Source organism: Acyrthosiphon pisum, chromosome X (genome assembly GCF_005508785.2).
Source record: "Acyrthosiphon pisum isolate AL4f chromosome X, pea_aphid_22Mar2018_4r6ur, whole genome shotgun sequence".
NCBI lineage: Eukaryota > Metazoa > Arthropoda > Insecta > Hemiptera > Aphididae > Acyrthosiphon > Acyrthosiphon pisum.
Genome location: NC_042493.1, coordinates 31,158,875 through 31,222,559, shown reverse-complemented (window position 1 = coordinate 31,222,559; position 63,685 = coordinate 31,158,875). Strand labels below are relative to the sequence as shown.

The 63,685-nt window shown below is 31.0% G+C and overlaps 1 protein-coding gene across 2 annotated transcripts; it reads left to right on the top strand.

Moving 5' to 3' along the window:
- Positions 1-3,211: 3,211 nt before the first annotated feature.
- Positions 3,212-37,855, top strand: LOC100167464. Of its 2 annotated transcripts, XM_001945829.5 has the most exons (8): positions 3,212-3,615; positions 5,009-6,279; positions 10,706-10,936; positions 18,490-18,578; positions 21,856-21,941; positions 24,386-24,660; positions 35,111-35,268; positions 36,992-37,855. In XM_001945829.5, exons 1-8 carry the CDS (start codon positions 3,581-3,583, stop codon positions 37,157-37,159), a joined length of 2,313 nt encoding a protein of 770 aa, XP_001945864.2. In that variant the 5' UTR covers positions 3,212-3,580; the 3' UTR covers positions 37,160-37,855. The 2 variants fall into 2 exon arrangements, with proteins under 2 accessions (XP_001945864.2, XP_008189852.1); XM_008191630.3 differs by lacking the exon at positions 10,706-10,936 and having other exon boundaries at positions 3,213-3,615.
- Positions 37,856-63,685: the final 25,830 nt, after the last annotated feature.

Here is a 63,685-nt window from a genome sequence, read left to right as displayed (position 1 = left end):
TCTGAGCGGAGACGGTATATCAGTCTATGTATTAGAATTATATATACTTGTCTATGGTATTAAAAAAAATTGACCTATAATAGGTACCTATAATAAATTCCAAATTAATCATATCATAATATCTATTAGGTACTTATAACGCGTTATACATCAACAACAAATCGTGGTACTATCATAGATACATAATAGTATACTTTAGAAGTTTCAAGTACCCACGAGTAATATTATACAATCACAATAAAATAACTAAAATAGTTATTCTAGGTTTTTTAACATGTAATTTCGTCCAAATTCGAACTTAAAATGACTATAACAATAAACTGTGCTTATGTATTTTTTAGATTTTTTGGTAACAGAATTAACTACTTAGGTGGAATCTTGTTTTACATTTCTAATCCTTAGATATAAAAATTGAACATTTTATAAACTTTTAACTACGAAATAATTATTAAATTTTAAATTTGATAAATTTTGTCAAAATTCGATCTTTAAATACTTATAAAAAAAAATTGTGCCTATGTATTTTTAATATTTTTCAACTACTATTGTAACAATATATCAGGAGCCTTGTATTAAATTTTTACACTTTTTGGCCCAACAGATAAAACTTTATTGATATTTATAGAAAAAAAAACTAAAAAAATTGAAAACTGACCATGTCCGTAAACAGCTCAAAAAGAGTCAAAATATTTTCAAAATTGTATGGTGTATAGGAAATGCTAATATAAACATTCAGTAAAATTTTCATGTATCTACAGTTATTCGTTTTTGAATTACAACAAAATAAGGAAATAATTTTTATGAATTTCTAACTCGAAATAATTTGCAAATTTTCGTGATTTTTCCATATTTTGTCATTTTTTGAACTTTAAATGCTTATAAAAAAAAACTGTGACTTAGGATTTTTAATATTTTTCAAATGTCATTGTAACAATATACTAGGAGCTTTCTATTAAATTTTCAAGCTTTTTTCTCCAACAAATAAAATTTTATTGATATTTTTAGAAAAAAAATTTAAAAAAAATGGAAAATGAAAATGTCCGTAAAGAGCTCAAAATAAATCAAAATATTTTGAAAATTTTATGGTGTATAGAAAATGCTAAGATAAACATTCAGTCAAAATTTCATGTATCTACGGTCATTTTTTTTAAAGTTACACCAAAAACCAAATTCAATTTTGTGAAAAATCGATTTTGCGTAAAAATTCCTGTTTTTCCTTAATTTTTCTTTTGTTTTTCCCGGCGCTTTTGAAAACTACTGGGAAATTTAAAATTTTTATCTCCTCAATGCACCAACGATATTCACTTTCTGATCGAACCAGATACTGAAGTTTAAAATCGTAGCATTATTTCGACTACTTATCGTGTACACAGACACAAAAAAAATAAATAAAAAAAAAACACACATCATTGTAAAATCAATACATTCATCGTTCCACTCAGAATCTAAAATGTAAGTTAAAAGAATAATTATTAATAAATAAAGTATAATGTATAAAAATAAGAACAATTTAAGAGACGGGTGGTAACTTTAATTTTTTCCTTTTTTTGTTTTCTTGTTTTGTTTATTGTATATTTAGATTGTATGTAAGTATTATATTATAATATAATACAACATCTCTAAATGATAGTTAAACAATAAACACAAGTGATAGATGTTTGATTAATGCGATTATACTCATATTATACAATAAAATATAACGTACTTGGGTCTATAAGATACATTTTTGTATTGCGTATTATATCTAAAGGAATGACACTCCTTCCAGATTTTCGCTCTGACGTCCTATTATGAGGGTGCGTTTCGCGCTATTTCTCATGGTTGTAGTATTGAAACCGATTATTAAATATAATTTGCGAGTTGTACCTATTGATTATTATTTATTATTATTGATCCACACCATATAATACAATACGATATACGTAATTGTTAATAATAATTATGTAGTCCCGTGTGCACATCCATGAGCCAATAACTCGATTATTACAAGAGACCTTTGCAGCTACTATCAAGTCCTTCCGCATGTATCGTATAACCCTCTGAATCACCAAGTTCGTCCCGCAGTCCATCTCATTTTTAAGGCTTTTATATCTGCCGCTAGTAAATTTATGATCTGCGCATCATCCCCTTTAGCCCACCATAAGTACATACTGTTTTAATAAACGTAGGACCACTGACAGTATTCATTCTAGCCACCCGGACCAATTTAAAAAAAACATCGGACGTTGCTAGGTGTACAATATTTCTATAGAGACCTGCTATTTTTTTCTTCGTTCATACAAAAAAAGTGAAAATTCTTATACCCTTTTGCGACTTTAGGTACCCATTATTCATATAAGATGGGACGTGGGCCAAAGGGGGTCTACTGGTAACAGTGATATCGAGTGGGTATTTACTTTAGGGATGATCTGTCCATAAGTCCGATCTATATTGTCTACACGACATTGTTATACTATAGGTACCTATAATATAGTATTATATCATGCATCCGGCGTGCCGCGTGCGCATATTATCATCATTACAATATACAACGCGTATCACATTATATTATATTATTATATACTCACACAGTGAAAGTGTTTACGAAAATCGTGTGTTCGTGTTGTGTGCACACACATAAAGACAGAGGTACACACACACACACACACACACCTAAACAACAGCCGGTCTGGTGTGTGTCGTAACAGACGGCGGCGGCGATGAGTATAATAATATTATTATTATTATAAGCGAGCAGAGTTGTAGCGTAAAGTAATAGGTATAGGTATATACAATAACATATGCGTTATCGGAGTAGGGTTGTCGGCGAGTGAGGGGGCGGGGGAGGGGGGTCGGATTTTCAATGCCGGTCCTCGGTTGACCTTGCAAAAGAAAGTTTATAACAAATGAAAGTGGTTTTCACTTGTGTGTGCGAGTGCGCGCGCGTTCTCTTCTTCTTCTCTTCTTATATTCCTCTTCTTTCTTCTCCTTCTCCTCCTCTTTCTTCTCCTTCTTCTTCCTCTCGTTCCTTCCGTTCTCGGTGCAGCTGTATTTCTACTATTATAGCTGTAATATATGGGCCCGGTGATTTTTTTCCCTTTTCCCTTATTATTCATATTTTTTTTTTGTCGCCACTGCCGTCGCCGCCGCCGTCGGCACTGCGCTCCTGCGGCAGCGTTGGTGGTGGGAGTTTGGTCCCGACGACGCGACGGTCCGCGGCCAACAGCAGCACCAAGTCCGATTCCGAACGCATCAGTCCGATCTGTCCGCTCGTGCCGTCATGCCGGCCCGAGAACACAGCACTAGTTCTACGTCGTCTTCCGGTCCGCAACCGTCTTCTGTAGCAGTTCGCGAATAACGATCAAATCGACGTAATCATTTTCCTATAGTAAATTAGTGTCCGAGGAATCGTGTTTCTATTTTTTTTTAAAAAAAGCTATTCATTTTTCTTTCGATCGAGCTTTATCAAATAATTTTTTTTTCAAATTAATTTTCACGTACCCAATTACATAATATCGTATAGGTATTATATTTAATTTTCACATAAATAAATGGCTGGAGCGTTTTCGCGTTGACACCGGTCATTCGTAATATTCGCGTCATGTTCGCCATGTCACCGAGATGCAATCGTCTGAGGTAACTATAATAAATTAATATACCTTCCTCCGATATATTATTGTCATGATTTCCGAGTGCACAGTGTATCATTATAGCGTCAGGCACATGCAGTGGATGACTTTAATTTACCTATAATGCGGCGTTTGTATACACTAAAATTAATAGGGACCTGGATTTAACTCTGACTTGTCATAAATAATAGACGTGGTATCAATACAAATAATATTATTAATTCTGATAATGGTAGATTTTTTATAATACGAGTACATAAAAAATTCGCCTTTTTAAATTTAAATAAAAACATTATCGACTTTCGACGTAGATACGTAGGTAGGTACTATTATAATGTATAAAAATGTTAGTATGGTGTGGGGAGGGGATGCTTAGATTTTTAAACAACCGTGTACGAGACTATGTAGGAATAGAAAATATTATTCTAAATTATGGCGTTACAGTATACTTAAGAAAAAATAAAAATAAAAATAATACTAGACGAAAATCCACACCGTGGTCTGGGTAGAAAACTCTATAGATGACACAGCGTTGATATTAAAAAACTGATGATGCAGTCATAATAACAAATAACGTTATAAATAGGTACAAAATCGATTTGTCTGCATCTGATGTAAGGGGGTGTGTTTTTTGTATCTTTTTCTAATTGTATATTCGCAATGATAAGTAACAAATGCGTGGTGTCGTTTGGCGAGTAAATAATTTAGTTCTTAGGTATCTTGATGTCATTGTATGCATAATATCATCTCCGGTGCTAATTTTTGTTTGTACCTTGTAGGAAAACACTGGCAATAACTAATAGCCAATCGCACACCAATTTATTTCTCACGATCAAAACCCTAAAATACCTATATATTATAGTTTACGGATTACATAATATATGAATTTATTTAAATAAAAAATACAAATATTATGTTATAATACATTTTTGTTTTGGTCGGATGTCTCTTATAACATGGTATGATATTATGTGTGACCAACGCCGGAAGAACGGTTTGCTCACAAGTCGTTTCAGAATAAAAGGGTCCTAATAATATATTAAGAGGACGCCTACGAACATTAATCGTTTCATTCGTTTGTCACTCTTGCTACGCAGTCATAGTTGAGAAACAAAATTGTATACACTATACAGACGACAATAATATTTGCTGAGTCGTAGAGATATTTTATTTTATTTAAAGTTTATTTAAGTTGAAAAACTCAAAAACAACGGATTTTATAACGATGAAATAACTTTTTTACTCAAGTGCAACAGGTTCTTTTTGCGTAAAACGGTTTTCACAAACTATATAATTTATGAGCGTGACTTGTGACGTAATACATTTTTACCTAATTTCTGCACATTTTTTTCCTACAACATAATGTATCGGTCGTTATATCTGTTAAATGATTTTTACAGGTGTTTGTTAGTGTTTTTACCCACCCTGGCCGCGGTGATGTTGTTGGCCGATCGATGTCTCGGGTCCGACAATAACAACAATAATAACGGCACGACAACAACGACCGTCATTTCCAATCCCGAACTGTCGTCGTCGTCCCCATCGTCGTGGATCGCTGCCACTGCTGATTACCCGACGCAATCGCCACTGACGAACGGCGGCAACGAGACGGCCGGGCAAACGGCGGTCGGAAAACCCAGCAAGTTCGACGAACACGTGGAGGACTGGCAGTACGTGGACGACCCGCTGAAGAACGTGACGACGCTTGCCGAACCAGTTCCCATGATTGCCGGTAACTCGACCGCGTGCAAGATGTGCTCGATCGACAAGTCCAAAACCCGGCGGAACAAGCGCAATCATGACAACCGGTTGTTTAAGATGGCCGTCAAGTCGTCGCGACACCGAGACCTTTACGCCCAACTAATGGCCTCGGTGGCGTCCAAACAATCGTATCGGCGGAAGCGGTTCCGCCGTACTCCAGCCCCTTCGACAGCCGAGTCGTCCACGTACAAGCAGTTGTTCCGGTACAAGCGGTACCGACGCTCCGTTGCTGTCACCGCAGACACGGCTGCAGACATCGCGAACACAGCTGCAGACACCACGGACACAGCTGCAGACACCACGGACACGGCTGTGGACTTTTCAGTGGCACGTTTGTCAGCATCCAAACAGCTGTACCGGCGTAAACGTTTCCGGCGTTCCGCGGTAGCTGCATACCCGAACGGAATGATCCGACCGTACCACTATATCAATAATAACAACCACCGATACCAGCAGCAGCAGCAGTACGGGCCCTCGCTGTCCGCCGACCTGCAGCAACAGCAAAACCGCCGTCGGCGTTACCGGTACGCCGCGGACCCGTACCACCACAAGCGGAACGGCGCGGCGGCCACTACGTGGGACCGTTCCGCCGAGTTCCGGCGCCGGTACCTCAGGTTCCCGCCCACGCACGACGCACCGCCACCCGCGTACAACAACATCGTCAACAACAACAACCCGTGGTCGCCAGCCGCCGTGCCACCAGGCCTTCTGTCACAGCAACAGCAACAGCCTTTCAGCTATTTACCCCAGTACCCGGTCCAACAACAACAACCACCACCGTCCATGGGGCCTAGGAGTCCCCGACTCGTGTTCCGGGACCCCATTGACCAGGGAACGCTCCAGGCGCCGTTCGGTGGTGGACCCAACGGACTCCAAGACCTGTTGGTCTCGCAGCCCGATGACGTCAAAGGTCAGTGCCAGCGCGCTTTTAGAAGGGTGGGCCATGTGAGTGGGGAAGGGGGAGGGGTGGTAGTTGTGGGTGCGGGTGATGTACGTGTCCTATATTATACTACTGATAATATTTATTTTAATGATAATAACGACGTTCAAACAAACGCCGTTATACCACTAGAATATAATAATATATTATCAAGTGACGTAAATAATAATAATAATAATAATAATAATAATGTCATAAGTGATGACAATTTTTATTACGATACGAAAGGGGGAAAACGTGTTTTCTTGCACAAACCGTAAGGTATTACACGGAGAGAAACGATAATAATATTCGTAAAGGTAGGTACGAAACTACAACAATAATAATATGAAAGCAGCGAATAGTCTGGTCGAGCGGCTCCGCGTTGCTTACCGGTTTGTCCCGTTAACGGCGCGCGCGTTGTGTACACTGCACCGGGCGGGTTTTTTGCAGCGCCGTATTACACACACCCGTTCCGGTCCTGATTGCGTTACACAACTGAATAAGAATAATGATAAATAATCTCGTCCGATAGCCGCAGCAGAGAGTGTCTATATGACTATATATACCTAATATACCGACATTAATACCGCGGTATAGTGCCGCGGGTGTGCTCCGCACGCGTTATTCACGTAATCTTCCTACCGGACGTGTTACGCACGCACCCGATATTTACGATGACGCGATGACGGCTCGTTAAAGTCAAAGTTAAGATCGTGACGGCCGTTAAAAAAAACACGTCTAATAATAATATAAGGTAGATAGAGGTATATAATATACTATTGGCAAAACGATAAATAAACAGTTAACGGCGAATAAACACGCGGCGTTCGATTTCCCACCGGAGGACGCTTTCGCTTTTTCCCGTAAACCGACTCGACAGCACACGCGCGCACATAAGGTACTATCGATTTCCGGACACGACAATTCCCCTCCCCGGCCGAGATCATCGTCGCACCGGCGGCGGATTGCGAGTTGTACACGACAGACGATCGGGGTAAAGTATAATAATATTATAATACCATTTTATATAATATACATTGAAAGTCTGTCACGACGAGCGAGACCACCATCATCGGCGTCCCGACCGCGGATATATACTGGAAAAGTTCACCCTTGGACCGCGGTCCGGGATATCCGTGTATATAGAAATGAAAATATTTTATTTCACTTACATATACTTTACATTTTTATTTTTATATTTTCGTCGTCGATATATAATTAGTTAATAATATTATTAGCATTATATAGTAATATTATTTTATTATCATACGGTTAAGTCGTCTACAAGACGAACACCAGTGATTGCGTATTACATAGACTGTGAGCTGATGCTGCTGCTGCGACGACGGTCGGGATTTTTGACCCCAGAAACCAGCTGCGGTGCCTTGACCTCGGGTAGGATCTCGACCTCGGGATTCTCGATCCTTAATCTAATGTGGTGTCAACGATCGTCACAACAACCGCCCCCTCCCCCACAACCCCGCGCAGCAGTACCCCCCACACGACAATACTATAGTAATATAATAATATATTCAAAACCTCTCGCGGGACCTCCCCACCTCGCCACCACCACACCTCCCTACCTGATGACCGATGAACGCTGACGGACAAGGGTTATTATATATTACGACGATTCTATACCGTAACGTGCCCTTAGAGCCCGGTTCGTGCTTTTATATATACAGGGTGAATCACCGAGCACATTTGAGCCCATTTTCTTCACTCTTTAATAATGTCCATTTATTCAAATCCTTATTTTTGGGAATTTGTGTAAGTATACCTAACCGAGGACCATATTTCACGTTGGTACTTGGGTATTTTATGCTCCATTTAAGGACCCGAGGCGATACATATCAACTCCTTTATTTCTAATGAGCATTATCCGTAGGTTAAGTCGTACATTTAAAAGCTATGGATGCCTTTACATAAAATGCTCATGTACCAGGTAGGAACGACACATCTATCTAAATCGAAATTTGAACTAGTAGATTATGAATTATTTACTTGCGTGTAGGTGCCTATACTGAGAATAATAGGTAACACGTGTGTCGTATTATATATGTTGGATGATAATTTGGAGGCTATGATAAAATGAAAATTATGGCAACTAATATTAATTTATCAGCATTTTATAACTTTTAAAATACTGTCTGAGTATGATAAAGAGCAGACCCAATATTACATCTATATTACATTTTTTTAAAACCATTTTCAAGGACTATTATTATATTATTATATGCACTATCCTTAGTGAATACATTCCAATACCTAACTCTTGTTTAAATTTTGATTTTTATATAGGTACCTACATTTTTTTTTTTTAATCTTCGGTTTAACATTTTACGGTGAAAAGGTCCGTTATGATTTGAAAAAAATTGGGTTGAGCATGCTCGGCGAATCACCCTGTATGTAATATTATAATCGGGTGTGTGTGATTCTCGTTACGACAATATTATTATAGTTATACCGTCTGGAGACGAGTTCGTGTTATGTTTTTATACGGCATAATATAACAATAAGGCGTGACGACCAAAACTTTAGCCGCAGACAAACGTAATACTATTATTATTATTATTATTATCATTATCGTGGCGTGCATCCTCAACAAATATTATATATTATCCCATCATGCGTATTATAATGGGATACGGCACACATCACTCGTGTTCAAATCTCCACCGAGACAAATGTTACAGGTGTGTGTGTTCAACAGATAGCGATAACACGCCGTTCGAATACATATTATATTATACATTATGGGTACATAATATACGTCTAACACATATAGCGCCGAGAAAGGAGAGATTAAAATAATATATTTTCCTATTTGGGGCTTACATAATAATATAATATACGAATTTTATTGTGTAGTACCTGTGCGTCCCGTGTGGGTTAGGCATGTAATCGGTGTTCCCTATAATTTCCTATATATATATATTTTTTTAATTGTGAGTAGTGAGTACCTAGGTAATGTGTTTGGAGCATTTAAATCCGGTATTTTTGTGCATGATTAATTTAGAAATCAACTAATAAGTCGACTCACGAAGGATAATTAATAATACGCTGTGGGAAAAAAGTGAATCGGGTCAGATTGATTGATCTGCAGTTGCAGCCAATCGTTCCCGAAACTACAATATTATTCCAATATAATATATTATAAATTGTAATATTATGATTTATGAATATTGTATTAAATACGAAACAATTTTTTTTTGTTGTCAAAAGCACGACGGGCCCGCATGTGTTGTCTCCGTTTTACAGACATATTATTATAGTATAGTAGTAAATGTGCGTTCAATGGAACTAATATTATGTTGTGGTTTTAATATTCAATTGAATTGGCCAATATTGTCAAATTTAAAGGTAAGAATATTATCATAGATGTCTCATAGGCTTATTGTTGATATTTACATTTTAAAATCGTACTATATTTTACATATAGTTATAACTCCCATTTAAATTTAAAATATCAATAAAAGCCTATGATATGACAGATGCACTAGATAATAATATTCTTACCTTTAAGTTTGACAATAGATCGATTCCCTCCGATATTTAAGATGAAAATACAAAAACGATTGTGTTGAACGAAAAATTTTCCATATTGTACGTTTTTAAGACGGAAACAACAAATTGTCCTCTCAATTTTTAAAATTGTAAGCCTATCTATAACTTTTAAATTAACACATACAACTAATTTTATGTACGTTTGTTGACAACTCACTTTTCTATAGTTTTCTCATATAATTACCTATATTGGTATTGAGTGAGCTCAATCACTCATCACTAAAATATGCGAGGAGGTTCTATGTATGCAGATTAATAATATTTTGACTGATTAATTATTAATTATTGATAATAATATTTAGATTATAATAATATAATATTATAGTTGCACGGTTAACACTATTATACAGACATGAGTATGAGTATATTATAACACAGAGGCTTCGTTGACACTAAACACACCAATAAAATTATTAACATATTATTGTACCTACCTATACCGAGTGAGTGATGACATCAAAAATGTTAACAACTGTTGTATTCTAATTTCTAAACACGTATGCAATAATTATAAAAGACTAATTATTAATAATAATAGTTTGGTAGGACACGGACTCTGTATAAAACGACTTATTTTCACCGACAACCCCGAAAGACTCTATAAAATATTATATTAAACGAGTACGACATTTATAGTATAATAATAATAATAAAACAATAACAACTCGACTATAGTAATATGATATATAATATACGATTACATCCGACCATATCGGCCACGAGCACATTTTCGGCGTATATACCTATGTGACGACGTATAGAGCGAGAGAGCGAGCCTTACCTTGGGAACAGTTGTTCCAAATGTAAAAAAAAATGATCAGGTGAAGACGGTGGATGATGTTCGCAGATGAATGGACCGACTTGGACGTAGACAGCAAACGCAATAGTTTGTGCAATACAGGAAGATGTGAATTTTTGTTAACTTGCTGGATGGCTTCCGGTTACATTGAGAGCACCTGTGGTGGCTTCCTGTACGTCTGTTGCGACCGAAATTCCGCCAAAACGAACGAAAATATTGCTATCAATACTAACAGAGCGTCGGTGCCGGTCGACTATGGCCCAGTGACTAACGATCCCAGTAAGTCACCGCCGGTCCGCGGTTTTATTGCCTATTACACCTTGTACATCACTTTACTTATACTGTTTTTTTTTTCTTTCATTCTTCGTTTTCTGTCTAACGATAACGCTACAAACTGTATAATAACCATAATACATAATATATTTATACTATATATTATATTATTACGACCTGCTTCTGTAAAAACTTCACAAACCGTCGCCCAAAGACACGACACGACATAATATTATACAGAATAATTTTGGTTTTTTCAACGTTAGACACACATCACCACAAAAAATATTAACATTAAAACAAAATTTATTTATAAATAGTTAAAAATAGCATATAAAAAAAAAAAAAATGTTTAGTTTTCATTTTTTAATGAAAATACATAATAATATTATGAACATTTTTAATTTCATATTCCTAATCAGAATATTTATCGTAGTATTTTGATACTTACATAGAAATCGAATTATGAACGAGTGCTTTATTAGCTATTTAAGTATTTTAATCTTAGATGAACGGATCAGTGGACCAACATTTTGCGGAGTACTCCTGTGCCACTTCATTCCACTCATCTAAACTTAAATTACTTAAAAGTTATAACCACCTAACTATAACTTATTTTCTCATTCAATATTCAATTTTTATACACAATTTTTAGAAAAACATTCTTCATGTGAATTTGAAATTAAAAAACTAAAAATTATAATTATAAATATCGATAAAATATGTAAATGTGTATGAAAAAGGGTTTATGTTTTAACTATTACAAATTATGCGAAAAAAATATTTAAAAAAATATTAATAGTTTTTGTAATAATGAGTGTTTTACTCAGACTTAACGTCTCAAAAATTATTCTGTTAATAAATTATACACTAAACTAACACCAAACAAGTTATAACTTTTACAATACAGCTTTACACAAATACACAATAACCCACGCTAAAATCAAACATATAATATGAATCTTAATAATATACTTTTTATATCAAAACAAACGTGATATTTCTAATCATTAGGTAAACCATTCCATCCAATCTGTAGGTAAATCGTTGTCGATAAACCGGTAACGCGGTAACACGATTTAATATTATAATAAATTATTTACAGTCTATAGTCGAAGATAATCTTGGCGTATTTGCGTGTTAGGGCCTAGGGGTCGCAAAAATTTAGAATATTTTAAGGGGCCAGCACGTGACCGGTTTTTTTGCTCAAAAACATGTCTTACAGGAAAAACTCTCATGCCTTGTACAGTGATCCGATTTCGATAAATTTTTTTTGCTTTGAAAGAGAAACACTTTTTTACACAACGTGCATTGGACTTGGATTTTCATAATTCTATTACTAAACCATGTTATACGATTTTGAATTTTCACAAGCTTTTGTAATTTTTATTATGCTTGTTTTAAGCAAAGAGATGAAAAGTCGAAGTCCAATGCGCCCTATAGAAAGTTATCTTCTTTGTAACAAACAAAAAAAATAAATAATGGAACCAGAGCACTTTACGACGCGTGAGAGTTTTTCCTGTAAAGCATGTTTTGAGCAAAAAATCATGTTTTTTATTTTCGGTTGGCGGTGCCACCGTTGATATGTGCGCACATTCAGTGCGTGCATAGATAGCCGCTACAATCACACTCACACTAATCGTCATTGAAGACTAACAAAAATTACATGGGCAACGAAATTGCGTATTGCCTAAATATTTCCCCTTGGACACCCGAGCTGGCCCCTTAATAAAAAAATCGATGAAATCCAAAGATCGGCGTCACGAAATCATTACCTAGGTATTGTTATTATTACGGTTCGGATTTCCGTCGTCGCGTCTAGTCTATCCGAGACTGTGACAAAAAGCAAAACCGGTGAAATCGTATGCGGTTTTCACGACGTTTCGTCTGTAGTATAATAATATAATATCGGCGGCTCGCGATTTTCGCGGGGAAATCGTCACCGCGGTCACTGCGCCGGTAATCGGTAGGTATATACCTGACATATAAAACCTGTACATTATAATATCGTTGTTGTACTATTATATTGTATTAGTATATCGCGAAGAATTTCCGGATTACGACTATGGGCACTGTCATATCGTATTATAATATTATAAACGCGGCCGACGTGTAAATTATTATTATCACATTATTATGACGCGCAGACAAGCGGTTTCTCGACTGACGACAGACAGGCAAGTCGAAACGGTTTGATCGAATTAAAAAAAAAACTGATATTAACAACGCGATTATAACGTCATAATATTCTTTTACACCCGACGGATGGCGGCCGAAGTCGTTGGAGGGTAGGTGGTGGAGGGGATGATTTTTTTTCCACTGATCGATTATTTTATTATAATAATATATTATTATAACGTCGTTATATTCGGCTTTCTATGTCATCGTCGTCGTCATTATTTTTATTATATTAATAATAGTAATACTATATTGTATTTTTATTATTACGACAAACGCGTGCGGCCGTTTAACAACAATATCGCATTCACGCCGTGTCGTCAATGTCAACCGGCATAATATAATAATAACAAACATTAAGGTACGCCTATATAATATAATAATATTATGTAAAAACATAATACATTTATATTAATATTGCGACGATTAGTCTACAAATATTAATATTAATTTATTGTTCATTATTGTTGGCCGGTTGCAGGTATAATAATAATGTGATGTAGGTATGTTACTACATTTTATGTACGCGTATTCGCGCTGTATATTATAGACGGCGAGTGCGTTAAATAATAAATAGTATATAGGTACCTAACAATAACAATAATAATCTACTCGACAGTGGTTAAGTATCCCTCTGTTTGTGTGATTTTATACTACAGTATATGGACATAATATATTATTACCTTCACGTGGCCGCCATCGACTATATTTTGATTATTTATTAACTCGACTAGAATTGTGTCCTCGACGAAGACTTCAGGAGCCGTACATAAAATATAAACCCTGCAAACACGTCTTCATGATTGTCTGGTGTACCCGCAGGTTGGGTTATGATTTGGCCTGTGCATTTGTAGAAAAATGTATTCTTTTTACCTTATCTCAAAACATAACTTTTCTCAACACAAATATTGAACTACATAATATAATATTCGGTAAGTACCGACCAATTTGATTTAAAACCTTTTTTTAAAGTCTTTTTAAAGTCTTTTTTTGGTATTTTCCATAATTTACATCAATTAAAACTTTTTACTCACATTTTCAAAAATATTTTTAAATTTTTTTTACTTATAATTTTTGGAAACTCATTAAAATGATTAAAATATAGTTTTTTTCATTTCATCTTGATATATTTGTGTAAATACTTTCCAAAATCTGAATTTTAGTGCATTTTACACGGTATTTTATTTTAAAATCGTATCAACAAGTTATTTATGCAACGGCGATTAACGCATATGCACTTATTATATAATTGTCCTTTTGTGCATAATAATTGTTCTAATTTTTTACTTATAAATGTGGGGAAAACGAAAAGATTATAAAAATAACATACATTTACTTATTTGTTTTGATAAGTAGGAAAAATGTTCGCAAAGTGAAACTTAGGATTAATTTTAAAACTATCCCATCCTATAATATTTTATACAACGTTTAAAAACATTCTAAGCAAATTAATGAATATCGAGAACAAAATTTTACTTTTTCTTGAAACTGAATGGACAAAATGTTGACGTAGAACAATAACTATTACGATGTTTTCAACAAGCTAGAAATTTACCTGTCGGTAATTCTACTTCATAGAAGAGAAAGCTTTAAATTTAGCTTTGCAGTTATTAAAGGCGTTGACAAATTTAATCCAACGATTATAGGTAGTGGATGCGCGTTATTAAAAACCACAGTGTTTTGTTTTTATTTTGTATTGAACAAATACATTAATAAAGGATAATTAAAAAAAATAATCTATTATGGAATCGATCGGTTAGTATAATCAAAATTACTTGCACCGACGACGTGATCGCATTAAGCGGAACTCTGCGCTCTATTATTATTATTATTGTGTAGAAAGCGAATTTTTTTTCCGTTTGTTACGAGCAACGACAGTTTTCGTTCGAAGGACGCATGCAGTGGCCTTTCGTATAACGGCAATAATGTGATAATAATGTACAATATCGACGGTGGTTCGTAGTTATTATTATCGTAGTCGATCTCCGACAATAATATTATCCCATCCGGCCGAACCGTTCGTGACAATGTAGTAATTTAGTTCACATTTTTGGTATTACCTATACATTTTTTTAAGATATAATGGATATTTACCCCCCCCCCCTCCTCCCATTTCGTGCTACAATGGACTAGATCTTCTGATAGAAAAATGTGTGTAATGGAGTCACTAAGTTTAAAAAAAAAAATAATTAGATATAGATTACTCACGAGCTAATGTTTTCTAACACAGGAGCTATTACAATTAATATCATATAATAATAATATTGCTGACGTTGAAAGTGCTACACTTGCTCCATATTAGTCCACATTTCAGCTTGTATACCTAAGGATGTCAGAGCCTTGGCCCATAGGGTTTAAGGTGTGAACAATTCGGGCAAAATCTAGAAACCAATCAAATCAAACCGTTTCAACGATAAAAACTGCTTTCCAAATGTCACCTCGTGGAATAGTCAGATTTTGATATTTTGTTCTTTATTTGAAAGAAGAAAACTATATTTAGATAAAATATGGACTCAGATTTATAATTAACTTAATTTTACGCCGAAAAATGTTTAATAAATTTCTAAAGTTTAGACTCCAAACGTTTATTACACCTTCTGAAAACAGTGAAAACAATAATCTGTCTTTAAATGAAAAACAAATTATCATATATTATAATTAACTAATATAATTTTCAAATCTTTCTAGCCCCTTAATTTGTTTAACCTATTATTACGAAGTATTCTTAGTACTTAAATATTTAGACATTAACAATAATTATGAAACTATGACTCTTAAGAATTTCGAAAGAAAAAGGTTCGATCGATGTTTCGTCCCGTTGTTGAAATATTGGTTAACACTTCACGTTTTATTTTGGCTTGTGTATTTTATGAAGTTCATAATAATGTTAAAATATTATTATAATAATATTATGTAAGACTCAGACATAAATGCTACCTATACGATATATTGTTCAACGCACGCGACGCTTTCAAATCGAACCGATATAAAAATAATGTTATTGTAAACGATGTTTATAGATTTCCAGTTGTATATTATAGACCGGCGGATATTATACGTAACGCCTTTCTGGCTGTAATTGCTCAGTCTTATATTATTTGATTAAGAAAAAAGTAAAAATTTCTCGAAACAACTTTCGACAATGACAAATATCGTGAGCAATTTACTATTATTAGTGTTACGTTCTTACGTGTGAATATTTAATTAAATATATATTTTCGTATTACGTAATAGCTATTAATATGATTATCGTGCGATCAGTGATTGGAAGTACGCCAATAAAATATATAAAATAGTATTGTTATCTTCGACTATAGAGCCTATATCGATATTATATTATTATGTTATGATATCATTAGGTATAGTACCTAACCATTATATTATGATTTAAACATGAGCTTAAAATTTATATTTTACCTATACGAAAATACGCACCACAGTGAAAGTAAAAATACCAAAACGCTGTCTAACGTTATGACTTAAAAAATATATCACATCAACAAGTAGCAACTATTCATAACTATAATACCAAATGAACTTTTAACCGAACAAAAACTGTTATTGTTGTAGTCTAACCATATTATAGTTATCATCATCATAATCATTAAAACTTATGTCCACTTCAACTATGGGAACAATACACAGCGTATTAAAATAATACCTATGTTGTTTTCACCGCGGTAGGCCATCAAAACGCGTACCTGCCTAAATTGGAATCATAATAATAATAATAATAACAATTACAATTTACAATATTTGCGACGAGTCTAATATACAAAATAAGTATCATATTATATGGGTATTGATTGGTTTACAATGATGTTTGCAATGATAATAACGCCTGTACGTATTACACAGAATATTGTAATAATGTACTATAATACTATATATTATACATATTATATTTTGGCGTCCACACACAAAACAGAGACTTCCGTCGAATATTAACTGTAGTTGTAAAAACGAGTTGTTATGTGATAATAATAATAATAACATACCACAATAATATTATACTATATTATCTATAGTAAATATAAATATACCTACTGAACAAAATGAGTATAACGATTTTGAATGCGACCATAAAAACCCTTTTGACCGGGTCAGCTGATATTATACGTAACAAAATGGGTTTTGGGCTATAAATTAAAAAAAACCAAAATACAAGGCCGATTTTGTAGCCCCAAACCAATAATGAGCATAATATACTTATAGAATACACGCGATACACAATATTTAATATACCTACATAATATAGTATATAATATTTTATGTTTGTATGGTAGTACAAGTATTTAGAAAGTGGTTTTGGTGCACTACACGATCGTCATAATATTATATACCTAGACGAATATATATCATTGTAAATACTACATCATTTTGAATCTATCGTTATATTATACAAAAATGCATAAACACATCATAATAATGTTTACCTATATACCAGACTTATGATTCATAATATTATACACACACTTATATTCAACGCAGGGCAGGGAATTCAACAAGTTAAAGTCGAATACATTTTAACTTTTAAACAAAATGAGTTATTCATATATACTTATATATTTTTTTTATTAAATTATCTTTTTGCTTCACTATTTTTCGAATCTCAGTTACTAGGTATCTATAGTAACTTCTACACATTTTGTTACCCCCGAAAATCATTTTGTTTTCCAATCTAGGTGAAATAGCGAGAAATTCAAATCTGAAATAAATATACTATCGAGCTAGTAAATTAATTTCATAATTCATATTCCAAAGTTCAAAATTTACATTTATTTTGACTTTCCCAGCCTTGCGTATACGATAAATAATATTATATACATATTTATTATTTATAAAATGTGGCAAAAAAGCACATCCGTATCAGACTAATCATATATAAAAGATGATCCATTAAGTGTCTACATAGATTTATTATTTCGAACAATTTTTTTTACATATAATAGTCATGAATTTAAAGTTAAGATGAGTGTTGTGGTGGCACAGGGGTACCCCGCTAAAATGTTGGTCCACTATACACTGCTCATCTAAGCTTGAAATGACTATTTATTATTAATTAATAACTAGTAACTACTCTTAGAAATTCAAGTTTTATGTTTCTGAAAAATATTCTACTTGGGAACAAGTATATATTTAAATATGAAATTAAAAATATATGCTGTCAAACAACAGAGATAAATATTAAAAAATAAGAAAAAGATAAAAAAAAATTGAATTTTATGCACAAATAATATTTTCAAAAAAGTTAATACTTTTCGAAATAATGAGTGTAGATACTTGAATGGACCAACTTGTATAGGTACATATAAACTTGGTGGATGGTATATGAAATCAACAAGCAATTTATTTGATCAAAACGTATGCGTATTATCTAGGTTGTGGTGTTTCGGTGGCCAAGCAACAAGGAGCGCAAAGAAGAATTGTCGGAGGTGACGAAGCTGGGTTCGGCAGCTTTCCATGGCAGGTAAAAAATAACAGCCACAACAATACCTATATCATAATATATTATGTTAAGATAATAATATCATAAAAACAACGATAATAATACCTGTTTAGTATAAATATAAAATATAATAATATAATATTTATTACATTGTAATATATAACAATAATAAATAATAATAATACCATACTACCGTTCGTAGAGTTTACGGTAATTTATTGTATACTTCGCATACATAATATTGCCCCAGTCGCGATTCCATAATGATAATACAACGCGGTATAGTCGTTCGCTTTATTAAATTAACGTTAATTCACCGTGAGTTTTCCCGAATAGAATAAAAAAGTCACCGCCATTGCGGTAATATTATAACAATAACAGAATAATAACAATACATGACGTATCAGCCAATATAATATTGTAATTATATGTATTGATTTACGACCTCCCGTTGTCGTCGTCGCAGAAAACAACGAATTTCAAAAATAATTAGGGTTATAGGATTTATATTATGCAATATAAAATAGAAAAGTATGCATTTGATTTTGATAAAATATTCTAAAATATGCAATCATAATCCACAGATATTGTATTATAAAATATACCTATATAGAATTCACCTTTATATTCTAATGAGATTATCTACGTGAAATAATCTTACGAAAAAGTATCTAATGATATTAAAACAAATTGAACAAAGTCGCTTTTTATAACACTGTACAAAAAAAAAAAACAATAGTTCGTAAATACGATGTGGTTTATGGATATTAAACTAACCAAATTTGTAAAAGGACGTTACAAAAATAAAACTTACCTATGCATATTTATCCTAGCCCTATTAATAATAATATTATGCTATGCGATAGTATATTTCTTCTCGATCCCGTTTAGTTTCTTGACTGGGTGCATACTTTTACCACATATAAGTCCGGATCAATATGTGGGTGTTTATGCAGATCGTTATCATGTGGGTAGATAGGTGGGTTTATCCCCAGGGACTACGGATGTGAGGGGACCCATGTACTTAAGTGGACACCTTTAAATCGTATCGGGTAGTTTGTATGGGTAGTGTTTTCAGTAGATACAAAATATATTTCATTATGATAATATACATACGAATCATTTTTGAAAATTAAAATAAAATCGGAAACCTTCTTATTTAACTCCGCTATTTCCAGTTGTTACTTTAAACTTATTTTGTCACGTATAGACCCTGGATGTATGCTATTATTGTAATATTCCTCTATAATATTTACAACTCTGAACGCAATAAATATTTGCATTTTGATTTTTGGTAACATTTATTAGTATATTTTCACTATTTTATACCTACTTAAAATCCGATTTCAATTTTAACATAGGTTTACATACATTAACAGTCAGTAATTATAAATTTAAGCATACGCTGACAATGTTAAGATCGTTTACCTATACAAAAACACTAGACAAAACTATTATTTTTTCACACGATTTCGGAGCCCACTACCTGATACCTATAATCAAAAATATTGGCCCTTCGTCTTCTGTATAATATTATAGAACCGGACTTGCCCGCACATTTTCATGGTCCGAACACCATCGAATGCCCATCGCATTGTGTCGCCGAATGGTTTTCATCCGTTCGCACAACGAAAACATCGTAAAATGCATTATTACCATCGACGCGTGTCATTACCGCAATAATCGTTTTCGAACGCGACCACCGCCGCCGCCGCCACCGTCTCCGTCTGATTTCTAAAACACGACAACGATACCTACCTATAATTTATACGGCAATATTTTACGCGTTTGAAATACTGTGACGTTCATTATACAGTCGCGTCGCATTATAATATTATTAAATTATTAATAACATCGATCCGGACGACGGAAGGTGAAACGGATCCGAGCAATCTGCGGCGCCGGTCCCGGTTTCGTAACGGGTGAGTCCTCCGGCGTCTATAGCGAATATTATGATGCGTACCACGCGCACGCGCACAACACAACGTATTATTATTATTAATAATTTATACGTCATAATATAATTAATGTGTGTAATTAATAACTGTAATATAATAATATAGCGAAACGATTTTTAGGCAACACAAATCAAACGGACACGTCGCTGCAGTATAAACTGCACGTACGCGCCAAAATGATAACGTACCTGCGTGCTAATATTTGTGATTTTTTTGATTTTTTATACACCTACTTTTTAGACGCTTTAACATAATAACATATTATTCATCAAACGTGAACTCATAGTCATCCATGTTAACTGGAGGATATGCGCCTACGCACACATTTCCCTTCCAAATTTTTGTATTTTTGGTAAAACAATTTTCATATTATAGGTATATTTTATAGTTTGATAAGTAACGCAACCACAACATTTTCACCATATAAATAAATAAGTAGTTATAATTTATAATAATTATTGTTTTTTATAGATGTTTTATTTTTTAATAGTTACGCACTTAGCTGGCGTTTATGAATAACCCCCTCCCCCTTACCAACATTTTTTTTTCTAATATTCCATTTCTTTTTTTGTCAGTAAAGGTTAGTCAATTTCCATATTTAGCCCTTCCCTAAATCAATATATTTCATTTTCATACCTGAAATCGAAATACTTTCTATAAATGTTGATGTCAGATATTGAATAAACAAGCTATGTGAGCACGGCTAAGCTCTCCAAGCTCCCTGACAGACACATACTTTAATACTTACTAGCGAACGCTAAGGAAAGTCTGCCAGGCAGCGAGGGCGTGTCCACCGGATGCTATTGGCGTAATTAACTTTTTGAAACAATAAACTATGGGGCCCGGAGAGGAAGCAATGCCATAAGCAGTTCCTCTTTCGGTCCTGGATACCACAAAAAAATATATATATCCCAGAATAAATAGTTTTTTTATTACTAAACATTTAAAGTTATGAAGAGCGAGCACAACTTTTATGGGACTATTTTTTTAATTTTAGTAGTTCTCTCACATGAACTTTGAATTCACATATTAATGAGAAAACCTAAAAACAACCATCATAAATAATTTGTAATAATACATTGTGATAATAGTAATTCAAACTACCTATATAGACAAACGTTTTCACAAACACTGATTCGAAACATTAATGTGGCCTGCAGAGTTAATGTATTCATTTAAGGTTTGGCCAATGTTAAAATTATATTATACAATAGGTATATTATTATAGTTATTTTTTTAACCAGTGATATCAATCAATATTATTATAACGCTTATGTTGGTACAATTAAAACGTATAAAATATAAATCAATTAATGTTTATAATGTGTGTATGATTCCAGGCTTATATTCGCATCGGATCCAGTCGGTGTGGTGGTTCGTTGGTGAACAGGTATCACGTAGTAACAGCCGGTCACTGTGTTGCCAGGTAAGTCGATTGTTATTCGTTATGATATTGACTATAATATTGTTATTTCGAATTTCACCAAAAATTAAAAAATAATTTAATTTAAATTAGCGCATTTGATACGCTGTTTACGGCTTTACGCATTCCAAAGGTTACAGATTCATGTTTTTTCCTAAACATTTGGTACGACGTAATAATATAATGAACTTATCAATCAAACATATTAATAATAACTATTATCATAATTGTTTAGATAATAAAATGATATTTTTCCAAATTCAATATTACTGAACAAAATACAATAGCTAATTAACTTAAACTATTCATTCTATAGTATATTTGATATAAAATCGACAATGTCGTGAAAACCTTTTTGATAATATATCAATAGTCGTAAATACATCTAATATAATTCTGAAAGTTCATATAAGCTCATGCTATGGACTTCAAATGGTATGTGGTTAATTTAACTGTAACGCATTTTGGCTTAGTAGCTAGGTATTTACTCAATACCTATATCAAATATATCATTGCGTATACGCAGACATTTCATAGATTAAAATTAAATATGAAAATATAATGTCCACGGACGTGTTACGGTCGATTTTAACTGCCATTAATATAATACAAGAAGTAGGTATAGTTTCATTTTTACACTGACATTTTATGGTAACTTTTTGTTTTGTGATTCAGAAAAGATGTTTTACTTTTGCTTGATACGAAAAAAAAAGTTTCTTGTGCTACCTCCCCCCACCTGATAGTTATTCTTAAATACGCGCTCGGTCACTGACATACCCATAGCTGCATACAATAATAAATTCTCATAGTCGGTCAGGCGGTGGATAACAGTTTAATAGGTATTATAGTGTCCAGACAATGAAACCCAATAATATATTATTGATAATTAATAACCGAACGAACATAAATAGGAACTTATTTTATTTCCTGTTACGTCGATCGCAGCCATTACACTTATATGTAAGACAATAAGTGTAATGTAGACTATAGTTAGTAGTCGTAGTTTGTAAAATTTCCGATTTAGGTAAGTCAATTAAATGTCGATTTGGTAATGGTCTTTTATTGCGGAACGGCCGAGTAAAGTACAGCAATGACTACGTAATGGTCACAGATTAATTATTACAGATCTGAAGTCGGCACTCTATCGCCAATACGTGAATTTAATATTATTTTATACTATTGGGTTTCACAATTGACAGCCTGTTACATGAAATCCAGAATTATTACGGGTGTCCAACTGATACAGTTAAAATAAAATGATGAATGATCACTGATCGGTGATCCCCTCGAAAATTCAAAGTGTGCATAACACTTAACAAAATAAAATTCTACTCTTACAGTCCTATACCGATTAATACATGGCAGAAAGGACATTTATGTTGAAAAAAAAACGGATTGAAACTATAACAGTTATAGCTGGTAGTTAAAACGTAGTTCAAACAATGTTAATAAATCAATTTTCTTAAATTTTCAACTTTAATCATTGGTTAGTTTTCTAATTAACTTAACAAGTTATAGAGTATCCATTTTGGTAAAATGTATTTTTCCATTTATTTTGAAAAATAATACGTTGAGTAAAAATTATGTTCATACGCCTATAATATTATATTATACGTATGATTAAATTACTTATTTGTTTTAATCACGCCGTATAGGTACCAATGGGTTTAAAAACAAGTAGTTGACACTAACGTGTAATTATTAACTTGACCGGCTACTATAACTCTATTATAGTCTGCAATAAAAAAAAAAAGAAATAATGTAGGATGCATTTTTAACAACCTATTGTTTAATTATTGTTTAAATATTTTGAATGTTGCACAATATTATTACCATGTATTAACTATGGAGTTAAGTTAATATTTTTCTCCATATTATTTTTTAACTTCAACGGTTAAATATATTGTTTATTAACTTATTATAACTTGACGTAATATCGTATAGGTACGGTACTTAACTTAATTAATTCAAGAGAATTGCTTTCATTAACGTAAATTAATTAATTACCCTCCTTCATTAAATATTTTGAAATAAATTTCATAAATAATAATCGTCATAATTGTTAGTCTCAATAACAATGAAAATTAGGTTGAAACACAGTATTTCTGAAGTGGAGTGTTCCGATCGATCATATAATATTAAAATATCCCCAAAATATGCTGAAGATCAAACATCCTATGGCTAATATCTCCTGCGGGGATAAAATATCAAAATATTTTTCGAGGACAAAGCGTCCGTAAACTTTGGGCTAAGGAGCAAACGTTTAAAATTTTTGAACCGATTATTAACGTTTCAAAATATTTTCAATTTGCAAACTGTCCTATAGCACAAACGTATTTGTCTATAACACCTATAGCATACTTTTGTATAGTGTCGAAGCGTTTGGAAACGACTAAACTGCAGTGAACAATTAGTGCAGCCGTCTTATGCGTTTTCTCTGTCATCAGGGCGTCGGCGCGACAGGTACAGGTGACTCTTGGAGATTACGTTATCAACTCAGCGGTGGAACCGTTGCCGGCTTACACGTTTGGCGTCCGCAAGATCAGTGTGCACCCGTTCTTCAAGTTCACGCCGCAAGCTGACCGGTTCGACGTGGCCGTGCTCAGGCTGGATAGACCGGTGCAGTACATGCCACACATTGCACCCATCTGCTTGCCGGACAAGGGCGAAGACTTTTTGGGACATTACGGATGGGCTGCCGGATGGGGAGCTTTGCAAGCCGGTAAATATAATATTATACACTACATAATTATCAATATTAATTATTATTAATGAATGACGAAATCCAAAAATTCAACGACAACCCATGTTGTAAGTATCATATTAAGCATAATTATTATCTCACCGTGCGAAATCCAGTTCCATGGACATTCCATGGATAATGATAATAATAACATGTGTGTTGAGGAGAATATATGCGATAAGTTATAGAGCTGCATATTGCAGATTAGGGATTTGCTGAACTTAAGTTTCCATGAACTCTAATTTAAGTTAGCTATTGAACCAATCTTCAAACTTGAATCATATTTGAACTTTTTATAAATTTCAAAAATTCAACCACAGTAAATTCTAAAATATACCTATAATAGTCGCAAAATAAACTTTTAGGTTTAAAGAGCTTAACAGTGATTATAAAAACAAATTATCCGCTGCCATATATACTCGGACATATTCAACTGTTTGATATATTATGTTCGAATTCGAATTACATTACATACAATTAGATAATTTGTATTGTATTAAGAATTAAGACGCATATTAATATTATAGCGTCAATTTGTGTCTCATATTTTACACCATAGTATGATCATATGATTGCTATAACCGTGTGTGGAGACTTAAACGCATTTTGTAGAAAGATGGGGAGTGGTTTTACTTTTAAAACTTTTTTTTATGTTTTTGTTCACTTTATTATAATATTGACCATTTAACATTCAGAACATTAAATAATAATAATCCATTACCAAATATACTATTATAACAGTAAAAATCAAAAACGCTTTAAACTTTTTAAAGTACAATGTCTTCCCGGAATAGACGGGCCAGGCAGAAGATAAAACTGTTGGCAATAAAACATATTCTAATTTCAAAGTAATAAAAAAATCATTAACTTAATATCGCAAGCTTTTTGGAGGGTTTGGTAATCATAATCATTTAGGTGAGTTAATCCCCGCCTTATGCGTTATGCTTTTTGTTTTTAACTTATTGACTTATTCAGTTGAAATTGTTATTGTTGTGACTTAATTTCTTATAGTTAATTATCATTGTCATGCAGTTAAGTTAATTTTATTTTCGTGTCATGCAGAACCAACTAGACAATACGGATTCGATGACTCTTTTTCGATTATAGGAAAATTATTTTTTTGTTAGCTTTCGACTTAACGAAGGCAATTTAATTAAATTAACTTAACTTGCCACAGTTAATTATTTTCATTAAATTGCTCATCTTTGCTCGTCCATCACCAGCACCAACGTCTGCTTTGTCTCTGGTGTTCTTCGCCGCAAAAATGGACCATCGACGTTCATCGTCATCGTTGCGACCACATCGAAGAGTCTACTCGCGGACCATAGTGTAACAATAACAATTATATTAATATACGTATTATAGAATATATACTACACCAGGGAAACGCGTATTTTATAATAGGTTGGGATCGAGAAATCAATATTGTTTTCAAACCTCGTCGGTTATATAGGTAATACATTGAACGTATTTAAGTATTTATAGCACTGCGTCATCTGCAAAGATTTATACGACAGACCACACGGTATTTCAATATACGCGTAGAAACACAATATTCAAATGTATGTATTTATGCGTTTCAAACCTATGTGAAAATGTACAATAATATTATAACGTTTAGTCGTCGGACCGACTTTTCCAATAAATCACATACCTGCTGCGTACAACATACTTGAACATTTAGTAATAATATTTAGTATACCTACGCGTATCATAACAATATCACATCGTCCATACCATCAGTCTGCCGGACGGATTGTCTGCTGTATCGCAGACAAGCTGCGGAGAGAGAGTGTGTATGGCGAGACAGCAGCTATATTATTATTATTCGTAAGTCGAACGGAAAGCGGATATTTTTATATTGCTGTTTTTACGTGGGTGCCGCCCCCTCGTACCTATTATAATGCAGTTGCCTGCAGTTATTATACTAATAATATATGTACGGTGCGTATAAAGCAGCTCAATTTGAGCATAGGTGCTAATCCCTCCGAATATATTATATTGGATAATATGTCACGCAAAATGTTTTCTTCGATGAGCCAGAAGATTGCAGACTACAGATGGCAAGTATAATATGTTGCAGCATTGCTGAACTGTTTCTCAAATTTGGTTATATTCTCCGTATGAGATGTAAATGTATCAAAACATTATGATCAATCGGAAGTATAAGACAATTTAAAAGACAGCCAATTTAAAACTTTTGATTAAATAATATATGCTTATTTACTTAGGTAAAAATATATAAATATTAATTTTTTTGAAGCCACTTATAAATATACAAATTTAGTGAGAAGGAATTTTTTCACACACATTATAAAAAAAATATATGAAGGCAATGAGCTACAAACCCCTGTAAAAAGAAAATTTTTAGTCCTATAGTTCCGCCTATAATGAGCTTAAACGTTATATATTTCAAACTTAATCAATAATCGGACGTAGCCAGGAAAAAATCGTTTATTAAGCATTGATATGTGGTATTCACCTCATAGTCTTTAACTGGTAGAGCTGTTGACGATTCCAACAGTTAGTTGAAAATCGTTTTTTCCCAATTGATCGATGGTTATTACTTATTAGTTAGTATCCAAACACTTGGGGGCGTACGCTCGCCCACAGATACATCCACTGATCCGTGTACGTTTAACACGTGTACATATAAATAATAGCCCCCGCGACCACCGTAATCCTATCTTTCTGACCGGTTTTATAAATATTTTTTTTTACCATAATAATAATTATTAATATTATACATCATTGCCCGCCGTGCCTTTCCGACGCGTCACTTAATTTTCTTCGGACAAGGACAACAATACTAATATAATAACGTTGAAACGATAGTCAGTCTCATCATACAGTAAATATGATTCTTCACATAATATTATATTATTATATTCAATTTCGTATAGGTATAATATATGTACCTCGTTACCTCCGTCACGTAAATATATTTAATGGTATGGTTTACTCGGAGGAGACTATCATAAAAACCATGTTTGTACATCCATCATCATATACGCGTCCACCCGGGAGCCAAATTCGAACAGGTCCGTTTTTATTTCGGCTACTAATTGTTTTTGTTTTTTTCAATCTAAGCTGTCAAAAACAATAAAAAATAATAAAAGTAATTTTACAGAATCAAAGGGATATTTATGCTCTGGTTTTGGTAACAATAATATATTACATTATTAATCAATAACATTCAAACTACAACATTTCAAAATATTATGAATTTTCAGAATACACGTTCGTATAGATTTTCATTTGTCATAAATTAATTATTATATGCCCGTATTGTATGCTGAAATAAATAAAAATAAAATAAAATTATAAATCACACAATATATTGCTACCATAAATAGTTTGTTATTTCTGTATTGTTTTAATCTTACTTTACAACGTTTAAACGCACAATACATTTTGTAAAATGGTTGGCACTTTTAAGCACAATTAAATCAGGACTGCCGCTTTTGGTGTATTTTTTTTATGACCAAATGTAAAGCGATACGGATTGATTTAACGAACTCTAAAATCATTTTTAAAAAAATAATAATAATAATAATCCACAAGCGGAGTGGGGTGATATAAAGATGACACAATATTATTATTTTATTATTAACTGTCATTATATTTACCAGAAATAATATTAAACCATTATTTAGTTTTCAAGCTGTGCACTACATTTGATTTTTTTTTTTTTTTGTCTAGTCAGTATTACACTATAATTTTATTATTTTATGCTCCAAAATAATTTGTTATTCCCATCGTTGAACCATAAAAGATTAAAAGCCGGCCCTGCTTGTTAGCACAACTTGATCATGATCATGATTTTGGTGAAAACTTTGGTAAAAAATCTGATAAGACTTGGAAAATCTTGAAAAACCCGTCGGACATAATGATTTGTTGAAAAAAATTCAGTTTTCGTCTACCCTATTCCCGCGGCTGTTTAGGGTTGTCCCTAAATCATATTTCAATATTATACTATATTATACTAGTATGACTTACACAAATCAAATCCAACTTTAAAATACGATTATAAATGTGGTGGATAATGTGCATAATATAGACAGAGAGAGGAGAGAAAGAGAGAGAATGTTTAAGAGAGCGAGAGGGGAGAGAAATCTGTAAATATTACATACGAATATACCGTTAGAGTAGTGTCATCCGTATTGTAATTAACGTGTACTTTTTTATGAGCCTAGTGATCTATAAAATCGCGGAACTACAGCAATCGTAGCTGTGTGTTATACATATCTATAATTAGGTTTATGCGTGTCGTCGGTCGCAGAAAAAATAACAGATCTACCTAGGTATAAATATGTGTTTCGTGCATCGACCTCGATTACGGTTACGCGAGCGGTGCAATAATACGTTATCCTTTTGTTTGGGTCTCTATGTTATATTGGCGGACAGGAGATGACAATACGCGTTTGCTAAAATATTCATATTATTAGTATTATTGGTTACCTATACGTTCCGGGGCACTTGTACAATGCCAGCACAAAACATCGCGCTAATTACCATATTAATATGGTGAACCATTATAATAATAAAACGTCACAACAATAATAAATAATAATTATATTAACCAATGTTATACCGTTAACGACCATTGTCCATTATAATAGATACCTATAATAATAGCAAGTATGACAGCATTACGCGGTTGCGCGAAAATCGATTGTTTCACAATAATTTTACTGCGAGACCATTCCGCGTAGAATACAAAATATATACACATTTTTGTGTGCAGTTTGATTAGCGCCGAAAAAAACATTCGTCACTGATGTTACATTGTCGAAACGAATCATTGGTCAGTTAAAATTGAAAAAATAAATAAATACATAAAAGTAAAAGGGAACCTCCAGCAGACATCTGTCCGGAAAGTACTATAACGGATGTCGCACTAATAATTAAAATTACACAGAGTGTAAACAATTGTGAATTCAACCTAAACGGAACAGGTAGGTATATAAAACACCCGTATTACGATGAATGGGATGGAAAAAAACCGACCAACTAGTACTAATACGGTACGGTGACATTTCATTTAGCCAGTGCAATTTTGAGAAATTATGTTTAATTAAATTATTTTGTTAACGATGTCTTCTGAAAATTTCGAAAACCGATAGCTGTATAGAATTAATTCATTATAATATTATACTTAATAATGACACGATATCCTTTTTACAAAAACTACAGGTACTATCTATGTTACACCGTTCGATTCAGAAATCAACATAAATAAGTAAATAATAAATATCTCCAGAAAAATATAAACATGTATTAAAAAAATATATGAAATCTCTAAAATAGATTAGGTATTGAAAACAATCGGGTCTCGACATCTTCTATAAAAATTATATTTGGATATTATGTTGCATAATAAATACCTTGTAAAAAATAGCCATCACTGCAGTGAAACTAATGAAAATTATATTTTCTACCTATTTTCGGGATTATAATAATTAACTATGTAATTGAACTATCAAAATTGGTGAAAAATCAAAAATCCATGTATTTCATATAAATAATAATTTTCCAAAATATCAATTATTTCCAATTATTTATTCTCCGCGTACTTTATTCAGTCAAACTTAATGTGATTTTCCTGATACGTGGAAATTAAAAACCATAAATTTATTTTCGGAATCCATCATACATTTCACATCAGTGTACATAATATTGTTGGGTGGGAATTTTTCTTGATTTTATTCCAATAGGATATTTTTTTCTTAAACAATTTCGTATAGAAAGTACTAGATAAAGTAGCAATTCTCAAATAATTGTTGTAGGTACATTTTATTTGAAAAATTACCTACAGATTTGTTCTTTCTAACAAAATGTAATAGGAATTCCGTGATAGTATATAAGTAACAACACACGCATTTAGTAGGTATGCTATTTGAAAATCGAGTTCCGTACAATACTTAATTATCGTTTAAAATACGGTCGAACGTGCACAAAATGTCTTGGACTTTGACTTAATATTAATAGAGTATATGCAGCGTGCAATTTATTTGTGAACCTCGGGCGGTTATAATCGTGCGGACAACTAACTATATAATAATAAAAATAATACAAACGGAGGTAGTGAGACCGTGGGGTGGAATAAGATAGGTGGAGAGAGAGTGACTGAGATCATTATAACGAAGAATCTAAAAATCGAATGCGGACAAGACCACATAATATTACACAAGCTGATTCACCAAGCATGACCAACACCATATTTTCCTGTAATAAATAATTTGTTAAGTTCTAATTTTTAGAATTTTTAAGTAAACTAAAGCATAAAGAGTGTTCCTTCTTCCAGTGGTGGTACAAACTTATTAATTTTCAAAAATAAATGGCCTTTTTTTTGCAAGTTGTTAAGCAAAAGACTTTTTAAATTTCAATGAATCAAAATCGAAACTTAAATGAGTAGTTCTTAAGTTACTTAATTTTGTGTTCTAAAGGTAATAGGTCTATGTTAATAAGTTTGGTAGGTATTGCAAGGGCTATGATGATATGAAAATTATAGTAATTAATATTTATCAACATAGGTATGTAGGTATAGATACCTATTAACATATTATAATTTGTAAACATTTTCCGATTATAATATATTGAACTAGATTAAATATATTACATTAATTTTATATTTTTGTAAAACCATTTTTAAGGACTACTAAATATTTAACACCAAGACATACATGGTATACATATATTTTAATAACTTAGAAACTAGGTTGGTACTCTTTGAATTTTGATTTATCAACATTTTAAAAGAAATAATCTGCTTAACAATTGACAGCAAACAATGTTGGTTGTCTTAGAAAAAAATTAGTTTCTATCACTCCTAAAATAGTATAAAAAATGTAGGTATTTTTAAAATATGGTCCATAGGTACTTACATACCTATACCTAACTATACTTGAAAATTCTAAAAATACAGAATTTAAATGAATTTATAATTAAAGGGAAAACATTTCGCTGAACCCTGTACCTATAATAATAATATAGTGGATATGTGTATCTGTCGGCGGAATAGAATGAAAATAATAATATCAACCGAACGTTTTTATATCCGTTCAGGCCAAAGTCTGGAGCCCCATTAATATTAATAGGTAACAAATAATAACGATAAAAAGTAGGCAATGACAACAACGTATCGGCCACCATCAGCTGTAATAGTATAGGTACCCAACAGCTATAATAATAATACGAGCGGAAAATCACGCGCGCGCGCCCGCTCGCTCGCTTTCGAATCTCGTCAGCGGTGCGAAGACAGTGACGGATATACGAAATCACAAAGATATTGATAACATATTTCGGTTGACAGCTCCCTCCACGTTATAGCCGCGAGTTGTACCTATACATAGCTATAATATTATCGTCCACGCAAGAGTCGCAGGTACCTACGTCGTTATAATATTAATAATAATATTATTATTATCATTATCCCGGTAGTGGTTGTCGCTCGAGGATCCCGGATTGAAATCTTTATAATAATAATGTTTAGTCGGCTCGCAGTCGACAATACAATATTATATTATATTGTTATTAATGATGTGTAGTGTTCGAATGACGGCACACGCGAGCGCGTTTCAACGATCGCAACAACGTCATCGTTGTAGTATCGTACACTATAATGTACGTTTCATGTGTATCGTTCATTATCATTATTAAGGCTTGTTAGGTAAAACCGATGAAATATGCACATAAAAGTCTAAGATAATGCGAAAAAAAATTATAACTTTATATTATAATTTTTTTATTAGGTATTATAGTTACGGGAAATTATCTGTTTCTGCCAAAATTGAAATGAAAACTGGCTGGCCAAAATAATACGTCATCGTAGCATATCAGCTATTAGGTACCACATGCCTGGCCATAATAAAAACATAACTATTAAAAAGTTTTGTTATAGTGGAAACATTTGATTTTTGCTAATTTGTACAAATTAAAAAGAAAATACCTATAGTTGAGTTTAAAATAAATAAGGTCTCCAAATACATTTTTAGAACGCCTTAATTTAAGCACCCACATAAAAATATTAAAAAGTATGCACTTTTTCCCTAAATTGACTAAATTGCATCATAAATTGTCGTTTTCAATCTCATTAATCGTTATTGGTTTTTGGCTCTTTTTGCCTATAATATAGAAAAATATGCAACTCTTGGTTCCTATAACTTCCATGCCCTAATTATTATTATGATTTCGAGAAAGGAGACGGATCTTTGGGATCATTGCGTTTCGTGGCGAAAGTTCGAAAGATTGCACTCATCGACCGACGTAAAATATATTGCTATTTTATCGTCAAAACTGGATAACGTACAAGAAAAATATAAACGCTCCCGTTTGATTGTGAATCAATAAAGCTGCACGTTTTAACATCAGGAGATCTGCCTTGTCGTAGATATAAAAATATAAAATAAAATATTATCATCGTCGTCGAGAAAATGGTGTGACCGTAATCGTACTAATGCGGTAACCACCTGCACACTCAATAATATCACCAGTGTTTTTCTTCGTTATTACCGAAGTCCGAGCAGGCGATACGTCGACCATTCGGGCAGTTCTCCCGGGTGGACCCGTTAAACTTGTAAGCAATTCAAAAGACAGCCAGTTTAATATTATGGTTTGTTCAGTGTACCGGACGATATAGTATCGTAGGCTGGACGTGTTTTACACAATACAATAATAACCAAAACGGAAATATTATAAGGCCGATGTTCGGTCGGAGGACGCGCGCGTGTCCAGACTCCGGATCGCCGCAAACGTACCCACATAGAATAATAGTTTATAATATCGCGATAAATCGTTATTATGCTCTTTGTGTATAATTTATACAAATGTTTGTAATATACGTTCTTGTTACAGCTATTATTATAACGTATAGCGTGGGCGACGACGGACGATGCGCGCGCATCGAAACACGCCGATTTCGCCGCGCGTTGTAGGACTGGTAAAAACACACACACACACACACACACACACACACTAAACAATAAAGGAAATGCGTCCGCCACGCGTGTCACGAGCGTGGAAACGAGTTTCTAAAAAAGTCTTTGTGAGCAATGCCGTCTATCACACTATACAGTTGTCGCCACTGCCGCCGCCGGAACAGTGGCGTCCCTCGTACGCTTGTCTCGCGGCCCAGCCGAATATTTTCTGTTATTGCTCGTCGAAATTCGTTTGGTCTTTACCCGCTCGTGAAGACCAAACTAATTTTTGAAAAACACGATGGAATACCTAAGAGGTGACGCATTTATTGGTAGAAATAGACCAATGAACACTGTTGTGTTGCGTGCATCCAATTTCGTATATTATATTAGCATCGAGTAGAGGGTATCGATGTAGACACGTTTTAAGTACAAAAATATAGTTCAAAAACAATTTTAATTGAAATAAGACGAGTTGTATGCAGCATTGGACTCTGATTTTTAAAACTGTTTTCAAATAAACGTCTATATTATTATTATTATTATATTATATCATATACAACACATTTTTGAGTATTTGAAATACATTTTTCTGGGATCATTTTAAATTAATTAAAATATCAGAGTCCAATGCAACTCGAATAAAATTTTCCTCGTTCACAAAAAAAAAAAAAAACAACAACAAAATCCAACTCTTTTTTATACGTTGTTGATCGTTAAAATGGTTTGGTTTTATTTTTCCTAGCTACCTATTGTATGAAAACCCCAACTGGGCAGCTACAAATAAATACTATAAAATAACTTTACCTCGTCAGCTCTGAGAACGAAAAAAAAATCACAGAATTCGGACTAATAATTATTATAAGTAGATAGGTACCTCATGCCTATAATATTATTGAGGTGGTAGCGAAAAAGATCACGTTTTTTTCGTGTAGATATCCGTGATGGATACCGTATTACCGTCTTACCGATAACAATATCCATCCTTCACCCTTACGCCCCCGCGTCTTTATCCGAAGCATAATAATATTATTATCAATAATGTTTATCCGAAGATTCAAATAGCTTCAAATATGTTTCAAATGCTTCAATAGTGCCCACATATCCCTATCGTGCAGCAGTTACAACCCATCAGTGGACACGCGTTTCCCCGTCGGTAAAGTCGTTACGGACATGACAATATTATTATGATCTTTAAAACGGGTTCGGATACCTTTTCATAATACTCTACCGTCTCGATCCTTATCGGTATATTGATATAATGATTATACCTCTGATATATTATTACATTCGCCCAAACGACCACCGCCCGTTACGTGCACCTTTACCTACATTATGGCGTACCGTGCATGTGCCAGCTCGTGATGTTCGGACGACCGCGCACCCGGAGACGGACGGATCGCAAGCCGATCGGCATTTAAAAATATTATGTAAAATGTTTATAAAAAAATAATATATTATTTGTCGATACATTGTTCTGTTGTTGTTTTTGCGTGTTTTTCGCTACACAGGTTCTAGACTGAGGCCGAAGACGCTCCAGGCCGTCGATGTACCAATCATTGACAACAGACAGTGCGAGAGGTGGCACAAGTCCAACGGCATAAACGTTATAATCTACGACGAGATGATGTGCGCCGGTTACCGAGAAGGATCCAAGGATTCGTGCCAAGTGAGTAATACGCAGCCGGGTTCAGATTTTACGCCGACGGGTTTTTCTTCGATCTCTTCGGAATTTATTCTCGTTTCGTGTTGCCTCCGCGCGACTGCACCGGTTCAAATATCATAATAATAATAATAATATAATTATATTAATTTCGATCTGTCCTCCGGACGAGCACCGAGAGGAATTATTATATCAATCCGACTTAACGCTTTCTTACGCCGGAATTTAATTTTGTGCAAAAAAAAATTATTGTAATTCAATTTCCCCGAAATCGTCGTAATTGGTATGATGAAATAATTGACATTTAATAGATAATAATAATTATTATTATTATTATTTGATCAAATAAAAGTCGATTGAATCATATGAAAAAAAAATAAATATCTGGCGCTAATAAAATATTATCGTCATGTTGACTTATGATATTTTGACGAACAATTCATCGCGCACAACTGTTATGAAAGCAAACGTCACGTATGATATACCCACTCGACGAGTGTCGAGATCTTTCCGGATGGGTGACTAACGCATTCGGCGATTTTAACGAAGCGGCTTTCTTCCGACACGCTCAATGGAAGTCGTACGTTAAAAATTTTCTTCGAAGAAAATCAGAAAAATAATAATAATAATAATAATATGATAAAACATTTATCGTTAGGAAAACAAACCGTGAAAAAAAGATAATAATATCGAGCGTGTTCCTATGATGTTATATACGTGCCTAAATATTATATATTATTCAAACACGCTATCGTTCTTATACCAACCATACATTTCTTTAGGGCGGTTTTATAATAATATACATTTCTGTTTTGTATGCCTACTTGTATTGTTGCAGTTTTCTTGTTATATATTATTAATATTATTATTACAAATTATCGCTTGATGTGAATAATCAAATACGGCTCAACAGGACGTTTTCAGACCATTCCTTATAGTTGCACTTGGCTTCCTTAGACATGTGGTTGAATAAAAATAATAGTATACAAGGTGATCAATTTCAGTGTCTACACTCATTTTTTCGTAAAACTTGAACAATTTTTTTAATTTTTGAACGACAAGATATATTTGTAATTTTATATTCCAAATCAGGAAATTGTTCGTAGCGTTTCGATTTATAAATATAAGAGTTTAAAAATATGGAAGTTGAGTGATACTGGGTAAATCTACCTATCCCTCAAAAGGTTAGTTTCACTACTTCACCCCTCTAAACTTTAAATATTTATAAGTTATACCTAATTAACTAGTCGTTTGAAATTTTATTTTCAAGTAGGTACCTTTAAATGTCTTACTCGAAAAATATTCTGATTAGGCATTTGAAATTAAAAGTGTGTATCGTTGTTGAAAAAAGTAAAATTGTTAAGAATATAATTTTATTTCAACAATGTCGTTTTGCATTGACATCAATAAAATACTATGAATAAATAATGTTTTCGAAAAGTAAACACTTTTCGAAATTACGCTAGTGTTTACACTTGAATTAATCGCCTTGTAGACGCCTTGTTGTGGTATACACCACAATAATAATATACCACCCTAGCAAACTATATCTCGTATATCAAATACTGAGCTACCTATCATATAATATTATAATCAACCAGTATACCGCGGTAACTATTGTCCGATATACGTGGACAATATTATGACGTTTTCTTCGACCGCGTGCGACAGTCATATTAATATCCAACGCTAAGTCGACTTACATTGTCGTTTTTTTCGATTTTCACAGGGCGATTCAGGCGGACCACTGATGCTGGAGAAGACGGGTCGATGGTACCTGATCGGAATCGTGTCGGCCGGTTACTCGTGCGCACAACGCGGTCAGCCCGGCATCTATCACAGGGTGGCGTTGACGGTCGACTGGATATCCTACATAATCAATTCGTCGCAACAATAATAACAAAGGGGATAATACAAATAACAGTGTAGGTACAACATATAGTACCTTAGCTACACCATACGCTGTGCGTACCTAAGTCCCCGACGGACACATTGTATATAGTAATATTATTGTAAGCGGTGCGTACCGATTTTCTGATATCCAAACTATTCATATTTATAGCGATAATAATTTATAATACATATATAATGATATATTCATATTATATGCGACGTGCGTTTAGGTACGATCGTATATTTTATAATATATTATATATATTATACATATTATTTTATTTTATTTTACACTATTTATAGATATTTAAGTTATTTTATTTTATTGGTATATTTTTAATAACAAACCGTCTTGTCCGCAATGCGCGTGATATACCGCGGTCGCGGTGATATTTTATGTTTTTAAATAATTATCATAATATATTATTATCCGCGACGGTACGAGATCGTTAGCGAGTAGCGACCAAATCTTTCGGCATTTGATCGCTCTCAAACGCCTCGCCGTTCCCAACTGCGATCACCGCGCATCGTCACCGCGCAGGACCCGATGCATTGTTATTATATTATATTATTGTACATATATAAAAACGTGTATAGTGATGAATAATTTTACGTGTATAAACTCACAATGTGGCTGTAATAATAGTGTAATTAATTTAATAACAATAATAGAAGTATAAGAGAACACAAAAACCAAAAACCGTATTGTTTTCTTGCATTCTTAATCGGTGCAGTGTAATATTATGCCCATACAATTTTTTTTTTCGAAACTCCTTGTTCCTCGGCTCTTCGTCAATCTCTCCCTTTCTCTCACTGTATAGGTTTCTCATCTCTCTACAGACCGCGACGATGACGACGACGTAATCGCGGTGCTGTTGCTGTTAAAGAAAAAAAAAACATCGAAATAATACCAAAAAAATAAACAAAAAACCCGTCTACGATATGGGAGTGGTGCCGTATATAATGCTGCTGGAAACAATAACGATCGTGAGTTACACTATATCTACTACAACTATTGGAACATGGTTTCATAAATTAATAGATAATAACATCATGCAAAGTCTATAATCCCATTATGTGTGCATAGCGTAATTGTTTTTAAGGGGTTTTATAAGATCAATTACAATATAATTTTAAGAAAAATTAAAATTTACTTAATATATTATCAAAATGATTAAAAGAGGTGTCATTATAAGATGCCATAACTAGTAATGTGCCACAAGAAATATTCCCCCTAGTCTCTACCCCTTGAGAATAATCGTTAAAAACAAAAAATATATTTTTATTTTCATATAACAGTTCTTATTGAAAAAACTGTATTTTATTTCACATAAATTTAAAATCTAATATTTACACCGACGACTGACATTTAAGTATATAATTTGTATTAGACTTGTGTGCCTTATATATATACATTTGAAATAACCAACAATTATTGTAATTTATTATGTAATATTTTTGCGCATAATAGATATTTGTCATTTTAAAAATGTTTTACTATGACAAAATAAATCACATATTGAAACATTTAAATATAAAAATATGTACCTAAACAAATTATAATTTTTCCAATAAATTTCCGTTCCGGGGAATATTTCAGGGAATCTCCCGAAATTAAATTCCCGGGAATTTTCACATCAAGGTGAGACGTAGAAAACAAAACAGACTGCAGATGATGACTGATTTTTCGGAAAATCCGAATTTCAGGTCTTTGAAATAGAATCCGACTACTGTTATTCCTAATATTATTTAGTATTGTGTAAAAGTATACATAATAATATGTAAGAGTATGTATACGGTAATGGTATTATTATAATTCTATACTTATACACCTCTGGACCATCAGAGCTCACGTGAAAGGTGTTTTATTATCATTGTTTATTTTGTATGTGTTCAATGAATGCGAGCGACTTGGAAATGTTTCGTGTGTGACTATCCGAGCACAATTAAACCCGTCCGATTGTCTAATTGGATATCAGAGAAAGTGAATCGTCTTTCTCCTTCTTTTCTTCGTTTTCCAGAACGACAGTGGCACTGCGAATTTTGGGACTGGGTGGGGGATGATAGTACATAAAATAATATACGGTAAAATAAAATAATGTAATATATTATTGTGTAGCATAACACACAAAATTAATGTTGAAGAAACTTTTTTCATACTTTTCCGCGGTGTATTTTTTTTCACCCGCACGCATTGTTCTTGACTTTATAACGTGTGATTTTTATGTTTTTAATTGTTGGTTAAACAATTCGTTCAGATATATAAAAAAAAAAGTATAAAATAATATTAAGTAAAACGACAGAGACTCTGAGATCGAGTGTGATAAAAATAAAACACACCGACCATCGTTATTGAAAAGGCAACTGCGACGGAACATGCACAGGTGTGGTTTAGTTAAATATTTAAATTTTAATATAAGAACGATATACGAAAAGAGTAGGTACATGAATGAGACATGTCATTATTTTCATTACCTATGTAATTGTATTCATAATAATAAAATATTAAATAGTATCAAGTTAATAATTCATTAGAATCTAATGTTTAGATTTTATCTATGTTATATTAAATGTTAGATGATATATTATGTACCTAATATGATATGATTTTCGTTTCAATATAAGAAAAAATAACTGACAAATGGAACAACTTAGATACAATCGAATAATAGATGACTATATATAATATTAAATATATAATAAATATATATATATATATATAATATATAGAACGAAAATTTTATCAAATAAGCGTGTCAAAATGTAATCATTATAACTATACAATATATTATATTGGAGAAATAGAGAATATTATTATTCAATTATTGTAATAAATATTATTTCATACAATGTTAAAATTTTCAAATTACACACATTAAAAATATTTAATAATTATGCTTAATATACCTAATATACCTAATAATAATATAATATAATACTAAAAAGAAAACAACAAATTAATAATACTATAGTATACTATACTGTACTATAATAGTCAATAACAAACAGAATACCCACTCTTATATAATCTTAAATTTATTGTCATGAAAATATTGAAAGAAAAATTGTTTGTAAATTCGCTTTAAGTATTACGATTATAGTATTATAATATTGTATTGATATATTTGTTAGGTGGAATTATTCAATTTTAACAACAGCAGATTGATTTTTAAGAATTAATAACTTATAACTATTACCTACTTGGATATTGGTACTTGGATATCCATTTTAAATATTTATCATATTTCCCAGGAAGATTAGTGATCCGATTGACATTTTATGCATTCACTGCAGTATTATAATTTTTAACAAGTCAAAAAAAACAAAACACAAGGTCGGTAATTTGTATTAGATTATAGTTATCAAGTTTATCAACGTTGCTGCACCCAACGACAATAATATCATAATATATAGGACATGGATGTACCCTCCCACAGTGTGTAACCTCTGCAGACTGTGGAACTCTCGAAATTTGTTCATGTCATTGAGTAATCTTAGAGTAAAAAATTATGGAAAATAATATTTTCGAGGGCAAAACATGTATATTTGTCTAAATATTGTCTCAAAACAGTTAAATATTAAATATTTTTATATTTTATATTAACACAATATTTTTAAAGTCTAATATAAAAAATAATGATAAAATATAAAAATATAAAATTGATTTGCTAAACACATAAAAAAACTATCCACTATATTTTTTAAAGTATATGACTAGTTTTACTCTGAAACTAAAATTTAAAAAAAAAGAAAACGATTTTATGAGAGTACCTACTTTTCATCTATGTTTTGTGTGGGTCTAAGGGAGAGACAAAATATTGCTTGTTTTTCACGACTACCATGACATGGACACATGATATAGTGCAGGGCCACATTAGGAATTTAGAACATTTTCCGGGCCCATCAAAATTCAAAGCAATATTTTTAACATATTATATTATGATGTAAAAGTAACATAATGATTAGTAACCTTGTGGTATTAACAATAATAAATAAAATAAAATAAAACAGAAATAGAAAATTGGGTTAAAATTAGTGATAAAAATGGAAATAAAATGTGAAAGCCTTGATCTCAACTAACTGTTTGAAATTTGGCGTATGATTCGTGCACTTTATATTTTATATGCCGGTCTCAATTTTTGATTTATAAAGTTCACTACTTATTGGACATTTTTTAGCAAAATATGATCTATTATTTATATAAAGTCTCATATTGACGTTTAATATTCAAACTTAAAAAACAGCTACTGTCTGGTGGAAAATTAAGCAAACTAGCAAGGCCTCTGAGCTTACCTATGTATTTTATTATCGGTTTTTACTTTTATTCCTTTTCTGTGGGCTAGATTAAAATTTTCCGTAAGCCGCCATTTGGTTACCACTGGTGTAATACCTCTGCCTGGAGTCCTATACCATCATATATAATATTCTGTGCCCATACTTCGTTTGATGCGCCAAAATGTTGCGAAATGTACTTCATAGTCGTGTTATCACTTATCATAGCGCAAACTGTAAAAAATCGTTATTAATAAACCGTTATTAATAACGATTTTTGAGATATATATTTTAGAATACAAATATAAGCTTAATAAATTATTTTTTACTGACCGGAGACCCTCACCTCTCCACTTCCCCGGTTGCGCTACTGACCTCGACATTCTTCGACGTTAGGTTAAACGTCAAAGGAAGTAAAAAATTAAATAAATTAAAATGGCAGACCGAAAACCACGGCGGTACATATAAATATCTAGGTATAATATATTATATAAATATTACTGTTTGGTGAAAGTCACGTGCCAATGCCGCAAAGCTTTGATATTCTGATAATCAGATTCGAAAACTGTACCTTCCCCCAAAAGACATTTTGTCAAATCGTTGTTTTCTTTCGTTTTTAACGCGTTTTGCAGATACTGTTTTTAGAACCTAAACGACGACGAAGAAAGTGTACTGCCCATATTTTGTCCACCACCCACCACAGTCTCTCATAATTTTGGCTTTGTTGGACGCGTTAGCAGACGACGTTTATTCGTTTGGTGAAAAAAATATGCAATAATGACCAAATAATGAGGCGGGCTCTGGCGGAGTGATGATTTCCAGATGAAAATAATATATATTATCATTTTCATCTTTTGTGACCCAGTTCCTCGCCGACAACAACTCGGGCTATTCGTCGCCGTAATTATTCGAATTCGCTTTTAAATTCACAAGCTACAACGCTCAGAAAATGTAAAATATTAAATGCATGTAATTTTTACACGGGTATTGGGAAATGAGGAACAACCCATTACGAAACGATAGATACCATTAATGTCGTAAAACAATGAAATATATTATCAAATTGTAATTTCACTTTGGTCCCAGTTTATGAGCTGTAAGTATTCATTTATTATTCCTCTGGAATTCTATAAGTCGAAAAGTGTCATTACGTTCATATTACTATATATATAACATTTCACTTAATGATATAAAATTAAAAATCTTATTAACTTGATCCACAGAGTAAATTAATAGGTACACAAATTATTAGATCATACAAAGTGTGTAAATAATAATTACTTTATATGTCAAAGAGCAAATAACAATAAACATTAAATAGTAATTACAACAATTTAAAAACCAATAGATTAAAAAAAAAAACACATAATTATGTAATGTAATGACATAAAATTAGCTCCAATTTTTGTCTAATATAGTACTAACATTTATTTTGTCCACATAAACGATAACTACCTATTATTATACCTTTTATTAAGTTACATTTTTTTATGGGACTTGCGGTGAACCCAAAATATAATTAACTTAAAGAAAGGTGGGTAAGTGGATTTCGCTCTGCTGTACAGTAGGTTACAAGTGGGTCACTGTATAATGGATGGTATTAAATTTGAATTCAATGATATCCTGAATCTTGTATTACATTTTAAAATCTTAGATTTAAAAAGAAAAATTTTTACGAATTCTTAACTCAAAATAATTTGCTAATTTTCGTGATTTTTCCATATTTCGTCAATTTTTGAACTTTAAATGCTTATTAAAAAAAACTGTGACTTAGGATTTTTAATATTTTTTATCTGCTTTTGAAACAATATACTAGGAGCCTTTTATTAAATTTTCAAGCTTTTTTAATCAACAAATAAAATTTTATTGATATTTTTAGAAAAAAAACTAAAAAAAAATGAAAACTGACAATGTCCGTAAAGAGCTCAAAAAGAGTCAAAATATTTTCAAAATGTTATGGTGTATAGAAAATGCTAATATAAACACCCAGTCAAAATTCCATGTATCTACGGTCATTTTTTTTAAAGTTACACCAAAAACCAAATTCAATTTTGTGAAAAATCGATTTTGTGTAAAAATTCCCGTTTTTCCTTAATTTTTCTTTGGTTTTTCTTGGTGCTTTTGAAAATTACTGTGAATTTTAAATTTTGATCTCCCCAATGCACCAACGCTATTCACTTTTCAATCGAATAAGATACGGAAGTTGAAAATCGAAGCATTATTTCGACTACTTATCGTGTACACAGACACAAAAAAAATAAAAAAAAAAAAAACACATCATTGTAAAATCAATACATTCATCGTTCCACTCAGAATCTAAAACACTCGCTTGTGTTGTCTCCGTCTTACACAACATACCACATTTGTATTCAGCAGTTCCAACTTTGTATAATAACATTTAATAATAGAGGGATTGACCTATTGGTTATTATACAACTTAAAGGTAAGAAACATTATCTTTAGTTCTTTCTCATCGGTTTTTACAATATTTTAATTTTAAAGTTAGATATGAATATAGGTACCTATCTACATAACATTAATAATATTTTGTGATACAATTAAAAAATGCTCATAAATAAAATATTGTAAAAAATCCAAGTACAAACACACATTATGTTGTTACTTAAAACTTTGAAGTTCAATTCACATATCAGTCTAATATTAAAGCTAGGTAACAACACAAAATTGGTTCCGCTAAACGTAAATTAGTGTTGTCTCCATTCTACATTACTTATCAAATTTTACGTTCAGAATAATCTATTTATAACTCTGTTACAGTGAATTGATGTATCATAAAAAGTAAAGGTTAGATTATTTCTTGGGCCCACAATGTAGGGTTTTAATATATGATAGATTGATGCAAGTTATAATCATTTTTAAAGTCCCAAAAATAAATTGCTTCAAAATTGTAAATTTACCAAACGAGGGACCCATTTATTATAATATACTTATCTTAAAATTCGATAATAGGTCAATTCACCCTTAACATTAAAAATAACAAAGTAAAATACTAAAATGGATTATTTTTTAACTTAAAATTGTCTGTAAAAGTAACAATACAATATACAGGAGATTTGTAGAATCTCAATGTATATTTAACCTATATTGATATTGCGTTCATTATTTCAACGGTCTATTAACTCCATTCACGCTGACGTTTTGTATTTAAACTAATTTGATTACTATTGTAATGATGGACACTCTCGGTAATTGGTCACATTTGTACTGCTTCGATGCTATCGATTTTTTATGTACTTAAGTCCAAATGATGGGAATACCTGATACTCATATGATACTGAAATATGCTTATTCGGGTCACTTAAGTACTATACGTCAAATTCGTACTTTTTTAATTTACAGTTAATAAAACATTGGCATAGAGTGGAGAGAGCTGTTTATTCTACTAGAATATTATACAAGTTATACAATTAGGTACCGATGAATTCGTTAATTTAAAGTATATGATGCTAAAGTTTAAGCCTCGCTTAACCAACAAAAAAATATCCACTCTTAAACAACTTTAACTTATTTTTTTTAAATAGTTTAAAATTTTTTTTTTTCATTAAAAGTAGGTAGATTTGTTTACTATGGTCACAACGAGGTTCAATCAGTTTTGTCTGGCTCTTGAAACCAAGCTTAGAGTAAAATTATAAATATAATTCCGTTAGAATCGTTAGATAGTGTTTTTATGACCTGGTTACTTTGAAGAATACTACTTGGAGTTTTGCCACTAAAGAAGCTCTAGATGGGTTTTACAGAAAAACCTAGTGCCAATCGGTAATTTTGTCAGCATTGGTACCGATATATGACTGGCACGAAATGTGACTCACCTCGAATTAGCCTTATAAATTTGCGGCTCGCACAGTCTGGCCATGACCCTGCACAGTTTGGCACCGTGAAATGTGGGTCTAAATTAATGCTGCTGTAGTGTCACATAAGCATGTAATGTTTAGTAATAATCAGGAAAACGTATCTAGGCCTTAGGGGGTGACAACAAGGGTTGTTTCCCAGGTGGCTATAATGTATTGAAAATTTCCATTGTTTTAATACTTTATACGAATTCATAACTCCATTCAATGATGTCCTATAATTAATACAGTAAAACTTCCGTTAACGGTCACCTCTATAGGACGGTCATCTCTAAGTAACAGTCAATTTTTTTGGTCCCGTCGAGTGTATCCTAGTATTATTCTACCTCTTAGGACGGGCACCTCTAAATAGCAGTCGTTATTTACAGTCCCTTCGGTGACCGTTATATGGAAGTTCTACTGTATTATATTTTTACATTTTACAGTATTTTGCTATATATGAGCACAACTTGGTGAAATTTCTTTTAGTGGTTTTTGATATATTTATTACGTGTTGATTTTGTAATATTTATATTATACTTTCTCTTACATGATATTCTTACTTATTTTTACAATCACCTATTTACTATCATAAAAAATGGCATAGTATTATTGTGCGTATTGATTGTTACAAGGTAGCAAATTTTGTAGTGTCATGTTAACCCTTTTTATCATACAATTTTTAAATCTCAAATTTATTTTAAACAGACTATTAGAAAGTCAACAAAATATTTTTTTTAACATGATGACATTTAAAGAAGTTTTAGTCTATTTTACGAAAAAAATGTTACATATATGGTGATTATACAATAAATTACAAATAATATTATACAATATACTTTTCAATCAATAGACACTATTTATATCTGAAATTCTATTACGCCACACATGTATTCAAAACAAAACAACCCCAAACACTATCGTTTTTATTGCACATGTAATAGAAGAATATCACTATTATTTATTTTAGTTACCTATTTTAAATATAATAATTTTTTTTAAAACTATTATATTTTGTGTCTTATTTACAATCGTCAGACAAACGGATTTTATATGAATACGTTTTGGAAAATAAGGTTATTAAAATAAAATTTAACGTCATACATACAAGATAAAATAACAAGTCGTAGATAAACGTTCAAGTGGTTCAACTGTTATATTGTACATAATATTTACAACAAACTTAATATTTTTCAATAGTTATTTTAATATAAAAAATTATGACTATTAGCATACATTATATTATTATATATTTCAATTGCCATAATATCAATTTGTGTAAGATACTATAAGATATACTGAAAATATTATCTGACAGAACGATATATTAATATATATATATACAAAGGTGGGCTAATTAATGAAAATAATTAACTCAAGTTAAGTTAAGTTAAAAGGACACAATATCAATAAGTTAAAAGTTAACAAATTATAAATTTAACTTGATAAGTTAAAAGTTAATATAGAAAAAATATCAACTTAACTCAGTTTAAAAAAAGTTAATCTATTTTTTTTTTAATTAGTAATAGTATGTAAATCACATAAAGAATGAATGTGACTTTCTAATTTCTAATTTATTAATTATAAAAAACAATTTTTATTGAACTTTTATCATAATGTACACTATATAACCTTTAACATTTACTTTACTATTATTTACTAATTCAAACTATACTCATCTCAAATTAATAATTTTACAAATATATTTATTCATATCGTAGAGCAATTAAATGTTATAATACGTGAAGATGAGTATATGGCCTTCATATATATTATAATAGTTATAATATAACATTAAAACATAACAATTGTGAATTTGTAATTTAAAATTATTAATTTTATTAAAAACATTTATAATTGCAACTCGCATAATATATAATTTACAACTTAATAAATATATTAATATACACAAAATTATGTTATCAAGAAAAAGAACAGAAATGTTTGTGTTTTTGTATTGGATTATTTTTATTTTATACTGATATAGTAATATTTACGTATAAACGAAAAATTTCAAAATGTTTTTAACTAGATGGATTTTTTTTAAATCAACTGGGAAAAGCTAAGATATTTCAACTGTAAATTAAACTAGTTAAGTTCATAAGTTGATTAGAAAATGAACTAACTAGTTAAGTTAAAAAGTTAAAAAAATTAACTTTCTAACTTATCTTAAAATGTTTAACTAGTTAATGCCCACCTTTGTATATATATTGGTAATATAGTCAACAAAAATATGTCTATGATATTATATAGGTACCTAAATTGTATCAGTTACAACTTACAAGTTGTTACAATATCTACATGTGTGGGACATTTTTCTGGTTACAATAATAGTTTGTATTTTCAAACGGTTGCGAACGGACACTATTATACTATACTCGTATATTATTTATGTTATAGGTACTCCTACGGCCATTCACGGCACACATTTTGACGTGAGAATAAAATAAAACAAACAGATAATAGACCCAAAAAGCACTAAACGATCCATTCTGATGTAACATCCTTACGTTGTATTTAGGTCATTGTTGTATAATAGTAGACAAAAAAAATCATTTAACATTTTTTTTCAACTTTCAGTTTCTTTGCAGAGTCTGTCGTGTACAATATTATTATTGTTAGTTTTTCCCAAGGTTCATACGTCAAAAAAGGCCTGATTACATTATTTTGGAGACTTATTAGTAGGTACCTATAAGTTATTGTCTTATGTAAGTAGGTATAGGTAAATCATTTAAATTAATTTTATGTATATATTATCCAGCTATTCATACAATATTATTATATTCAATGAAACTTGTTTATGGTAGAATGATTCTATATAATATTATAATATATATATACGCAATACGCATAAAACGATTTATACATCTACAATACGTCTTGTGTATGTAATGGGTACATCTCCAATACAAAAAATAACCATAAACACCTTATTTAGGGTACTCTATTCTATTTTTACGAGCAGTCACTACGTTGTTGGGCATATAATTTCAAGAACAATTATCGCCGATGAATATTATACATTATAACATTTTATACTGTTGTGTGTTTGACAGACGTGTTATTTCGAATAAACAACTTACTAATATTCATAACTTCTTGAGGCGTTCGTTAATTTTCTCGGTATCGTGAGATATTATAGATGGTTACTGTTTATTGGTAGTACCTATTATAATAGGTACTGCAATATAAAATATATTACATTGACAAATATGTCATTAACACACTCGTAAAATAAAAAGCACTAATCGACCCATTAAAAAAAATAAAAAACATCCGAGTAAATCCTGAGGTAGACCAATACAAATGGGTTATTTTTAATTTTAAGTCTATGTTAATTTTAATTCCGAAAACCGTCTGGTTTTTCATGGGTTAGTGTTATGATTGTAGCCAACGTATTTTTTCTTAATTAATCAGTGTACATTTTTCTCATACATCCCTTCTACATTTTGTAAATTATTTTGTTATGAGTTATAATAAATCTAAATTCAAAATAATACGTATGTATAGGTGATGTATAATATGATATAATATAATATAATATGTACCTAATGTAATTTATCAAGGAAATTGTATGTTTGTTTAAAAAGCGTTTTGTGGATGTACAAACTTCTGTTTTTCAAATAAGAACACCCTTATTCAACTATAAATATTATACAGTATATAATTTATATAATTTTTCTGAATTTTTCGACGTATCAAAATCAAAATTCGAGTGGTTTTTGATTTATTTAACTTTGTGTTCTAAGGATAAAAGGTCCAAGGTAATAGGTTTATAAGATATGGGGGCTATAGTGATTTTGTTAATTATAGTCATCAATAAATGGTTCTATCAATATTAATAATTTGTAAAAATGGCTCAAGTATAAACTAATCTAATCTAACCATAGGCGTAGCGTGATGATTTTTTTTTGGGGGGGGGGGGGGCTATAGCCTTTTTTTTGTGGTATCAACGACGCTGCTGCAACTGCTTGCGAATTATTTTGTATAAGGGCTATAATGATTCAGGTACAGAACATATTATATTCTACAAATATAACTATAGAAAAATATAAATAAATAATATTTATTTTAATGTATTTGAATTAAATATTTAAAAAAAAACATTTTAAATAGGAAATTATTACTAATTACTATATTATAAGGTTTAAACGCCTGCTTTTTTGAGCAAATATATTAAGAACCTTTTCAGGTGTAATATTATTAGCTAAGTTTTCTATAATTTCTTTTTTATTTTGTGCTGAAACTTTTGTTACTATACTACCAATACATTTCGCACTTAAATATCCAGACCGACTTGCCATGCATTTTAAATGACATTTTGATTTTTCATGACTCATTAACTTGGAAGTGGAATCATTACCACTTAGCTAAACATGAGAAATAAAAATGGATGAAATAAAAATTAATATTGTGTTACTTAAGTTAAATACAATATTATGTGCAATAAACAAATACAATATTACTTTTTTCCATTTTCTGAATTCTGTTTTTGTAAAAAGTATTATCAGCTATATAAGTATTATTTGTATTGAAAATTTGGCAATAAAAACAAGACACAGCATCGATTTTAATGCTATACTCTAACCATGAATACTAATTAAAATAGCCGTCTGAAAATGACCGATTTTGCTTTCCAAAAAGAGATTTTGGATAGTTCTGAAAAATAGTAATTGTGAAAAAATAAATAAATGTGAAAACTGAGTAGTTTTATTAATTAAGTACTTACCTATATTTTATAGTTATTACATTTGAGTAATTAAATTTAGTATTAATTTACTAATTAATTTTTATATTTTTCAGGCAATTAATTAAACACTTTAAACACAATTAAAAAATATATATCATTAATATCTTGTATTATCGTATGATTAATAAAAACTATAATATAATATTTACTTTTAAAATCGGTTGTTTTGGTCCAGAGTCTAAAATTCTAAGATCTAATTTTAAAGTTTTTACATCACTTGAGTCTATACAAGTGGATACAATTAGTTTTTCTCGACTGGATTCTTCCTCTGTGCTACAACACTAATAAAACTTGGATTGTCTTCTCCATATTCATCATCAGCATGTTTATCAAGATCACTAGTGGACTGAATGGGATTTTTAACGGGTGGGTATTATTAATCGTGGTCTTTACTTTATTAAATATACTAAACATCGTTAAAAATTGCGGGTATTTAAAAAAAATATATTTGATGTTTAAATGCACTTTAACAAAAAAACTGAACGCGAGATGAGAACACGGTGAAAACTTATTTTGCCATAAAATAATCAGCGTATATAGTGTAGAGTGTAGACTGTAGTTAATAGTTATACCATTATACTGTTTAGGGCCAGTTGCACCGTCTCTGATTAAAGTTAACCGGAGTTTAATCGGCCGAATTTGCCCGGTTAAATATCTGTTATCAGCTGATTAAGCTTAATCGAAGTTTAACCGTAGACGGTGCAACTGACCCTTAGTGTTTACAAGTTTGGCGGATTTACCATTAACGAATACTCTCGTATCGTCAACGCTGTGTTATCGCCATCTATTTTTAACCTAAACAGTAAACATGATAAGTATTTTTTCCAGAAACATCGATGTACGGCTATAACGTCATTATAGTCTTCTGATGATTATAATTTATTAATTTATAAGATAGAAGATAGAACTAGGTATATAACAAAATATTATTATTGTTATTGATGTCGAATGTCGATATGATATTGTAATTTGTAATGTATAATTTAAAATTTGAATTATCAAATAAAATATTCTTCGGATAACAAAATAAATAATAGAAAATGTTTTCAGTTCCCACATATAGACGTATAAGACAGTAAACTATAACACAAGAATTTCTGGGGGGCTTAGCCCCCTTACCCCCACCATTCTACGCCTATGAATCTAACCTAACCTACATTTTATATAATAGTTTCCAACTTTCAAACAATCTTTGTTTTTTGATAAATAGATTCTATCTCTTCCTGCAATATTGAACTGCAATTGCCAAATTTAATACAGGCTCTACAGCATCATATTTAGCAAATTTTTTATATGCTTTATTTAAGAAACATTTTTCGTATCTTATCCAATATAATATGATATATTTTGGAGAGGTATGAAAATATTTGGGGGCCTAAATTCTCAACTAAATGTGGCTGTATGGTTAGTTGGATAAATAGGTACATACCTATTTGTTGTTGGTACGTGGTTAGTAATATTATATAGTATTATTGTATTATATATAAAAGTTCAAAATATGCTGTCAAATGCTGGGAAGTCTGTCAATACATTTGATCTGAAGACGATTCACGTGCCGTAAGAAATCACAAATCAGTGGCGTGCCCATCCTGAAATTTCAAGAAAATTTAAAAATGCTTACAGTGCTTTATAAACATATTATATAAGCCAACCATGACGTAGTAACATTATTATTTGTATTAAAGTTGCTGCAATAGCCTAAAACGTTTTATCTACACACTGCATCATCAGCTTATTAAACTTATGAGAGATCCCAGTTAAGCCTTCCCTAAATGACATATATTATCACCCCTCACCACTAAAGTAAAATACTGGCCACGCTACAGATACAAAATAGAGGTACCTACTTATATACCAAACGAACTTGTTTCTTAAGGTAAAAGTTAAAAGTTACCTTCACACTACATCGTGCTGTTTATGATAAAATTATATATTAAACTATTAGGTAACAAGGACCGTATTTAGAGGGATCCGTTATTACGGGTTACAGATTTTGATAGGCTGGCAATTTTTTTTTTTTATGTTCATTGTTTTAATCTTCTCATCACGCCATTGACAATCCACAAACACTCATTCACACTTATTTCTTTCAAAAAATATCATAAGTTATATTATTAGATACATACATATTTGTAATTTGTTACCATAGGTAATTTATAATGTTATCATATTAGCATATAAATACTTTAGTTGTATTAACTAGTAAATATGGAAATTTAAAAATGATCTATCCTCCACCGCGCCAAATATAATTATATTATAAACAAAGAACTTTCTGAGTCCCAATCCAGAAAGAAAATGCAAATGTTTTAATTGTCGTTTATTATAAAAATTGTTTTTTAAAAGAAATAGGTACATTTTCATATATATATATTAGGGAGAAAAATTCTAAATTTTTACGGACCGGAAGGTAATATCTTCGTTGCAGATGTTATCAGCGTATTATGGAGTTTGCACAGAAAGCCACGACGAAACGATTCAGTGTGAAGGCACCTTTATATAGACTTAACTAGCCGACGTCTGCGTGGTCCGCCGATTGAAAAAGAAAAACCTATTAACAAAATCGTTATAATGTTAAACGCCCGTTTCACGGAATTCGACGAAATCGTGCGCCACCGCCACTATCAATCAGACGGTACCTATAATATTATATTGGTTAGAATAAAACACAATAATATAATATATTATGTTATATATTTATGTAAGACGATTTCTACGCTGCAGAGTAGCATTAACATTTAACTACCATACGTGACTCGAGAATAACACCGACTATAGCACCACGTTTGCTGTTGGATCGAAAATCCGTTGGATGGTGATGGCGGCAATTACCGTTGTTTTTGACTCTTACTCCATCAGTCTACTCCCTCCCCCCACACCCGCCCTAGTTGCTTCCTTATATTTTATGATACATACAACTCGTGTGGATATTTGATGGGCCACAAATCAGAATACTAATGAAAGATACAGATTTTCAAAATAGTATGACCACCGTAGAAAAAATGCATGGACTAGTTTTAAAAGCGTGGAGTCGAAGTTTTTAGGTAATACGAAAGATCCAGATTATAAATCGATCGTAGCCGATTTGATGAAAAATTTACAACTATTGGGCTGTAATATGAGCATAAATTGCACTTTTTAAATGCACATATTGACTATTTCCCAGAAGATTTGAGTTCATTAAGTGAAGAACAGGGTGAAAGTTTTCATCAAGACATCGTAGAGATGGAAAGGTGATATCAAGTTCGACGGGATGTCAGTATGATGGCCGATTACTGATGGTGTTTAAAACGTGAAACTGAAAAACATAGCTACAAAATAAAATCAAATAAATTTAGTTTTTATGAACCTGCAAAAATAAGAACCGATAACAAGTTACTTGAATAAGTTTTTTTTTATACTTTAAAAGTAAGAATTAAAATAAACAAATGTATTTTTTAATAAGTATGCTTAGGTAATAATATTTTGAATTTTACTTTAGTTAAATTTATAGCAAATAAAATATTTCAAATAAAATAATAACGTATATTATTATTTATATGTAAATGTTATACTATCTTGTAAAAAAACTAGACGTGTTAGAGACAAACTAATTTCAGATTTTAATTTTGCGCATTAAGATCTATAAGGATCCGGTATTATTATAAAAACATCAAAAATAACAAAATATTTCGCAGGACGGTATATTTCGCCTTAATCTACGGTACTACGGTCGGAAAATCGATGGATTATATTAAAATTATTAGGGGTCAACATATAGAAACTCCTGCCTTTAGCATTCAATTTGATTATAGGGTACATACCAGATTTTAAAATTCTTTATTACAAGATTATCGCAATAGATACTCTATGCATTTATTAATTTTTATTATTTTTAAATAATTATTATTGTTAATATCAATAAGCTCTATTATTTATCAACTAGGTACTCGTATAATAGTTTTATAAAAACCAACACCAATTTTGGATTTTCATCAACACAATAATTATTTGTCTTGTAAGAAGTCGGACTAATAGGTATGAGGATTTTCATAAAGGATATTCAATTGAAAGAATAAGTTAAAAATTAGTTACACTTTATTTTTAATAAATCAACTTTAGTTTGTTCTGCACAAATACCATTTTTGTTTTCAACAATTAATTTGAACCACTTGTATGTATTATAATATTTATTTATTGATAAAAACTTTAAATTAAATGCCTCGGTATTTCCCTTTTGATTAAATGTATATTTGTTAAGGTAACATCCTTTGAATTGATATTATTTATTTAAATACCAGTACAATATAAAACATTAAAAAGTAAAGTTTGTGACTTTGTGAGTATACCCACGACATTAAAATTTTTATTTTAAATGTTTTTAACAATGCAGTAAAAGTTTAATTTGATTCTTCAGAATTAAAATTTTAATACGACTAATATCGCTATAAAATTAATAAAATCATATATAAAATTTCACAACAATCAAACTTTAAATATCGAATAAAATAAACTACAAGTTGAAAGGAATGAAAATATATTTTGTTTAAAATAATTTATTTAAGTTTTTACAGATTTAATGTCCTACTATTTTTACTTTATCAAACAATATACCTAAATACCCGCAATCTTTTATAAATTCAAATTTTCAAATTATTATGTTTACTACATAAATAGGTACCTATAAAATAACATAATATATTATGTAAATCTACAGTGGCGAAGCGTCATAAAAGATAATGTGACAACGTCCATCCACTAAAATACGGACGAATAATTGAGTTTGTTATATTTAAATAAAATAATTATTTTTTTATTTTTGTTATAGTACCCTCTTAGAATAGACTAGTTTCGGGACGAGAACGAGATAGCTGGTCAATCCAATTAATATCCAAATCCATTATAAAATGTGAGATTTTGTCTAATTTGTCTCAATCTGCCAAGTGAGTTGTGGACAGGGATTTGGAAACGGGTGTGGGTTATTACGCTTTGCGCCATATTTAGGTACTATCTAACCGTTCATAGTCGGGACGTTACACCCACATGACGTGTTGTCAGTTCACAGTTGTCACCATCTTAAAAATTTACTAGAAAAAAAATGTTTTACGTGACTAAGTCACTAACCAATCATTTTTAATAACTAAATTAAAAAAAACCTGATGTTCTGAAACGTATAACTTTAAATTTATTAATGTTATCCAAATAATAAAAGCACCACGACAAAAATAAAGTTCTCCCCTATGCATTGTGGAATTTTGGAATTTCTACTATAAATACAGAGTTAATAAAATTGTCCCACCCAAAACAGTTTTTTCTATGATGTAATGTACATATTTTGTAAGACGGAGATAACATGCGTATGGTGTAATGTCCTCTTAATAGTTATTGACTCAATTATCAACGTCACGTCATCGACCGCCGAAAACTCATTGTATAAAATATATGAGTAGTAAATATCATTAATATTGTCATTGTGCCTGATTTATCTATGAATAAAGTTTCCCGATCTGGAGACTCAAGCCTCACAGTTGAATAAAATCAATAATCGTTGAAAAAAAATTTGTTGATATTCGTTTACTGAACTTTGACATTTAGTCCAGTAACGGTCACTCGTTGCACTCGAAGATTGCATAGTGAATGCTTGTATATGCGCGGCTAAATTGAAAACCCAAAATTTGAGAAATATGTAGGTATATTTTTTTGGTTGATATAAATCATAATTATAAAACTTAGTAACAACGATTGTAAGACATTAAAAAAATTATCCTTATAATTCATATTAGACAAATCGTGTCTTAAATTGATTACTTTGAATTAGAAAGAAAAGAAACATATCTACTTGAGAGCTTGTAATTTGTTTAATTATTCTATACGAGAATTAATCAGGTATTTTCAATCATTATTGTAGACCAAATAACTACAGGTAATATTGTTTAGTGTATGATATTATTATTTAGTATAATAAACTAATAAAGACAACAATGTACGTTTGTTTGCCTACACAAAAATAAATACGGTGTGGTACGAGGAGTAAGCAAATACTAAATAATAATAATGATATGCGCATTTTTCAGTCACGACGGAAACAAATATGATATGCCGTCTATCTTTATACTATTTAGCTTAAAGACCTAAAAAGTGTGTTCAAATAATTAAAATGAGATCAAAAAATGTACTTTTAAATTATCCTGTGAATGATTCGAATAATGAAATAAATACGACAGACATACCGTTTGAGATATTATAGTACCTACCTATATTACACTCTAGGAAAAGCGCACGTGACATTTCATTGTATTTATTAAATAAAATATTTTGTTCCGTTGAGAAATTGATCAATTTAGACCAAAAACCAGACAAAATTATTCCTAATTAAAATGATTGAATTTTAACTCTGGTAAACAATTTGAGCTCATCGATCAATTGGTTATGTTATAGGTTATTGACTCTACTTATTGTAAAAATGGTTTTTAAATAACTGTTTAATTTTCTTAAAAAAAAATCACCAGTTATTTAAAATTTGAGGAATGTAAAAAGAATTTGTACTCAATTTTACTTGAAATATCAATAATCTATTCGATCAATAAATTATTAGTCTATTAAATAGGGCCAATAAATTCAAATCTTTTTATAGAATTTAAATTCTATTATTCTAAGTAGGTAGGCAAAATGTTGTCCTGTTTTAAGATCTAAATCTAGAAAGAAATTAGATATTTTGTTTACATAAATTGAAGTCATTACAAAACAACATTTTTGAAAAATAATTATATTTTTTTCTATATTTTATTAATACTTCAGATTTTACTTTTTTAAATGACAACATACATATTTTATTTCGTATTCTAATACATTATTTTTCTGATAATTTCAATGCTTGAAAAATTGAATTTCAAACAAGTAATTAATCAGTTATAGCTGATAACTTATAAGTATTTAAAGTTTAGAGGTTCGATGTGCAGTTCATGTCGTTCACCCTGCAAAATTATGATCCATTTCTCTGGTCACTTTAACTACTTTTACTTTACTTTAAACTACATGTGTCTAAAAATATAATAATTTCCAAAAACCTTCAATTTTTTGAAAAAACTTTTAAAAGAATCACCTTGTATGGAAATTTTATTAAAAATGTATGAACAAATATAATAAATTGGTATAAATTAATCGAAAAAGTTAGGTACCTACTTAATTACAGTGAATGGCATAATTGTATTTTATTTAAACTCATGCGATAGCTTCCCAAGTTCTAACCGACATGGAACCAACAAACAACAGAAATAGTTGTTTTTATGACTACCGCTAGCAGATTTCTATTATAATGTGTAATGTATAATAAGTGAAATCACAACAAACGCTAAATTTTTCATTTCCATTTATTTTAATCTTACCAGTAAAATTTTAATTTAATCATACCAAAATAACATATTATATTAATTCAGTGTCACCAAACAAGTTTAAAAGAAAACACAATTCTTCATCTACACATTCCACAGTATACAAATATTGTGAATATTCATAATACTTTTTTAAACTAAAATTTGAAAATTAATTATTATTTAAATCTCAATTTTTATGTTTTTTTTAACTAGAAAAATAATCTTTTCAAAATCGAATTAAATTTCGTGTGGGTTGTTCTGTTGTTATTATTGATAAACATTTTTATAAACATTATTTTACCTTTAATGTAACTACAATAGGTAAACCGCTTTTTATTTTGTTGTAGAAACTTGTCACTTATAATGTGAGTAATAAATAACAATTTATAGAAATGTCGATTATGTTATCACAAATTCCCGAAAGTCAGATTTCCGTACCTAGTTAGGGAGTTTTTTATTCAATAATCACAACTTTTGTGCAATGACAATATCCATAACCCCCATCATATACCCCCCCCCCCCGTACATACACACACACGAAATGCTCCTTTCTATTTCAATTATATTATTTTAAGACTTAACTAAGATAAGTAAAATTGTGAAAATAATAATTAATCTAATAACAAAACATTATAATATGGTAAATTTAATCAACCATAAAACCATTTACTTCAAACCTACGTATCAAACATACAACTCACAAATAGGACTAGATCGTAGTATGTAGGACGTAGGTTATCGAAAACAAGTATTTTTAAAAGCTAAAAAAATTTGTAAAAAAAAATACAGAACTCGTTCTACTACCTCACCATTGAATAGGCCACTGTAACGGATTACGGATGTGTTGAATTTTAATTCAATGATAAATTATTGTATACGAAAAATTAATTTTTAGTGAAGACTGTTAATCAGTTTCTATTTCTTATAAATTATAATATTCAATAACCCATCTTAGTGATGATAATTACTTGACAACATGGCAAATAAATAACAATATATTAATATGAATATTTAAATTATACTCTTAAACGATTATCGGAATAACTATGGGCAACATGGAAAATATTTTACAATATATATGAATAATGGCTTGGGTAGATAAATATAAAATAATTTTTGGTGGACGTGACTGCGGAGTTACGGCTCTGTTGGGTTCCCAATTCCCTTGTATTTATCATATATATGATAATATTAATAACAGTTACAACATTGAGTATAATATTTTCAATGCACCACTGACCTCGGAGTTACTGGGCACGTAATTTTGATGATAATAACAATATTGTGAATTTAATATTTTCTTTCTCGAGAGAGAGAGAGAAAGAGAGGAGAACTGTATGATTTTCAGATTCCTATAAATATAATATTATAAAAAAAAAACAAACACGTGGCTTGCGTTACACAGAGGGGATAGGCAGAGGGAAAAGCATACGATACAAAATTTGTCATGAGACGAGACTTGTGATGTTGATTTGGTCTTGACTACGTCGAAAGGCTTCGCCTGATATGGACCAATTGGTTGTAGCTTAGTCAGCCATGGTTGTATTCAAGTCGATATAAACAATATTTTTCAATCAAAAATTCTCACCACGTGATGTGGGTATTGAGAGAAGATAGACTTAACGGAACAGAACATAAGATGATCAGCGGTCTCGGAAAAATCATATTAATTTATAATTATAAATTGCTGTAAAAACAACAAGCTTTATGATCTAGAAACAAAAATAATAAATATTATTAAAATAAATTGAACAAGTTCAAAAGTTTAAAATGTCTATAAATATCTAACAAGTATTTTAAAAATTATAACAATAATATTATGTCTAGAAAGGTTTAATTTAAATATTTAGTAAAAATAAAATGGATTTACGGTTATTTATTTTCATATTATAACACAAAAACGAAATCGATTTTGTCAAAACTAATTTTACGGAAATATTACTGGTTTTTAGTAATTTTTTTTTAGTTTTTACCAATAATTATTCTGAAAAGTATAGATTTTTTAATTTCGGTTATCGATTGCAAATAGATCCAGAATTCTACAAGAAACTATATATTAAATATAAGGTGATACATAATTTGAATCTATATTAAGCCTAAACTTACAAATATCTTGTATAAAATATCAAACAATACATTTCTCCTACCTCTTATTATGGTATCTTCAGAAATGTGTACTAAAGGATTAGTATTCTAAAAACATTTTTAGTGTCAGATAAAAATCGAATGAAAAGTGAAAAAAAATCTTATATGAATTACGAGTTTCTTTAGATATTTAACTGTTGGTTTATCTTTGATTAAGTACTTATATAAAACAGAAGGTATATTGAATTATCAAGTAGTTTTATAATTTATAAACAAGAATTAATTACTTACCAATAATCACGAGTGTAAAAATGTCCACAATATTCATTGTTCCAACATGTATGAAAATTGCATATACAGAACGCCGTCTGGTAAAATAAAACATATTATTTGGGAATTATTAATTATGACTACAGCATGGATATTAAAATGTAACAGAAAATATTGACTCATACTTATGAATAAGTTATGTTTGTTGGGATGGAAAAAAGTTTCTTGATATAATATAAATTGCATTATTAGATTATATTACATTACATTAAGTGCAATTAGTATATTATGTGGTAGGTATAACTATAATCTACCATTTCGAATCAAATACTGAAATTTATTTGTGTTGATTATTATATAATATGTATTTTAAATTTTTTGGTTTATACCTAACTATTTGGTACCTACTCTATTGTTTTTTGAGTATGCCAACCATTTTGTATTGTATTAAACTTTAAACATATTGTCGTTGTGTTCAGACGTACACAAATAAACGAATAAATAATATTATAATCACATTTATTAAACACTGTAATTCAGTGGTGATCGAGTCACATGATCACCACACTGACCCTTTTCTACCTTCATATATTCTTTATATATCAATTTAAGTATCGAAGCACCTAGTTACATAGTACTTATTAACTATGATTAAAATTATACTAATTGTCATTTTATTAGGATCTTTTCCGTTATACGCAAGCCTGGGCAAGTTGATGATAATTTTTAACTGAGTTAAGTTAAGTTAATGCAAAACATTTTAACTCGGTTAATAGTTAAAAGTTAACCTAATTTTTTTTTTTTAACTCAGTTAAGTTAAGTTATTATTTTTTTTTATATAATATCTTTATAAATACCCAGTATTATGGTTTAAATAATAAAAATCATAAATATTATTGAACCCAGGAAATAGCCAATAGCTTTACTATACATGGGTACTGAATTAATAGAATTATGAAGTAGGTACGAAAAAAATACAAAATTGAAAATGCCAAAACAAATACAACCTTTTGATTTATTAATACACTAATACAGATAAGTACTATACATTTTTTTTAAATTATTAAATAAAAATAACATGGTATTTAAGAATGTACTTAATTTTAAACTCTGAATACTTTTTCAGGGTACTAAAAGTCTAAAACTGTTAGAGAATATAGCCAACTTTATACTTCAGTAAAATATTTATATTTATAAATATTTATTTAAGAAATTGATTTAACTATATTTGTAATTCCCTATTCTAGTAAATGGTTATGTAATATCAATAATAATTTTTATTTTTATTATTTAATTATTTATAAATTAACTTAACTTGAATTTGATTAAAAGTAACTCGTTATTTATTAAGTTAATATCAATTAAAATAAGTTAAGTTAAAAATTAAGTTAATGAAAATTAAATTTAAAAAAGTTAAGTTGAAAGTTAAAATTAACTTAACTTTTAACTTTTTAACGCGTTTTTACCCAGGCTTAGTTATACGTATACCATTTCCTACTTTACGGAACACCCCTTTAATGGGGGGACGTCAGTGATGTCCGCGTTGCCACTTACTCGCTGCGCTGCGCTTGGACAAAGAAATCGAAAATATCCCTCGACTTGCTATGCAACACCACCTCAAGTTGGTCACAGGGTAACCGCTGTATATCCACTCTTAATACATATTATACGTGTTATACGTATACGACTATTTAAATTGAATATTCGTTATAAAATTAAGGTCGTTATTAGGAGTGGTATACGATGGTTACCCTGTGACCAACTTGAAGTGGTGTTACATAGCAAGTCGACGGATATTTTCGATTTTTTTGTTCAAGTGCAACGTATTGAGCAAGTGACAACGCGGGAATCACTGGCATGGTATACGTATACCGGAAAAGATGGTAACGGAAAAGATCCTTTTAATACATTATATTGTTATCTTAACCTAATTTGGTGGAACGCATGTTTTTACATTGTTACTTAGCTTATTGAACATTGTATGATTTGTTTTGGTATCTTACCTGTTACATAATTGTATAATGCATCATGATTGTTTTCTTAACCTAGCTAATAGTTTTAATTTTTATATTTTTTTATATAATAATATATTATGCATGATGCAACAAAACTTTGGCTAATTACATTTTGACATGTTCCAGGTAATGAATAGCCTCAATGTCTCATCAATTACCTAATATTATAATGTCATTTATATAATATTACGAGTAAAATATACACAATAAACTGTATTAATAGGACACTACCTACGCGTTTGTTGTCTCCATCTTACAAACGTACGACATACCAAATAATTTGCATTCACTATAATTTCAATAGTGTGATGTTATTTTCATATTAGAGAAAATATTTACATATTGTCAAACTTTTAAGTAAGAGCATTATCTGTGCTATAGTGTCGGCTTTTATTCAATATTTTAATTTTCAAGCGAGATATGAGGATACGAGGACTTAAGGTTAATATGAGGACTTTTAATTAGTGATATTTCATATACCCATGTCTATCTTAAAAATTACCAACCTTTAATCACAGATAATGTTCTTAACCAAAAGTTTTATAATAGGTCAATTCACTCTAATCAAAACTAACAGCACATAATATTGAAACTAGTAAACGAAAAAGACTATGTCGTACGTGTTAAAGACAGATAGGTACAACAAAAGTATGGGTAGTGTCCACTTAAGAGATCAAATAAAATTTTTTTAACCATTTAATCAATAAAATATACGGTATTTAATATAATATAATTTACTGTTTAAACTTTGACTTTGAATTGCCAATAATATGCATGCATTTTCTGTAAAATAGTTACTAAATCATAAAGTAGTTTAATCAATTTAAAAACAGTACAGTAAACAGGCAATAGTCAAAACTTTAAACTGATGATACCGTACCTATAAAACTATATTCTTAAACTTAAGATAAGGTGATGATCGAATCTATAAACATTCAGAATCAAACCACTTTCCGGACCAAGTGAGCTTAAATAATATTATTATATTGTTGATTCATCAATTCAGCTATACCTTGTGCTTTGGAGTTATATAATGTTTGTGAAATAAATTGATGTAATATGATTCAATGTTTAACATCAACAATTAATGGAATAAATTAAATAAGCATTCTAATCTTTGGATTTTTTTTAACCACTATTGAAATAAATATTAAATATACATTAAACAATATATACTAATATCATATGATAATGCGTGTATATGTGTGTTAATTTAAATATTTCATTTACCCTTCCTTTGGTAGTATTAATAGGTTTTTTTTTAATACCGGGTAATGCATGCTATTCGTCATTATTTTACTCTATTGAATAATTTCGGCGTCTGTGGCCGTGCGTTTTTTACCCGATAGAGTGTTCTTTGTTTATGGGCCGCTGCCGTCGGTTAACAAATTTAGTAAATATATCGATAATATTACATATTTTTTTTACTGTGTTTTGAATTTTATTCTATGAAAATTATCGTAATAATATAATTATGATTTATTAAATGTCTTCAATTAACATTGTTTTCAAATTTACCTACAATTAGACTAATACATAATTATAATGCGTTATTTATACGAGAAATATCTCGGTATATGAGTGTCTTAGCAACTCGGGATTTTGGAAAAGAATTTAAATTCCTTAACTATAATAATATTATATTCCTTTATTCAAGCCATGAACGAGAAACAATTTAGTTCCTTTTAAACAAGATGTGTGAACTTAAATTAATTCCTTTTTTAAGGGAACTTTCCGAGCACTGGGTATATTCCCGATCAAAGAAATTCCGCGAAGCGAGGTTCGTGTATACTTTGAGGCTAACCAGCAGCTAGTAGGTATCCTAATAAATTTAAATTTTTAAAATTTGTTATTACAAAATAAAAACTGATATAATATATTAATGATACGTGAGTATTAGTTTCTTATTTTAAAACACTTCTTGGAAATATAACTGGT

Coding starts and splice junctions, on each gene's coding strand:
- LOC100167464 (XM_001945829.5), top strand. CDS start 3,581: ATGTTCGCCATGTCACCGAGATGCAATCGTCTGAG. Junction 10,937..18,489: donor CCCAGTGACTAACGATCCCA/GTAAGTCACCGC, acceptor CGTATTATCTAG/GTTGTGGTGTTTCGGTGGCC. Junction 21,942..24,385: donor GCCGGTCACTGTGTTGCCAG/GTAAGTCGATTG, acceptor CTCTGTCATCAG/GGCGTCGGCGCGACAGGTAC.